Raw genomic sequence first — 72,089 nt, 5'->3', positions numbered from 1 at the left:
CTAAAGCTTCTAATACGCCTGCTAAAACTCAAATTTGTAGGGGTTCAGTTGTGGAGATTGGTGATTTCATACTAAGATCGACTGTTAATGTATCGCCTCAACAAACACCGGTGGCTACTACTCCTAATAGTACCTCGATGATTACATTATTAACAACAGTCTCGTCATATTTGAGGCTCGCATCGATTACTCAAGATGTATTATCTCTGATGACGACTCCTCAACAAGATGTTGCTACTATAAGTCCAATCCCAAGACCTATGCAACCACCGGACTTCTCATTTATGTCATTTAATCGTCCGGCAGGTCCAATGCAGCTAGCTCCCCCTTCATTTCACAACATGCCAATTAAACAACCGATGTTCCAGTTGTTGAATTTGGTACACTTGCAGGAGAACCAAATCTGTTGATCGTCAATTTCAAGAGCAGAAACGTATGGATCAACGAAAGATGGTTAGTCACATCTCGTATGTTCAATGATGTGCTAATAACAGTCAATTAAATATCAACTATATAAAACAAGTAATAAAAACTAGACCTATGACTCAACTACAAATAAAAACCGGCTAGTGAACCGATCGATTGTATTAAAACTAAATAAGTCCGGAATATCGAACCCACGGGACTCTATATATTACGTTAATTAACTAATTAGACTCGACTTACGACACGACTATTTATTATTAATGTTATAAGGGGGTTTTTAAACTAATATTAAACTAAGAAAATAAATAAGCAAGTAAACGAGAAACGAGCAAACAAACACAAGATCGAAACCAGTGAGAGAAGTAATCTACCTAGGTAAGAATCCCATGCATCAACAATCATCAAGCAATGGACAAATAACATGATTATGGAAACAGATTTCTAAATGTATTCATCTAACAAACCCTAAGGACCTTTAACTGAATCAAATGAAATCCCAAAGAATAATTATTAAATTATTAAGCAATAAGTATTATTGATTTTCGCAAAGTCATCAATTAGGGTTAATTAATAGTATCTAAAGCAAGCAATCTTACGAAACACTAAACCCTATAGATAACTTGATAAGCTAACATGACATCATGAACATGGATCAACACAATAAGCAAGAATATTGTCACTAACTATCCTAGCATGCAATTGACCAAGACACATGAACAACTCCTCACCTTACAGCTATTGGAATTTTGCAAAGCATTTAAAACCCTAACCAACAATTAACAAGCTTCTATGATCTAATAGGCCTATTCAACCATAATAATCAAAACACCAAGTAATGATTAAACATAAACCCTAAATCTAAAGTACACAATCAAAAGATAAAAGATCTATGTGAAGCAATAGCTAATAATCAATCAAGATAATAAATACTTATACGCATCATGAAAACAAAACCAAGTCTTTACTATTAAATAACGAAATCCATAATCAAACAATAGTCCAAAGCAAGAATCAAGTCTCAAACATGTTCATCAAACCTAGGTAGACATGAAGTCTAGCCTAGAATCATTATTAAAAACAATCCTAAACAATTATTAAAAACAAAGAGGAAAGACATGACAAATAATGAACAAGGAACGAAAGTTAGAGCGATAAAACCCTTGCGATTGATCCTTGAACACCCGGATGAAAGAACTCTTGATCCTCCTTGGTTCCTAGCTTCAAATCACCTTCAAACCCATAATAAATCTCTCAAAATCGGCTGCCCAAAGTTGTAGAATCGGCTAGGAATGCAACAGATGTTTATATAAGCGAGTAACGGGCTTGGACTTGCAAAGATGGCTGACCAGGGAGCCCTAAGCGCCACGCGAAGGCATATTGCCATTTGCCTTAGCGCGGCGTGGCTTGCTTTTTTTTGCTGACCAGAAGGCCTATGTGCCGCGCGAAGGCATATTGCCTTGTGCCTTAGCGCGGCGCGGCACACTCAAAAGGGAGGCAACGGATTTTCTTAATTTTTTCTTGATTATTCTTTGCATAAACTTGATAAATATCTCCCTTGATCTCCAAGTAACTTTAAGAATCTTCTAGACCTCCTTTCCCTTGATCACCAAGCCACCATCTACATGAACATAAATCAAAACTCGTAAGTGAAGTAATCACGTAATCATTAGCGAGCAAATCGAGCATAAACTTTGCATAAAAAGATAGAAAGAATTAAAGCTTTAATATGCAAGATACCAAAAGAGTTAAAACATGATATCTATAATACTTGACTCAAAAACCATAATTAATAAAAGATTAACAAAACATGAACTAAACCGAACTTAAAACATTAAATAAACATAACTTTACAAGGGATCCAAGATGTATAACTAGACGTATATCAAATATCCCCACACTTACTCTTTTTTTTGTCCCTGAAAAAGTCTAATGCAGTTGGATCAGAATCGGAAAATATAGTCTTACAAACATATAAGTTAATTTTTAAAGCTTAGAAAAACGCAGAAACCGCGATCACCGATATTGTTGTCCACTTAAACCCATGCCTTAATCTTTACCGGGACAAATAAGATCCGACAATATTTTACTCAGTGGTTTACACAATTAAGACCCGCTTATTTTCAGCTTTTACCGGACCAGACCACCCCAACTTGACTTAAACCTTAAAATTAGCAGATTTAAAACTTTTGTTGCTCTATTTTTTATGAATAGTTAAGACGATCAAGGGTATTGTTTATCCAACTAAGCTTATGCATCAAAGTCTACCAAGAAGCCATTAGATATTATTAAGGTTCAATTAAATTATAGCTAGTGTTCCCCATAACATGACATACCCCCGTTATCAAGCAATACACCGAACCATTACCATAGGTGAGTATGCAAGATTTCATCTGTAGGGCTTATATGTGGCGTGTCCCTTGTGGTCCGTTTCTTAATGGTAATGAGACGCGAGCAAGGGGACCCCACATGGCTTACAGCATGGATGATCAAGTCTGTAATGCATTTGTACTTTTTATACTTTTTGTGATCATGTTTAAAGACTTATGTGGCAGAAAACTGTGGGTTTGCTATTTTTGGCTTTATTTTAAATATTCACAACCCCATTTGGAATTGTGAATACCCAGATGAAAAGTCGACATACAGACCCATGGTCTCCGGACCCGGGGCATCCCATCAATGCGAGATTTAAGGTTATAAAACCATATGCCAATGATGTGTAAAACACTAAAAACTAGCAGTTTAAGATTTATATCACAGGCTACACGGCATACTCTAACGTTAAACCTACCCAAGCATCATATGATAACGTATTCAAAAATATTTTTAAACTTTTCAAACTTTATAATACTTTCATTTTTTATACCAAGAATTGAGGCTTCAGTATGGCTGACCTTTCATTGCTTATTTTCTATGGACAAAACGCTTTTCCCACAAGAGATTTCCGACCCATTTTATCAAATTTGCCCTTTCATTTTCAAGGCTGAGCGTACCGACACATCCCAAGTTAAGTGCGTTTTCTTTTTTTATATCTCATATTATTAGTAGTTTGAAAAAACAATTTCCGATAAATATCATCATCTCCCACTTTAACGCAAAAACTATATTCAAGGGACACATTTTTTTTAAAGCATTTTTCAATTTTTTTTTCTTTTTTTAATTTTTTTAATTTTTTTATTTTTTAAACATAAACTCAATTTAAACTACGACTCAAATATCATATCCCCACACTTAAATTTTGCATTGTCCTCAATGTAAGGATAATGACGACTTAAAATAAAAAAAAATTAAAAATAAAGTCGGACTACAAAAAAATAAAAATCTAAAAATAAAAAATAAAAAGTTAACAAGCTAGATAAATGGAAAAGACTTAGCTGGTAATATGCGAATGAAACATGATGCTAAAGTTTTCTTTCCATGAATGCCCTCTCACTACGAACGTGCTCAGCAAATGGTAACTCATTCTCCCACGAACGTAAGCGGCAAAAATTCAACAAACAATATCTAGAAATATATCTTATCAAACTAATAGATATTATGCAATTAAAGTGCTTTCGCCAATAAATATATAAAATATAATAATCAGGAGCAAATAAATAAACATAAAGTATACGGCTCCAATGAAACTCCATCCCCACACTTGTTCGTTTTCAATAAATTCTTCCTTGGGGATCTTCTCTCTAGCTCGCTCAATCTTCAAACTCGCAAAACTCAAAAACACAAAAAATAGTCGAACTACAAAAAAAACTACGTTAGTGACTCAAAGAAAAAGAAAATAAAAATAAAAATAAAAGAAAATATACAAACTCAACACTTGAGTTTTCACTCAAGAACCCATGTTATACGAATCACGTGGCGGACCGAGCGGAGCTTCCTCCACCTCGGTAAAACTCCAATGCCCTCAAAGATATCAAATCACGATCCGACCATTCATCAATCTTGGTCTTCTTCTTTCTAACTCCACGAACATTTTCAAACTTACGCTTTCCTCCACCTCTTTCTCCAACACACTTTGCCATTACCCGAGAACTCGAAACCTTTCGCTCCTTCCCCACACTTAAACTCACCGAACGGGACTCGTCAAGACTTGGATCCATGCCCGAGATAGATGATTCTATCAAGTAAACTGGGTGACATGGATCAATGAGACTGTCTTGACCACTCGGAAGTCTCATGGACTTAGCCAAATAAGTGGCACTATCATCACCGGCTCTAAGAGTTATCTTGCCTTCAAACACATCGATGATTGCCCTAGCGGTACGTAAGAATGGATGACCCAAAATGATAGGAACTCTCTCGTCGGCCTCCATATCTAAAACAACAAAATCTACGGGAAAAACCAAATTATCTACCTTAACGAGCAAATTCTCCATGACACCCCTCGGATACTTAACGGAACGATCGGCTAAAGACAATGTCATATGAGTAGGGGTGAGCTCCCTAGGCCTAGCTTTTCATATAAAGAATACGGCATGAGGTTTATACTAGCTCCAAGATCGGCCAATGCTTGACACGTCGTATCACTTCCGAAAAGACATGGAATGGTAAAAACACCGGGGTCGGGTAATTTTTCTGGTACTTTATTTAGAACTACTGCAGAACACTCTCCATTCAACGGTACAGTCGACAACTCCTCCAACTTATCCTTTCTTTTAAGAAGATCTTTCAAAAATTTGGCGTATTTAGGCATATGCTGGAGGACTTCGACGAACGGGAGGTTGACATTTAATTGGCTAAATATATTCAGAAAATGCCCATAATCTTTCGTATGTTGTTGATGTTTTAGAAGAGCGGGATACGGGACATAGGCAGGGTTAATGATGTGTGGTGGTGGTCGGGCTCCAACCGGCTTCTTCTCGTTGTTTTTCTCAACTTGCGGCTCTATAATTGGTGTTGTACATTGTGACTTACCCGGAGCCTCCATTTCTATCGCTTCATCTATCAACTCATCTTCCCCATCTTTCTCAACTTCTCTATTAACTACCTCCGGACCAAAAACCCTACCACTACGAGTGGAGATGGCTTTCAATTGAGCAGCCGGATTAGTTTTAGGAATACCCGAAAACTGACCTGGGGCCTTTCTTCTAAACGACGAGCAATGTCACCAACAGTCCTTTGAATATCAAGAATAGAAGATTGTTGGTTTTTGAAGAGTAAGTCAAGCTCGGCGAACTTTTTCTGTGTTGCTTGATCTCTCTCCAAGATTTTCATCATCTCTTCCAAACGCTCAATTCCACCGTTCGAATCCTGCACATTATTTTGAACATTAGTATTATTAGTATTATTATCATTAAAATACTGACCTTGTCCTGAAGCATAAGAATTTTAAAATCCGGGTGGTGCGCCTGACGGACGCCAGTTGGAATTATTTTGATTCGGGTTTTTGTAGGTGTTCCAATTCTGATTATTGTTGCTGTAATTGTTGGGAAACCTATTCTGACCAGCGACAAAATCGACCTGTTGATTAATCACCGGGCACTCCAACGTACCATGTCCACCTCTACAAAACTCACACCTTGGCCTTCAGCTCCTTCACCTCTCGAGTTAGTGATTCCAAAGCAGCAGCCACACTAGTATCCAGATTAACCTGGTGTACACCTCGAGCGGATGAGGATGTACTGCTAACGGGAGTGGAATTCCCGCGATGTGGAACTTTGGCAAGGTCCGATTGAGCGAAGCTCTCAAACATCTCGTTGCATTCGGCAACATTCTTTCTAGCCAGTAGACTTCCTCCCGCGGCCGTGTCGAACCGAACTTGGGTTTCGTAGTTCAACCCATTGTAAAACTTCTCCATGAGAGCCCATGGTGTGAGACCATTCTGTGAGCATCGAGACAACAAGCTCTGAAAACGCTCCCAAGCATGACAATATTGTTCATCCGGCTCCATGTGAAACGAGTGAATTTGATCGCGAAGAATAGCCGCTTTAGCCGGTGGGAAGTATCTCTTGATAAATGCCGAACGTAGTGCTTCCCACGTAGTGAACGTGCCAGGCGGCTGAGTGTCAAGCCAAGTGGCTGCTTTACCTGCAAGTGTAAATGAAAATAAATGTAAGAAAATAGCATCTTCGGTAGCACCTTGTAAATTAAAAGTTTTAAGAACGCGGTAAAGTCGGTTAATGTGAGCCGGTGCATCCTCGTCATCACGCCCAGTAAATTGATTGGTTTGAACGATGTTGTTCATGACGTATGACGGGATCTTCCACGAGTTGGGATTTTCGATCGCGGGAACGACAATGCATGATTGGTTTCCGGTTAAGTCATCGAAGGCTTGAGCAGCAATTGTCCTATTGTCGGCCATTTGAACTTGTGGTTGGACTCTAGGAATTTCTGGTGGTGAACTGTGCGGTGACGACTTTGGTGTAGATGCGGGTTCTGACGGTTGTTTTTCTACTGACGAACTAGCCTCGGTCTTCAACGGAGAAGATCCAAGATTATCCAGCGGTGGTCCTTGTGAACGAAGATGTGGCATAAACCTGAAAACGCAAAAGCCCAACTGAGTAGACTAGAACACTTAAAAATAAACTAAAATAAACTAAAACTTAAATTAGACTCCTACGACTCAAACATAAAAAAAACAAATAGCACTGATGTAGCAGATAAGTCCAATCAAAACTAATAACGCAATCGCCAAGAGTCCCCGGCAACGGCGCCAAAAAACTTGATGTGCTAATAACAGTCAATTAAATATCAACTATATTAAACAAGTAATAAAAACTAGACCCATGACTCAACTACACAAAAAACCGGCAAGTGAACCTATCAATTGTATTAAAGCTAAGTAAGTCCAGAAAATCGAACCCACAGGACTCTATATATTACGTTAATTAACTAATTAGACTCGACTTACGACACGACTATTTATTATTAATGTTATAAGGGGGTTTTTAAACTAATATTAAACTAAGAAAATAAATAAGCAAGTAAACGAGAAACGAGCAAACAAACACAAGATCGAAACCAATAAGAGAAGGAATCTACCTAGGTAAGAATCCCATGTATCAACAATCATCAAGCAATGGACAAATAACATGATTATGGAAACTGATTTATAAACATATTCATCTAACAAACCCTAACGACCTTTGACTGAATCAAATGAAATCCCAAAGAAAAATTATTAGATTATTAAGCAATCAGTATTATTGATTTCCGCAAACTCATCAATTAGGGTTAATTAATAGTATCTAAAGCAAGCAATCTTACGAAACACTAAACCCTAGATAACTTGATAAGCTAACATGACATCATGAACATGGATCAACACAATAAGCAAGAATATTGTCACTAACTATCCTAGCATGCAATTGACCAAGACACATGAACAACTCCTCACCTTACAGCTATTATAATTTAGCAAAGCATTTAAAACCCTAACCAACAATTAACAAGCTTCTATGATCTAATAGGCCTATTCAACCATAATAATCAAAACACCAAGTAATGATTAAACATAAACCCTAAATCTAAAGAACACAATCAAAAGGTAAAAGATCTATGTGAAGCAATAGTTAATAATCAATCAAGATAATAAATACTTATACGCATCATGAAAACAAAACCAAGTCTTTACTATTAAATAACGAAATCCATAATCAAACAATAGTCCAAAGCAAGAATCAAGTCTCAAACATGTTCATCAAACCTAGGTAGACATGAAGTCTAGCCTAGAATCATTATTAAAAACAATCCTAAACAAGTATTAAAAACAAAGAGGAAAGACATAACAAATAATGAACAAGGAATGAAAGTTAGAGCGATAAAACCCTTTGAGATTGATCCCTGAACACCCGGATGAAAGTACTCTTGATCCTCCTTGGTTCCTAGCCTCAAATCACCTTCAAACCCTTAATAATTATCTCAAAATCGGCTGCCCAAAGTTGTAGAATCTGCTAGGAATGCAACAGATGTTTATATAAGCGAGTAACGGGCTTGGACTTGCAAAGATGGCTGACCAGGGAGCCCTAGGCGCCGCGCGAAGGCATATTGCCATTTGCCTTAGCGCGGCGCGGCTTGTTTTTTTTGCTGACCAGAAAGCCTAGGTGCCGCGCGAAGGCATATTGCCTTCTGCCTTAGCGCGGTGCGGCGCACTCAAAAGGGAGGCAACAGATTTTCTTATTTTTTCTTGATTATTCTCTGCATAAACTTGATAAATATCTCCCTTGATCTCCAAGTAACTTTAAGAATCTTCTAGACCTCCTTTCCCTTGATCACCAAGCCACCATCTACATGAACATAAATCAAAACTCGTAAGTGAAGTAATCACGTAATCATTAACGAGCAAATCGAGCATAAAATTTGCATAAAAAGATAGAAAGAATTAAAGCTTTAATATGCAAGACACCAAAAGAGTTAAAACATGAAATCTATAATACTTGACTCAAAAACCTTAATTAATAAAAGATTAACAAAACATGAACTAAACTGAACTTAAAACAATAAATAAACATAACTTTACAAGGGATCCAAGATGTATAAATAGACGTATATCATTCAACGTGAAAACTGAGAGTTGCGTGCGTTGGTTACTAGTCAGGGGAGAAAATTTAAAAGCAAAACGAGATCATACTTCAGTAGACTTGTAAAGGCGACATGTTAAAGAAACTAAAGATGACAAATACCCTGAGGCAGGTTTGAGTGGTGGTGAAAAGCAACCAAATGTTGGTACATTTGGAGGTAGTGTTGGTGGTGAAGGATCATATAAGCAATTAGTAGTGTACAATGATACTACTAATATGCAGTCGATAAAGTCTGCTAAGGCGAACATGATCCTGTTTTTAGATAATGATAAGGGTATAGTTATGAGTATGCGAAACAAGAAGATGACAGGCAGCTAAAAGCTCGTGCTATTACTTATCAGATGAAGACGTTTAAAGTCTCAAAGATGGTGAAGGGTGATATAATCTCATGGTTATATGATTCTGAGCTGAAAGTCTGTATTGTCAAATGGGAGCACGACATTCAATATTTTCAACATATTGCCGATGTTCTTACATTGGCGAGGTGGGATGTGCGTACACTGGCCAACAGACCATTCGTGAATTGTGGTGAAAACCAGATGGCAGATTGGTTCTACAGACCTCTATTACATGAGGTAAAGCATGGTTTTAAGTTTTTCAAGCCACAGGCTCTGACTCAAAAATACATTGATGAGATAGACCCGAGAACCGGGTAGAGAAAACTTGTACCTAAAGTAAAGTCGCTCCGTGCGTTGAAGAGAGTTCCTGTTAAGACTTTTCCCAAAGTCTTTACAAGAAACTTAATCAGTGGTATTATGATAACCGTACCGGTGAAACCGTGATCGTTTTGGGATCGGGGCTGAAGATAGAGTTTATTCGAGTAATTGACCTAATGTGGTTGGTTAATTTATCTGAATCTGATAATGACGCATTACACAACAATCAGATCAGATGGGCCGAGATTAAAGATTATTATCTTGCTATGCAATTTCAACATGTGGTGTGTGTTTGCCATGCATTCGAGATTCATAGTTGTGCCGATTGGAAGACCAAGCGCTTCAAGTAATCAAGACAAAGAGCACGAGATGAGGGGGGGTTTGTTAGTACACGTTTTGTCGTCTTGATCTTTGTATAATTGTATTTGGTCTGTATAATGTAAAAGGGTATTTTGGTAAATGTACCTAAGGTACATTCGTTATATAAATGTGCCATTCGTTAGAGTAGATAATAACGAATGAGCTCATGCGTATTTATTTTGGTCCATTCATTAGGATTGTTAACGAATAAGGACAACAAATGGTTTATTCGTTTGTCTTAAAGTATAGACATAGCGTATGATGACGAATGAAACTCATTCGTTATGGTCTGTATAACGAATGGCTTCACCGTCTATATATAGATGTAAAGTATTTGATAATTTAAGAAGTTATCTTTATTATTCATAAACATCTCGTTATACTGCCCAAATCTCTCTCACACTATAGCCTAATCGTCTTCAAGTATACCTAATCAAGTGACTAGATCTTGATCGTAATTGTAATCGTAATCATACATATATGGTTTCTCATAGATCGAAGCTAACCCGCCTGCTCATATCGGAATTCGGTGGCTCCAGCTAGTTGTGTGACATGTCATAATGGTTCAGTTGTCGCACCTCTAACCGAAGTCAGCCAATGCTGAAGCTGACATCTTTTACTTTTTCATTTCCTTTTTGTAAATTTGGTAATACTTTGTCTACTAATACAGAGACACCTCAAAAATGAGCCAGCATTAGAATTAAGTAGCTTAGATATTAAATAATCATGACAGAAAATAAAGTTTCCTCTACAACGTGTGGGTCGTAATACCAGTTAACCTAAATCCCATCAACCGTACCTATCTTCTTCAACATTTCCCCCATTTCATTTGTTCATCACCATGGCTGCACACAACCAGTAAGTAACTCTAAAATTTCGTCAAAATTAAAGCAAGAACTTATTCCTGGCACACGACCCAATCACGTCTCCATTTCCAACAACCTCCAACAGGTACTTGTTTGTCGCGACCCGGCTCAATCAAGGCCATTCGCGGCTCCCATTGCACCACGGCGTTTTGATGTAAGCCGTCTACATGACCACACCTCCCATGTTCGAGACTCCATTTGTAACCACACCACCTAGCCTAAGAATACAAATATAAACTAACTAAACCTATAGATACTCGGGGATAAATCAAGTGTGTTATTAGATGTACACATGTTTCATAAAAAACTCATATTTGTAAAGTTTTTGAACTAAAATAACATTATTTTATTTTCCATAATATGTTCATTTATATAAACACTGATTCCCTTAGCATTGGGTTAGGCTTAATATAGCCGGGTGTCACATAAACATTTTGAAATTCTCAAAACCTAGGCTTCCAAACCATTACCGGCCTGGAAACCAAAATAACCTACTGTTGTTATTGATCATATCGAGAACACGAGATGCCCCAAGACTACGACTTAACATATGTGTTAATGTTTATATTCATATTAATATTACTACTTATGCATTTATTAAATTCAAACACATGTAAATAAACGCACATAAACATACGCTTACGAACATAAATGAATGAATAAAACCTGTGTTCATGTTTGTTCATTCAAGTAAACGATAACTAAATCCCTTTTAACTTGTCGAACTTTTTGGTCTCATGACTATGTTTAAAATGAGCATGTATTGATACTCTAATCTGGAAAAAAAATTGTTTAGGCTAGTTGCAGCAAGACTTTAAATGTAAGCGTGACGTGAGCGTAAGTCACATAAGCAACAAGAGTTTAAGCAACACACTCGTTGAACACCGCAACAACGTGTTTAAAGTGCTATTACCATTTTTTTCTTGATTACTACTGTCTGGGAGGTGTTAAGGGGTGTTTGGAATTCCTTATTTTACCTCCTTATAACTTATTTAAGACAAAAGCTATAAGTTACAAAGTTGTAATTTATACTATATACATTCACAAAACATAACTTTCTCAAACACCTTAAGTCGTAAATTTTATAAGTTGTAACGAACAAAAATAAGAAAACCCAAACACCCTGAGTAGAAAGATCTGGTGACGTTCAAATCCAACGCAACGCCATTTCCGTACTAACCTAACCACTCATTCATCTTGTTCTTGTTCTTCCGATGAAGCGAGGGTTTGAGTCAATCGAAATATCCGACGACGAATGGTCAAACCACCACTTTGACTCCTCTCGAATACTCCCCAAACCCCAACAACCACCGCCACCACCAATCGAATCATTCGCTTTCAAAACATCCACTTCCAACTATTCATCCGACTCCTCTGTTGAAATCATCAAGCCTGAGGTTCTCGAGGACGATGACTCCGCCGAGCCTTCGTCCACCACAGTGGCTAGCCGTGGACGGAGGTTTGTCATCGACGACGACGATGATGATGATGTTGAACAAGTGAGTGAAGATGATGATAATCACAGTGATGATGTTGTTGGAAAAGCGTTGCAGAAATGTGCTAAGATATCGGCTGAGTTACGCAGTGAGCTCTATGGATCCTCTGCTGTTACTGTAATTTCTGATGATCGTTACGCTGAAGTTGATGCTTCCACCGTTAGAATCGTCACTCATGTTAGTTAGTTTGTTTATTTCGTTTGTAATTTAGGTTTTATATTGATTATTATTATTGTTGTTGTTAGGATGATATTTGTGAAGCATGTGGAGCTGGTGGTGATTCTGGATTCCAACCGCTTCTGAAACCGTACCAGCTTGTTGGAGTCAATTTCCTCATGCTTTTGTACAGGAAGAAAGTTGCAGGAGGTAACCTCCTCTTTCTTAATATCTTGTTTCTATTTGCACAAGTATATTGCCTGCCTAATTTTAGACACGTGTTATAAGTTTTATGTATTTAACAGGGTTTAGTCTGTTTATAGTAGATCTAGTATGTTACACACACAAATGGCTTAATAGAGAGTTAAGGACCTGGGATTGGGAATGGATTATCATCAACCAAAATGATGTGTTGAAAGGAATCAAAGCTACATGTGCATGTCATCAGTGTTGTATAACTTGGATGCCAAGGCCAACTAGTCGGTCCTCGGACCCCTACCTTGGAGACTTTCTTCAAGGGTGGTGGTCAAAAGTCAGCCTAGTCGGGCTAGGATTCTTTAAAAGTCGGTCAAAAGTCCGCTAGGCTGTCTTTTTTATGTGAGTTATGCTTATTTTAACATATATATATATATATATATATATATATATATTATCTAAACATTAATTTTCTTTATATTTACCATGTCCGAGTACTCCCTGAGTACTACTAGTACTCTCAACTCCGCAATTGGCTACCTAGGGGCTACTTAGCGACTTTGTTACCTTGTATGTATCTGCACAATCTATGGACAAGTAACTGAGGCTGTACATAAGGGCAAAAAAATCGCATTGGTTTTGAAAACCATTCAAATAAGAATGCTTATAAGCCATAAGTTTCAAGGCATGCAAGATTGTTCTATTAAAGGGGAAACACCGTAGAAAACCAACATACTTATAGTTTTTCTCCCAAAAGTCCCTTAACAATAGTTTGCATGCTAAAGTTCTTCCATATATTAATTATTAACAAAAAAATGACATAACTTATGAAAACTTAATTTTTTATAAGTTGTTCGAAATGAAAAATGAAATATATATATATATATATATATAAGTTGTTTAACATGAAAAATGAACTATATATATATATATATATATATAGGGAGAGGATCATGAGAGAACTTCATTTTATGGAGAGAACTAGAGAACTAATAATGAAGTATTTTTAATTTAATTAAAAAAATATTTTTAAATTTTTTTTCTTTCATTCTTTTTATATGTTGTTATTCTTCACCACAAAAAATATAAAAATTAAAAAAAATTAACGTTGTAATGCATATATGCAATGCATCAACTTTTTTTATAATGCATATGTGCAATAGTGTGCATTTTGATATTTGAAATAATGTTGAATAGCATATATATAGTTGTTTGTATTGTAAATTTGCAATAGTGTTATATTATATACAAAAATTAAAAAAAATCGATATAGAGCATATGTGCATTAGTGTTGTATTACATATATGCAATAATGTGTTTTGCATACAATTATTAGTGTCGTGTTTGCATATATTCAATAGTGTGTATTAGATAATGTATTTGTGTTGAATTATATGCAATAAAACACTATTTTATACATACAATACACATTGATGCACATACGCATTACATCGACGGTTTTTTATTTTTTATTTTATTTTTTAGGAACAATATCATCTTATCAGAAGGAGGAAAGGAAAAAAAATCACAAAATAATTTTTTAAAAATGGTTAAAAATAATCTTTTACTAGTTCTCTAGTTCTCTCTTTATGAGGAGTTCTCTCTGAATCCCACCCCTACATATATATATATATGTATATATATATATATATATGTATATATATATATATAGGGTAATGATCCTAAGAGAACCGTTTGGAAATTGAGAACTTTGAGAACCATTTCGAGCCACAAAAAAAACCTCTAAAAAAATCATATAACGAAAAAAACAAAATATTTAAAAAAGTAAAAAAACCAAAATTCTTATATTTCATTCCGGTTTAATAAAAAAAAGGCTTCGTATTATACACATGTGTATAATTTCATTTAATCTCTAGTTACGTAATGTACACATATGAACATTATCATTTACCTTAAATTGTACATATGTGTATAAAAAAAACGTGTATAAAATTTTAAAAATAAGTATTATACATATGTGTATAATTTTGTTAAACCGGTATTTTTTTTTCAATTTTTTTTTATAAAACCGGGATGAAAAATAAGAAATTTTGTTTTTTTTACTTTTTTTATTTTTGATTTTTTTTTGTTTTATAATTTTTTTATTTTTTGTTAAGAAGAGTGTTTCTTGTGGTCTAAAATGGTTCTTAAAGTTCTCAATTTTAAAATAATTCTCACATGATCCTAATCTTATATATATGTGTGTGTGTGTAAAAAGTTGTTAAAATGAAGGTTATAGAGAACTCAAAATAGATGCAAAGTGACCAAGGTCGACACGCAGTACTGTATCTGTGCATTAGGTTCGGAGTAATAAAAAAGAAATATGTTCGTGACTGTGTCTATTAATCAAAACCCAAAGAATTTAAAAGGTTTCAAATACAAAAACTAAAATGGTGTATATTGTTATAAAATATTTGTTTAAATTGTAACAGATTATTTATCTAGATTAATACAAATATACATATGCATATATATAATATGAAATAACTAAAAGAATAAAATATATTTTCAAATCTTACGGATTCGTCTAGTTTTATACAGCCGAGTTTCGGTATAAATACAAACCAAACCGTCTGTTACGGCTTGACATTTTTGAAACTGACCTACCAAAAGTTAGGAAATAAACCAATCACGAAATCAAACTGACGACCGATTTGGATGATTTCATGTTTTTGAACCGAACCGTAATCACCCCTAGTTATAAGAAAAATTCTCATTTTCAAACAAAAAATATTGGCCTTGCTATTTAAAATAATCATACGAATTTTAACAAAGAAAAAAAAATAAAATAAACCTAAGCTAATACTTTTAATCAATATAGTATATATTACATGTATGCCATAAGCAAAAAAAGTATGTCTTTATAAGTTATGTCATTTACTGTTTAAAATTAACATGTAGACGGACTTTCACATGCAAATATCGTTGAGGGACTTTTGTGATGAAAAACAGAAGTACATTGGTTTTTTATGGTATTTACCTTTATGTTAAATCTTGTTTATCTATAAGTTGTCTATGAACTTTGTACGTTTTGTATTCAACAACTTTTAAGATTTGAATAAGGTAGGTATACTGTTGGTAATGAATCCAACATCCACTGTGTGTAGGAGAGCCTTCATGTTAGTCGGTAGAAGAGTAGCATGAGACATGCTTTTATGTATATAATTATAAAAATTCTATGCTCTCTAGTTGAAGTGGTGGAAATATGTGGACCCTTTTCTCGGTATGCTGTATGCTACCTCATTGCAGAATTTGCTTGTTGTGCCATTAAAGGTTGTCAACTATCTTGTATGCCCACATGAATTATATCTATCTATACTATATACAATGCACCACCCATGGGTAAATTAAGACACCCAATTTTAAGTAATTTATAAATTTTCAAACACATTGTACAACCTTAAATAGAGGCATAGTAGACATTCTAACACTAATTTAACGTTTCTTTCATATTTCTTCAAATTATTTACAGCAATGCCCCCTCAACTTTAATCAACATTTGAAAATTTAAAGAATAGTTACCACTTTTATCCCCCATCTTTTAATTATATATTATTTATAATTTCACTTTTAACCCAAATTCCCCCACGATTTTTAAACGGTCATAACTTTTTCATACGTTAATATTTTTTTTAAAAAAATTGCACCATAAAAACGAGCATTTAATTCTCTTTAATTTGAGTATGATATTGTCATAGTTTGTTTTCAGTTAAAAAAATAACATCTAACGTATAGTCGTTTGTGGTCCGGTTTTGATGGTTTTAAACTAAGCCGTGAGCCAAGCCGTTTTTTATCATCGAAAACTGAAACCAAACCGTTGAAAATTATAACCCAACAAAAACAAACGATTAACAATGGTTAGATTTCGGTTTCATTTGTACTTTGCTACTAAATTGAGTTTAAAATAAGAATTCTTAATCCACGGTTTTAAATGGAACAATGAGCACCTAAAAATCTCTTACGTGATTATTAAGGTCTGTATATCCCGCTGCATCGCGCGAACACTCGTCTAGTACTATATATTATACAGCATTGATGAGCAAATTAAGACACCTACATTTTAAGTAATTTACAACTTGTTATGCATAAGGTACACCTTATATAGCATGTAAGATAGGGGCAAACTTGTCCATTAGAAAATAATGCTTAGAAATAGTTACAACATTGACTCCTCAACTTTTGTAAATTTAAGAAATAGTTACAACTTCGGACCTTCATCTTTACCCATATATTCCTTTTAATTTTATTGTAATTGTAAACCAACTTCCCACCATCGATTTTCCAACATCTATAACTTTTTCAGACGTTAAAGTTTTTTTTTTTTTTTAAATGCACCATAAAAATGAGCATTTTATCGTTTTTAATTTGGGTATGTTTTTTCAATAAGAAAAAAATTAATATGTTACGTATGGGTGTTCACAATTCGGTTTTAATTGGATTATAAGTTAAACCGTGAGCCAAACTGTTGGTTTGATTTTTTGTCATTAAAACCGAAGCTGAACGTTGAAAATTTAAACCCGACCGTTACTAATGGTTTGGTTTCACGCTTTGAGCTTTAATAATAAGTTTACCACTCGGTCCGGTTTTATATGGCCGTTTTTTATAAAAACCCTAAACCAAACCGTTTGCTATGGTTTGAACATTCAGAATCTAGTTGACCAAAAGTGATGATTGGTTTAAACGTTTTCAAGGTTTCAAAAGAATCTTGAACATTCGTTGGTACATGATTACTAGGATTTTTGTTTCTCGCCGCATCGCGTGGGCACTCGTCTAGTATTTTAAGTATACATGAAGTTTCTTTTGTTAGATGAGGAATGCCAGTTTGTAAAGTTTCTATTCAATTGGTTAGGTGCGGTACAATGAACCTACTCTGACTGAGTTATTAAGGACATTACAGCCGAGTTGATCAATCGTTAGTTGTTCTCGGTCTCATGTCTTGTTTTATGTCAGCACATGAGTGAAAATTTATAGGTTTGTATATATATAATGTATTCTCTTTCTTTTATTTGTTTCATTTACCTACTGTTGGCTGTTAATATGTTTTTCATTTCTACCTTTATTGCTAGTTATGAAAGTTGCATTATTTAACAAGAAAGACAAGTATTTTACTTTCCATGACAGATGCAATATTTGATCTCACACATTGTTGAATAGAAATATTTGATTTACAAACAATATTTTATAAGTAGACCAAAGCCACCAAACTTAGGGCCAGGACCAACCTTATCAGCATATTACTAATTTACTAGAATTAATTAAGTATATTTGGAAAGGCATGTTTCCAGTAGTGGACAACCTATGTGTTTTTTAAATATGGGATGAGTAATCAAAAACATGAGTTTTTTATTTAAATTTTGTTTCGTCTCATGAATCTAGTATACACAGCCTCCTAGTTCTGGTGTCCTCATGCTTCTTTTTCACAAGCACTTTTATTACAGCATTTTATAGCAATGTGTTAATGTATCATGATGCTTTTATTCTAATACATTCAGTTGTATGTCACTTTCCAGACCATTGTTTTTTAAGGCAAGTTAGCATAACCTTTTTGTTTCTTGATTTCTATTCATGCAGCAATACTGGCCGATGAGATGGGACTTGGTAAGACTATTCAGGTACGTTTGTGTGGAGTTTTGTTTGTAATAGCCAAAATAATCTGCTTTAGAGGTAATGTTGTGATCTGTAATTAGGCAATTACATACCTTACCCTGCTGAACCACCTGGAAGATGATCCGGGACCTCATTTGATTGTTTGCCCTGCTTCTGTTTTGGAAAACTGGGAACGAGAACTTGAAAAATGGTGCCCTTCATTTACAGTTCTTCAATACCATGGAGCTGCCAGATCAGCTCATTCTAAACACTTAAACTCTCTATCCAAAAGTAGAATGCCACCACCATTTAATGTCATCCTCGTGTGTTACTTTTTGAACGACACAGGTTAGCAGTGTTCTCATTTATTTCTGGGTTAAACTTTTTGTTATTGTTTCTAAGTTTCTGTTTACAGCGCACAACAGAAAGATGATCGCAAAGTCCTGAAACGTTGGAAATGGAGTTGTGTTTTGATGGATGAGGCTCATGCTTTAAAGGATAAGAACAGTTACAGATGGAAAAACTTAATGTCGGTTGCAAGAAACGCTAACCAGCGTTTAATGCTTACAGGGACTCCATTACAAAATGATCTACATGTATGCTTTATTTTGACAGTTTTTACCTAAGATAATAACAAAGTTTGGTCTCTTGGTTTGTTGAATTATAGTTTAACTGCAGGAACTATGGTCATTGTTGGAGTTTATGATGCCGGATTTATTCGAAACAGAAGATGTTGATTTGAAAAAGCTGTTAAATGCAGAAGATACAGAGTTGATTAATCGGATGAAGTCAATCTTGGGTCCATTTATTCTAAGACGCTTAAAATCAGACGTTATGCAACAATTAGTTGCAAAGGTTCAAAGGGTATGCTGTATTATTTATTATCCCTTTCCTTCATATAAAGCCTTTAAAGTGTTTGTTTGTTAATAATGTTTTATGGTAGGTTGAATATGTTCACATGGAAACGGAACAAAGAAACGCTTATCAAGAAGCCATTCAGGACTACCGTGCAGCTGCAAGTGCTCGTATGGCCAAGTCTGCTAATCTTCCTCGCCGTCAGATTTCAAATTATTTTGTTCAGTTCAGAAAGGTTTCTACATCCGTGACTTATTTTCTGTAAAATTGTTACATTAACGCTATACTTTTTGAAACTATGTAACTTTTCTGCCAGATTGCTAATCATCCATTACTGGTGAGGCGTATATACACAGATAAGGATGTTGTTCGGTTTGCTAAAATGTTGCATCCCAAAGGCGTGTTTGGTGATGAATGTACTTTGGACAGAGTAATTGAGGAGCTTAAGAGTTACAACGACTTTTCTATTCACCGGGTAATTTCACTTGCTTAATAGGTTCTTTCTTCTTTTTGTTTTTTTTTCCACTGACCTGTGTTTCAGCTACGGCTTTTAGCTTATAATTTTCTAATATTATTAGCCCATCTGCTCTGGGTGCTAGCGCTACCTTTCTGTATTTTTTCTACTTGTTTTATTGTAACCTTTGTCTTTTACATCACCTAATCTCGTAATCATTTAGAGTTTTTTTGCTATAGAAGTTGTGAAGGTAAAAGAGATAATCCGTTGATACCGTTATGAATACAATGTATAGATATAGTTTTAAGAACCCAAACAGACTTAGCTAATGGGCCTGACGGCTAACTCTAATGTGTATTCTAACACTCACTCTCAAGCTAGAGCGTATATATCAAATGCTACAAGCTTGTTACATTATTTAATACAACCGGGCGTTTTAACAAAACAGTGTTCATCCATGGTTCTGAGTATTCCAACCACATCGGTTTTTATGTTCTTTTATCAAATATAGCGTGTCAAAAGGTTGCTGGAACCACGTGGCGGGAATACGCGACACCATGATTGAAATCTGTGTTGTTAAAATGCTCAGTTGTAGCATTATTGAAGCTGATGGGTAGTGCATGAGTTTGTAGCCGGAGACACGGGACAACCACCGCGATTCATGAGATTATGGAAATGTTGGATGTAATAACCGAACGGGTGAAGATGATTGGTTATTCCCACAATACAAATATGATTTGTATTATAATAGTGTTATGATGTAGGGCGACATAAGGCAGGCTTGTATATATTATCAAGTACCAAATTACAATACTAGGCCCTATACTATGCTACTATCACTAATGTAGCTAATGGTCTGATACTTGGTCAGAATGATCCCATTAATAAGCTTTTCTGGGACGAAGTGACAATCAAATTCAATGTGCTTAGTTATATCATGGAGTACATGGCTAGAGACGATATGTAAGGTAGCTTTATTGTTACATTTGAGCTTCTTTGGGGAAATATTTTGAAACTTTAATTCATTGAAGCCGGCGATTATGTATGTACAATGTTTAAGTAGGTGGTGTTGCCAGGTAAGAAGCAATGGAGTAGATCTGAAGAGTGAGCGAGAAGGTGGCCAGAAAAAAGTTATACGGTGGCGTTAGGGTTCTTAGATATATACGTGTACATTGTCATATAGAATCGTCTCAATATTTTAAAGTTTTGCAAGAGTTCCCCTATGAAGCTCATATGTGACAATGATGCTTTATATTGCCTCTAACCCGGTATTCCATGAGAGGACAAAGCACACTGAAATTGATTTATCACTTCGCCCTGGGAAAAGCTTTACTGATTGGATCACTGTGACCGAGTTTGGCAAGTCTAATGATCAACTAACGGATGTGTTTACAAAATCTCTTAAGAGGTCTCTAGGTTGAAATAAGTTGAATGTCTATGTAACAAGCTTGGGGCATTTGATATACTCTCCAGCTTGAGGGGGAGTGTTAGAAGATATATCAGGTTTAGCTATCATGTAACAAGATGGATGCTTCTACATCCATGTCACATTCAAGAAGTTTTATTAAAAAAGATGGACAACTAATTAATGGCAGTTTACTCTTTTTTATAACATTCAAGCTGGTATGATTTTCTTTTGAGGCTTTTAAGAGTTTATTTTTTATTTTTTACTTTTTTAAAAAAGTTTATAGTTTTTATTTTCCTGTTTCATTAAAGATTGATGTAGAAGCTGGCATGCCCCTTGCAGAAATGCACGTATTGCACCACATTGATATTGTCATAAGCAATGTTTTTAAAGTCGGACCGGAAGGGCCGGTCCGACCAGTTCAACCGGGAATCAGCACTAGCAGCGATCCGGTTATACACCTATGAATCGCTTTCTAATAAACCGCTCGGTTCAGAGCGGTCCGCAGTCAAACCGGCAAACCGGTTAAACCGGATTTTTGGTTTATATATTTTTTTATTAAGTAGTATTAACATTTTTTTTGAAGGACCATGACTATTTCATTTATAAGAATGAAAGTTCTTCAATTTTTCCTTGGGGCGATGTGGGATGGCTTCAATGTTTTATAAAGAGAGAATAAATGTGGAATTCTTACATGCAACGATGTGGGATGAATATTCATTGTTTAGTAGGAAAAAACTTGAGAGGATGCAAGGATTGAACTTGAGACATAGGCTTGAAACAACAAAACAAACTAGCATTCTAGCAAACACCAATTGCCCTACAACTGTTTTTAGTAACCCTGCAGATAACTTTACATTTAAAATATGCTCTCATTTTCTGGTTACATCTTCTAGATACCTTTTAAACAATGCACTATATAGTATGTACTTATACTTTATATATTGATTAATATATCTGCTCATATAATGTATAAAATATATATAATATATATTATATTAATGTGTATAACAATTTTGAGAAATAAAAAAGCATTGATTAATATATCTTCAAGATACGTTCTAAACAATACACTATGTATATAAAAATATATATATCTGGTTATTAGATCCGGTTCAACCGGTCCGACCGGTCCAACCAGTGAACCAGTAAGGCTACCGGTTCACTATCCAATCCGGTTATGAAAACATTGGTCATAAGAAAGACTGACAAAAATACTTGTGTCTAAGTGGAAAGTAATACTGTTTGTGTCTGCTTTTTTGAAACTAGATTTGATACTTGAAAAGGCAATTATCGAATTTTAATTTTGGATGATTGCATAGTCTGCTTTTATTTAGGTTACTACTGGGGTCGAATTATCAGTTCCATATCAACTACAACAAAGCTGGTTATTGAAACAGAAACTAAAATATCCTTTCTTATTCAACTCTTAATAAGGAATAAGTTTGAGCTTGTCATGTTTAACTTAAGTAGGCTTGAGCTCGTCTCATCTATTGTTTATTTTTGTACGTGTAATTTTTTATTTAGAATTTTAGTTAATATGGGTAATTTAATTTTTTATTATTGTTAAGTAATATTGTCACTTGTTGGGAGGTTCCAGGTTTAACTCTTTGGCATGACGTTAGTTTAGGAAAAATGGTATAATTTAGTAGTATAGTCTGCCGTTGAAAAAGAAACTAAATATATAATATCTGTTTTGTAATTTGTAAATTATATAAATAATAACTTGTTTTGGTTCATGAAACTCTATGAAGCTTAGGCACTTGCTCGTTTATTATACAAGATAGGTATTGTAGTTATTTTGTTTTGGGAGCACGTCTTCATTTGTTGTTTTGTTATCTTACAGATGTTACTTTACTATGGTGATGGTAATTCAGAAAATCTTTCAGATGAGCATGTTCTGATGTCTACAAAGTGCCGGGTATATGATAAGATATTCAAGCAAACTAATTATTTTCCTCTTAGAAAAAAGAAAAATCAATTCAAATGTGTGTAGGCTTTGGCTGGTCTTCTACCTACACTTGTGCATGTTGGGCATCGGGTTCTAATCTTTAGCCAATGGACTTCAATGCTTGACATCTTAGAGTGGGCTCTGGATGTAATTGGCGTTACATACAGACGTCTTGATGGCAGGTATCTTTGTTTCTCAATAATTGCTTTAACTGAAAAACCGAGATTATCATTGTAACAATATAACTTTTATTATTTTCTTACGACAGTACTCAAGTAACAGAAAGGCAAACAATTGTGGACACATTTAATAATGATACTTCTATAAATGCATGCTTGCTGTCAACCAGAGCTGGAGGACAGGGTCTGAATTTAACTGGAGCGGATACCGTCATCATACATGACATGGATTTTAACCCCCAAATTGACCGTCAAGCCGAAGACCGTTGTCATCGCATCGGTCAAACTAAACCTGTTACTGTTTACAGGTTCATCTCTTTCTTCCTACCTTATATGTGACAAAACTTCCAGCGCAATCTTTTATTTAACTAGGGTGTCAGTTACTGATACAAACACAAACGCTACACGAAAGTCGCGGGTTTGTGTTTAGTTTAAATGGGTGTGGTCCGTTTTCTGTCAAACTCATGAACATGTTTAGTTATGGCTGTGTCCAAGTCGACATGACGGGTTTGCGGGTTGACTTGTTTTTTATCATTGTTATTTATATTAAAATGTGTTTTATGTTTTAACTTAAAAGTCAAATTGGATTTTAATACTCCAAACTACAACTCACTGACTGATAATAACCTATATTGCCAGTTTGACCAATAACACTCATAACTTTCACTTTCATTGTCAAGGCATTTCCAGTAACATAATTATAATAGATTTACACTTGATTACACACGATTTCGCTCTCAATAATGATTATGAACGAAATGAGGAAGCTTTCAAGCGAAATCATGTGTAAATTTTAAATCTATGATAATCAAGCTACGTAGATTGGCCTTTACAACTAAAGCAAAAGTTTAGAATGTTATTTGCAATATTGTCATTATGGATTATTAGTTGGATTATTAAAATCCTATTGGTCTAACTTGAACTAGTTTGGTATGGTATACTCTTTAAATAATATTATTTTATATACATTTTCCGGTGGTAAATTTGTAATTTCGAAGTGCCAATATGCAAGAGTATAACAGAACATTGGTCTAAAAGGACCTGTTCATAAACAATAGTCGTTTATGCTATGATCAAAAGCTCATACGCGATATATCGTTTTTCAAGGTTGGTAACAAAGGACACGGTTGATGAGAATGTGTAAGAGATTGCAAAAAGGAAACTAGTACTTGATGCTGCTGTGCTGGAGTCGGGTGTCGAAGTCGAAAACGAAGGTGAATCATCGGACAAGACCATGGGAGAAATACTTTCAGCCTTGTTGGGATGAATCTCAAACTACTTATCTTAGTTATTGGTTTTCTTCTTGATACCTTATCACATCAATTGATCATGTGAAAACCATAATGTGGAATTATATTATCATTTAGATCGGGGTTGATTTTATATATTGCTTCAGTTTTGTTAGTAGAAAAACTTTACCACTCGTTTTTTTTTCTTTTTTTTTTCAGTTGATTAAAACTTGTTATTAAGAAAAGTTCCTAAAATAATTCACTTTTATGGCTTTCATAGAGATTTAAATTAATAAACGTAGTTGATGTTCCAAAACTTTTCTCACAATAAAAGATACTTGTTATAGTATAATAAACGTAGTTGATGTTGTAAGAAAGAAAGGTAATTAACTTGTAAACTCTTTCTATAATTCAAGTAATTTGTTGTCGATGCAACGGATTTGTAGAGGTTCAAGTGATGTTAACTAATCCACTCTAGTTATCTTTCCGATAATCTAATCGAGAGTATTCTTCACTAATTGTTATAGTTAAACGGTAAGGGTCACTAATGCATCTTCTAACTAGTGATCAATTTCTTCATTATACCATGTCAAGATAATGAACTCACACAAATACTATGTCAAGATAGAGTGTAAACTCCGACAAGAGTAACATGATTATTTCAAAAGAGTCCTTCCTTTTATAAATCATTAACAAATCGCGAACACTCAAACAAACCACTACTAGTGATGCCCCTTCAACATCGCGCGATTGAGTGACTTACTAACGAGAGAAATATATGTTAGGTTAGACTTTAGAGTTGGAAATGGGTTGAACCAGGTTGGGTTTGGACCTAGGGATGTCACTTTTACCTGAAACCCGAAACCCAGCCCGAGAAAATCCACACCCGAACCCGAACTAACCCAACCTGAAAAACCTGAACCCGAGAAAACACTAACCCGAACCGAAATCATTTGGGTTGTTCTCGGTTTAGTCACTAAAGTTATCAAAATCTTACCCTAATCGATTATTGTCATTCTAACTATTATGGATCGATTGTTTATTGTTAATTTATGTATTCCGTTACTACTAATATCAACCATAATCGACCAACCAAATCACGCTCCACTGAAGACGATTATGGTTCGGGTTAGTTTTACTATTTTTTTGAATCGTTTTATCAAGTTATGTTGGTTTACTATTTGATTATTTGCGTTACGAATAAAGAATGATATGTTGTTTTAGTTTTAGCATTGTAGGTTTTTAATTTTTTTTGTTTTGTTTTATAGGATATTCGAAACACGATTAACCCAACCTAAATACCCATACTCGAACCTGAAATACCTGTGAGAGATTTAGGTTGGGTTACGGGTCAAGATTTAAAACTTTCAAACTGAAAGACCCGGCCCCGAAAAACCCAAAACCCGAAAAACGAACACGAAGAAGACCCTGTATAAACCCATTCGGATATGTAAATCATCATCATCAAGTATGTATAATAATGTGTTGGTTGACCAGAAATTTGTTTTGAGGGAATAATAATAATAATAATAATAATAATAATAATAATAATAATAATAGTCTGAGGGAGAAGAGAAAGAAAGGTTGGTTGAATCGGGAGAGATGTGGTTGTTCTATGTGATTTCGCTTCCGTTAACCCTGGCCATGGTTATCTTCACCCTTAACTACTTCTCCGGTCCGGATGTTCCCAGATACGTCTTGTTCACAGTCGGCTACACCTGGTTCTGCTCCATCTCCGTCATCATCCTAGTACCACCAGACATTTATCAAGTAACTAACTAACTAATACTATTCATTCATTTTCATTTTCATTATTATTATTATTATTATCTTCTGTTTAATTGCTGCTTGCTGTTAATAATACCCTAAACCTAACCCTAACCCTAACCTTAGACTAGAGGAGGAATTCATCCTTGTATAATTTTAACATGTCCTTTTTCTTTTTATTATTTCATTTCAAACTAATAAATCTATGTTGTTTGTTTGTCCAGGCGATTATAGGTCATGACAATGGAGGAATCTCTTTCTTTTGGAGCTCCTCATATTGGAGTACTTTCTTGCTTACTTGGTACCATTTTATTTTCTTCATTCGTTTCTATCTCGCTCTTTGTTTCACCAGATAAATAAATAATTATTGGTTTTGTCTGAGCAGGCTAGTTGTTCCTCTGATTCAGGGATACGAAGACGCCGGAGATTATTCTCTCAGAGAAAGATTGAAGACTAGCATCCATCTCAACTTACTCTTCTATCTAATACTGGGACTTATTGGACTCATTGGACTTATTTTGCTCATAATCATGCAAAAAACCTGTGGCAACATTAAGGCGCCGGTTAAGGATAGCTCGTGAGGAATACTATAGATATAAAAGGTAGACTTTCCATTTAATTATATTTCATTTGCAACTTCAAAAATTTCCCGTACATAGCATCATAAACAGAGCGGCCCAAGCATTTTAGGGGCCCAAAGCAAAGTAAAAATCAAGTAAAAACCCGGGGGCCCTTTCCTATAACTTTGTGTTCGTACTTTTGACTTTTATTTATCGTGAAAATTATTACATAACACTTGTAGAACGAACTTATATGGTACCTAATTTATTTATATATAGGTTGTTTATTTCGGCTAAGTAAACTTTGTTATCGGAAAGCAAATCTAGGTTGATTAAAGGAGTTCGACCTAAAATTGGTTTGGTTCGGGTTTAAGAAAACAACAATTTATGATAGAATACGGAACCAAATTAAAGATTTGAAAATGTATTTAACAATTTTAGAAAAACAAATTCAAATATGCACAAGTAGATTTATACTAAGTTGGACTTTTATATGCAATTTTTATTTGTTATCACACAAACCAATTAAATTTGCTAGACATGATCCTTTTATTTTCATTGCTACCACTGGAATAAGATTGAAATTACGAATCAATATGGTCAAAGGATCTTAAAATAACTAACATATATAATTATTTATGTATATATCTTTTTCAAAATTGAGGCCTCAAATATATAGTGGCCCTAAGCAAGTGCTTTAGTATATTATACATAAGGATCGACACTCATCATATTTTTTCTATATTATTGTTTACTATTCAATTTATATTTTATAATTTCTGAATTGCTAGTGTTTAGTTTGCTTGTCATATACATGTTAATTAAATTTGATAGGTTTATTGTCTTATTCTGTTCTTGCAGTGAGTGTTCTTGCAGTGTCATGGAAGCCCTCAAGTTAGAAGACACAATAAAGAATTATGAACAATGCAATGAGAATGGGTGGTGCGTTTTTTAAACTTAATACAATATTTTCTTCTTTTTCAGTTTTAAATTGGCTGTGCGTTTTGTCTGGCGGTAAAATAGACGGGGTCTATAGATTTATAATCTTTCGACTTAGATCATCCGCTTCAGATTAATATGTACTTCATGTTTTTGTAAGTTATATAAATTTAGAACTTATTTCTCACACCATAAATCGTAAGAAAATCAACTACGGTACATTTGTAATCAAAATATGTGTGGAAATCATCGCTTGCTTGATAGGTCACATACATCATCATCGTACTCAGTAAATCCCACCAATAGCAAAGCTATGGTAAAGTCCGAGGAGGGTAAGATGTAGACAGCTACCTCTACCACGTAGGAATAAAGAGGCTGCTTCTGCCGCGACTCATTAGTAGTTATGCATTAAGCCTTGGACATTAGGCAGATAACACTCAACCATTGGCCGATTAGTGCATGCACCCTTCTCTTTCGGCCTAAGCAAGGACCAATATCAGAGATATCGGTTATCGTAGTGAGATATCAACGTTAATTTTAATATCATGTAAAATTCATATATATAGCAATTTAACACTAATAATTAAGTATAGTCTTCTACCATTAACAAATTAACCTTTTGCGAATTGCAAAACACTAAGAATCGTAGCAAGTAAGAATTGATTAAAACTTAAAACACTAACATTGTGTTAGGATTAAACACACACACGAACCGAACGCACACACGAAAGCAATAACGAACACGAGGATTTAATGTGGTTCGGTCTAAACTGACCTATGTCCATGGGTGGCAGCTAGGTATTTCTTTTAGTGAGTGACAATGATTACAATTACATAACATCAAATATATATAGAGATACAACTAGGGTTTGTATCTTATTCAACAAGAAATCCAAACCGGGCCGGGCTTCGGTCTGGCCACCCTACACCCGTCTGCCCTTTGGAGTTCAAATAATAAATCGGGCCTACACCAAAAGGCCTACGAAACCCAACAATCTCCCACTCGGAGGCCTTGAGTACTCTCGTATGCACTCTTGATCGTACTTCTGTAATCTAAACATCTTCTAGTTGCCACCCGCTTTCTCATCAATTAACCTGAAGGCCCGTTGAAGTTCTCCGGAGCTCCAACACGTCAGTCACGGCTAAAACTGTCCCTGACCCGTTCTCTGTCCCTACCGACTCCCACTTTAACGAACTTTCGGATCCCGAGATATCCTGAGAACAAACACTCCATATTAATCAAGTAATCCATTGGAGAGACTTTTACAGCTGGAATATTGGTTTTCTTAATCCAATGTCGACCTGGAATTGTAACTAAAACACAACATGTGCTCCTACTATCACGATATCCTGACTGATTTAACCTTCCTATCTCGTTCATCCTGAATCTTCACTCTGACTCTAGGTTTGTTACTTGCAAAACGAACCTTATTCTGCCCACGAGATTCTGTGAACCAGATTTTGTCTTTCACCAAAACTGGATCCACTCCTTTCGGTGACATATCGACCATATACAACGGACCCATTTTCTTTCCACGAGCAACCACGAGATTCTCTTTTGACTACTTTCCACTGCCCATTCCCGAACATAACATTGTGCCCCTGGTCATCTAACTGCCCACCTAAAATCAAACGTTTCTTCAAACTTGGAATAACCCTAACATTTTTCAAAGTCCAAGAATTACCAGCTGAAGTTATCAAATCAACATCTCCCATACCCGTAACCTCTAGAATATCATCGTTTGCAAGTCGAACCTTTCCAAAGCCCCCAAACTTAAGATTCTTCATCGTTTCACTACAGTGAGTGGCATGAAACGATGCACCAGAATCCATCACCCAAGCATCAATGTTACTCTCAACACTACAAACCAAAGCCTCATCACTACTGACTCCATCATCTGTGTCGTCTTCTGTAACGTTTACTTCTTTCTTACCATTCGGACACTGATTCCTGAAGTGTCCATTCTCTTTACAACCCCAACATTCAATATTTTTACGAGTCCTAGACTGACTTCTCTTCCTGCTCCCACTGCCTCGTTGTTTTCCCCTACCTCTGCCTTCTGTGACTAACATATTTTTTGATGATTCACCTGAACTTCTGCGTCTTGAATCTTCTCCAAGAATCAAATCCCGAATCTCATCAAAAGCAATTTTTGTAGATGAACTACAAATCGCAGTCACTGTTTGCGACCAACTGTCGGGCAAAGAGGATAATAACAAAGGATCTTGAACTTCATCATCAAACTTATGTCGACCGACACTAATCGGGACAAGATCGAATTAAGATTATTAATATGCGTTGTAACTGACCCGCCCTTTTTCATTCTTGTTGTCACTAGCTCTCGGATAAGATAGATTTTATTCGTTGCCGAAGGCTTCTTATACATGTTAGATAGTGATTCCATCATACCACGGGCCGTGGTTTCTTTCATGATGTTAAACGCCACATCTTCCGACAACGAAAAAGTAATGCAAGCCCTAGCTTTCTTGTCTAACTTCTTCCATTATGCTTCTGACAATTTTTCTGGTTTTTAATCCTCAAAACACTACATCCAAGTCTTTCTGACAAAGTAGCGCTTCAATTTGCATCTTCCACCAACCAAACTTCTGTATCGAAACCTTTCCGTCTTCTGCTATGTCAATGACTAAACGAAAACCTTAATAAAACACAGATACATACACAACAAATGGCATGACCGTGAACTTAACGGTTGTTCTACTGAGCTCTGTTAAACAATCAACCTATTTAAACACAACAGAATTGTGAACTGATAATTAGAAACTGAAACGATAAAACCTGACAAACGCGGTTGGCACTAGTATTGGTTTCTTTAATGCTTCTGACTTAATAATAGTTCTTCAAACGAAAATAGGATCTTGTTATAATTGTTAAATCGCTCGTACTTTACTCAATCGGAACAAACAAGAATAAATATGAATATTGTTCTTGATTCTTGGCTCCCAAAAAAGGACGTTGACAAATTTGGGCTACTCACATCTCACGGCCCAAAAAAACACCCAACAATTTGAGAACACAAATGCACCAACCAAAAAATCAAACCAAGAACGTTATATGTCTTATCTTTTTTTTTTCTTTTTCCGATCGATAGCAAAATTAAATGATAGTGCTAGGGTTTGCGCTAGCTGTCCTTGCAAGACCCTTAACTGGTGTTAACTTTTGCCCCTTTGATCTAACCGGAAACAGTTTATACTAATGGTGTTGGTGGCGATAAAGCGGTGGTGATGTGGTTGACCTGCTTTTGAATAGTAACCAAACCTTCAATCAACGAGGATAAGACGAAATTAGGGTGGTGGCGGCGGTTGTCTGTCGGCGGAACTCTAAACGAACTATCTGCTGTCTTCTTATATACTTCAGATCGATTGACTGGGACGGTGTTCTTCATGTGTAACAAACCTAAGCTCTAGATACCACTTGTTAGGATTAAACGCTCTAGATACCACTTGTTAGGATTAAACGCACACACGAACCGAACACACACGAAAGCAACAACGAACACGAGGATTTAACGTGGTTCGGTCTAAGCTGACCTACGTCCATGGGTGGCAACTAGGTATTTTTTTATTGAGTGATAATGATTACAAGTACATAACATCAAATATATATAGAGATACAACTAGGGTTTGCATCTTATTCAACAAGAAGTCCAAACCGGGCCGGGCTTCAGTCTGGCCACCCTACACCCGTCTGCTCTTTGGACTTTAAATAATAAACCGGGCCTACACCAAAAGGCCTACGTAACCCAACACATTGAACACTAAGAGTTGATAATTAAGACTTAAAACACTGCTATCAGGAATATCGGTGATATATCGGTCAAATATTAGTCCAATACATAGTCACAAAATCGCTACAACACCCATGAATTTCGTATTGGTACGTGATGTACCCAATCGGAATTCGTTATCGTTCCAGTCGCCACATAAATCGCGATCCCAATTTCTGGTACGTTCGATCCAATTAAACCCTAATTCGCGATTTTGAACCTCAAGGTCGTTGCTCTAATTAAACAATAAATCGAGTATCGGAATTGATGGTACTTCGGACCAAAGCAATTGGCGGGTTTTCAAATAGATTTTGTTTGTTGACGCCTCTCAAATGGATTTCAAATTTGTGAGATGCGGTTTTCAGGAATTGGGGGTGAATTTAAATATATGGCGACAGAGAACGTGGGTTAGCTCTCATGCGTCTTTTGCCACTTGCCACAAATATCCCCGACTTTTACTCCTTTGGTAACTTCATAATAATATCCCCAGTTTTACTCCTTCGCTGATTCGGTAAAAAAATTTGAATTTATAGCCAGGACCCGGGGTGCAAAAAGACTAAACCGGACCGGAGTCGCTTTAGCTAGGGGTGTACACAGTTCGGTTTGATTCGGTTATTAGTTTAAACCTAAGCCAAAACCGAAGTTGTTTGTTAATCTATTTATATACCAATTAATTCTTGGTTAATTCGGTTAGTTTGTTGATTTTTGGTTCAGTTCAATTAATATCGGTTAAAACAAAAACCAAACTTGAGCTATAATTTTTTGAATTATTGTTATTAACTTATTATTAATGTTATTATTGTTTTGAAGTTTGAACTTTTCAAGATTTGTTTGTTAATGTATTACAATAGGCATAAGAATATATAAGACATATATCGAACCGGACTATGTGGTACACCGTACCGGTTCGTACCGAAATGAACCTACCCCCTCCGTACCGAATTTGTGTAGCCCAGCAAACCACGTACCCGTACCGGAGTGTACCGCGATTTATTCGACTATGGTCCAATATCGTTGATATTATCTGTACCGATATTCTGATATATATATCGCAAAGGGATCGATAGCCGACTGCATAGCTTTCAGCTATTAGTGCCACCACATGATGCCTGATTAACCTTCCGCCGCTTTTAACATTATTTTCACGAAATTAGTAAAATAACGTCAAAATTAGTTCAATTTCACTTCCCTCCCACCCCCCGAGGGCCCACACATATATACATTATATGCGCACACCGCAAACAGGGCGTTGATAGGTCACATACACATAGCCTAAATATTTCATGTGAATATCATCACTTGTTTTAATCTTTTGGTTTTTTTAGGCATCTAGTTTAGCTTTACAGCATAGTTGTTTGTACCGTATGATTGTTATCAGTTAATAAAGTAGAACTTAAAGGGATTCACATGAACGTTTTTATTTAATATAATACAAAAGCACAAAAATCTGACCAACTTTTACCCAAGTCATTATTCAGATAACTTTCTCATATAGCTAGAACAGACAGAGTTAGGTATGAATCAAATTATGCTTACATTTGTTCGAATTTTCTCAAAATTATTTGACTTCTGCTGCTTGTCTTGTCACCACAATGTAATCATCTTGGTGATAATATAAAATATATTGCAGGAAATTTGTTTCAAGCTTCAGACCTGAAAGAAGTGGTACATTAGGAAGCTATCTTGATACAATGGGTACTTTATGTGGTCCATTGACCATCTCTTTTTCGTTTTTAATTCTAACACACACACATACACACACACATATATATATGCTTATGTATAATATATTTTAAGTAAAATACTTTAACTTGTTCATGTTGGATGGTTTGTTTGTAGAACTAATATGGCGATGCATTATTTGGAGGCAATTAAAAAAAATCTTTGCCATCCTCCTCGGTTGCATGTCGGCTGCAATTCTTTTGGCTGAGGTGACTCTCTTGCCAAGTGGCGTTGATTTGTCTGTTTTTTCTTATTTAATAAACTCTCTAGCAACACAAGAGATGCTTGTGCAGGTAAATATAAATTTCTTTTTTATGAAGCTTTCTAGTTCTCGGTTGTATTTTTTATTAATCTTCTCTGGAATGTAGGTTGTTGCATTTGTCCCACTTATGTACATGTGCATTTGCTCATACTACTCGTTGTTCAAAATTGGTATGATGACCTTCTACTCATTTACACCAAGGCACACAAGTTCTGTGAGCTTGCTCATGATATGCTCGTAAGATTTACGTTCTTTTATTTTTTGGTTAATTTCATATATACCCCTGAAAACTTGTATAATATCATATTTACTCACTCAAAAAAGTTAATAGTGTTGGTGGCAATCATGACCCATTGCTCAAATAACGTGTTAATTTGGGAAAGACTAAATTATATATGAGCTTGTTTGGGTAACCTTAAATTATTCAATGAGTCAATGAGCAAATGTTATATAATTTGTTGAACTTGAAATCGGTCTAAATGGGTTAGCACAACTTATGGCCATTGCATGTCTTCACTTGTATAGATTGTTTGGTTTTAATTTAACGAAAATAAACTAATATGGTACTTAAAAAAAATATGACTCATTTAAACCTGACTCCATTTTGGCCAAAATCTGTTTTGACCCGAACCAAATTAGATCTTGTTTTTGGAACTGCCTATATAACTGCATTGATCCAAACTCGTTTTGCTTAGAAGCTGTTTTTAACCCGAACTTATTTTGCTTAAACCTGTTCTGACCCATAACCCGAACCTGCCCGATCCCCCAAGTTTGCCAGGCCTAGTTAATATCAAATATACCCCTTCAAATACTTAAAATTTCATATATACTTATTTCATTATATTCAGTTTATAGTACAATACCCTAATTTCTTAAATCCAAATTCTCACATCCTAAAAGTTTTAAGAGAAGGGCATAAATGCCATAATTTTAAAATGAGCATATTTGATATTATAAAACTTTGTTACTTAAATATGAGGGGTAATATGAAATTACATATATGTTCTTTAAATGCATTTTTTTTCAGTAATTTTGATACAATCTGTCTCAGAATGGTTGCGCGTTACGCACCTCCAGTTTCCTTCAATTTTATAAATCTCATAAGTCTAGATGGGGATAAGAAGACTATTTTTGAAAAGGTATGTACTTTTTAGATTATTGTTATTCTTTTCCTTAAAAATACACTTCTAACGAACATACTTTCAATGCAGCGGATGGGAAATATCGACAATGCGGTCCCTTTCTTCGGAAAAGGATTCAACAAAATCTATCCACTCATTATGGTTGTATACACTCTCCTAGTTGCAACCGGTTTCTTTCACAGGATATTTAAAGTTAGTGGATTTTGGAAGAGAATTGTGTTTCAAAATGAAGCAGAAGATAATCTTGATGGTGTTGATCCATCAGGACTACTTATTCTAAAAAAAGGTAATTCAATAATTAAGAAATATAATAAAACAAATTGGTTTTCTTGTATATAACTGGTATTATTTGTTTGCTTCTGTAGAATGCTCTTGGCTTGAACAAGGTCACACCATTGGTGAAGAAGTTGTTCCACTAACAACAAATTTTAATGATACAAGCAGTGACATAGAGACGGCAAACAGTAGTACAGTAAGAATTTTAAATTTTTTTGGTTATTTTGAACACATTATAAATGACTGTTAAAATTACCAATCTGCCCCTACAGGGTGTTAAAATGAAGCCAACAAGCAGCCAAAGAGACAATGGTCGGAGATATAGCAGGAGCAGTGAAGCTATCAGTAGCAAATATGCTGCTATCAGGGCTCAACGAGTTTCAAATTCTAATATTGCTGCAGCTAAAGTCTTGTTACTCAATTCTGATGAATCTTGGTCTAGTAACACCACCACTGATGGACCGTCGTCATCATCATCTTTAATACCCTCCAAATGGTTATCAGGGCTTCAACACATAAAGGCAACCATACTATCGAAGAAGAACAAGTACACCCAATTGCATGTTTCTTCTGATTCCCTAGATGATATCTTCCACAAACTGAAACAACTGCATAGAGATGAAGATGAACTTGATGAGTTGTAAAAATATGTATAGATTGTAAATCTAGCACTTGTTTGAACGTGTCACTCCAAATTAACCGAAAAACTTTTCTGCTGTGATTTTGGAAATAGAAATATGCAATTGAATTTACGGGTTACATATAAATATGCATTTAAAGAACTAGTGAGGGAAAAATATGCAATTGTCCATACGTTTTAAGAGTCGCATCAGATTTGATTGAAGTATAGATATGACCATATAAAGCATCACACAAAGATCATAATGAAAGGTCGTGAAACAAACACCACATACGTATTAAATAACCTAACATTAATAAAAAAAAATACAATCAACTAGACGTGCACAAAAGAACCGGTTGTGAACCCGAACCGGTTCCAGGATGTACCCGGTGGACCCAATACCCGGTTGGTATTTATAAACCCGAAAGCGCTACCCGGTTTTACATTTTCCCCCAAAAATCGGTTCCTACCCGGAATAACCGGTTTCGTCGGTTGTTTTACATTTAATGACCTGCAGGCTAAAATAGATCCGTTGGAACCGGTTTTTGATATCCAAAAACTATATAAATTGATTTCTCATCCATTGTTTTACCACCAAATTCAAAAACACTAAAAATACTTATCGGTTTACACTCGTTTTACAATCCCGACTTACCTACGCCTCCATTTTTTTCACTTCCACCACTTGTTACTATGGCAAGCACCAACAAGGCTAACAAGAAGGCTTCTACATCCGTTTTTATTGACCCGGTTTGTGTTGAAGACGACCCCGAAGTTGTGCGGGTTGTCACGCATAACCGCAACGAGGAGGTATGGCGGAATTGGGATTTGGTTGAGTTGATCAATGGTGACCTTAAGGTTCGTTGCAAATTTTGTGGCACTTTCTTAAAGCAAAATTCTAACTCTACTTTAAAAAAGCACATCGAAAAGAAATTTTGCAAAGCCTTGAAAGAAGTTTCCGCAGTGGACCAAGTCGAATTGGATCAAGATGGTACACTCTTTCGTTACAACATGAAAGCGGTTCATGATAGAATGGCGAAGTTCGTTATTTAACAAGGTTTGCCGTTTAACCACTTTGACAATCCCGAATTGACGGCCATGATTCGAGAAACTCTTCAATCGCGCTACACCCATGTAAGTCGTACTACCCTTAGACGTCATTGTCTAAAATTGTGGGAATGTGCAAAAAAAGATTTAATTGAGTTTTTTCAAACTTTACAAACGAGTGTGTGTTTAACTAGTGATGTTTGGTCGGCAGCACACGGGTTACCGGAATCCTACCTTTGTGTCACCGCTCATTGTGTCGATCCGGTGTCTTGGCAATTGATGAAACACACCATCGCTTTTGAAAACTTTCCTTATCCACATACTGCCGATAAATTGTTTGAAATTTTAGATGAGGTAATAACGACTTTTAACTTGAGAAAAAATTATTTTCTATGTCATTTGATAACGTAACAAACGTTCCATATTGGTAGTAAAAATCATCATAAAATAGACACCACCTTGTTCCGGGAATTGTTTTCATGCTCGATGTGTTGCACCTATTATTAATTTGGTTGTTCAAGAAGGTCGCGCCAATGAAACCATGGAAGCCGGTTTGAGATGCTTTAGATTTATTTTACGAGATGTTTTCAAAAGTGGTAAAAGAAAACATCTTGAATACAAAAACTATTGCAAATCGGTTGAAAAAAAATATTTGGGCCCGAATTGATACGTTCCAACCCGTTGGAACTCAACTTGACATATGCTCAAGTGTGCCTTTTCCCAACGAGAAACATTACAAAGTTTTCATAACACTCTTGTTGATCGGTGCAAAGCCGATTTGGTTCCCGAAGGTGTGTGGGTAAATGTATGTTATTTCTTGGAGTATCTTGATGTTTTCAAAACTGCAATAACTAACTTATCGAGGGTTTATTATCCTACTAGTTGTTGGGTGTTGCAAGAATTGCACAACATCTCCTTGAATTTTAAAAAGTTTGAACAGAAGAATGACCTTTTCCATCATATTATTAAGCCAATGAAGTAGAAGTTCCAAAAATATTATGAATGCATACCACCGATGTTTACTTGTGCCACCGTTTTAAACCCCTATTGGAATGTTTCCGGGGTTGAGGCATTGAGTGAGGAAATATATGATAACATGGGTGTGTATGAGATCGACCCGGGATTGTCGACGGAAGCGAAGGAATATTTTAACAAATCCCTTCAAGAACTTTACGATCATTATTTTCAACTTTATGGTCCAAGCTCAAAGTCGCCTCTTGGGAGGCAAACAACAAAAAGTAGGTCGTGCAAGGGCAAGCTTATAAATTTGATGAATGTTGTTCGTGAGTCGGGGCTAAGCAGCAAAAGAGAAACACACCAACGTTTGCGTTTTTATATATTTATTGTATTAAAAACTGGTGACTTTCTCACTCAACCCCGTGTTGACAAATATATATTATTTTGTACACATTCGCAAGTTATCAGTTGGTTTGATGTCAAGGTGAAGAACACGTAAAGATACCTTTAAGATTTAAATTTTATTACAAGACTATTTGTTTTTATTATGGGATTGTTTTTGGAATTTCTTTGAATTTGATGTACTTAGATGATATTTGGTTATTTAAAATAATTAATTAGATATAGTCACATTTTAAATTGCATGATAGTACCTTTGTGAGCTGTGAACCAACAGTTCATGCCCCGACATTTCCGTCGTAGATTGGGGTGTGACAGAATGGTACCCGAGTCGAATTTTTAAGATAGGTCGTTAGAGGTGCCCTAGTAACATGCTTAGGACCCAATACATGCTAACTTAATTACCTTATGTGTTCTATTTACGTGTTTACAACTTACTTATTTAATTAATAAATTATCTATTTATTTATATTGTCATGCACACACACAAATTCCGAGGCTATGCGTGATTCTCAAAAGTTTTTTTTTTTAATTTTAGTAGATTGTTTTTATTTTTGGAAATTCCTTAAGAATTCCCTTGTTTTGTTTTTACTCCCACACCTTAAAGCATGAGAGTATGACAAGTTCATGTGGTAACTGGAATGGGGAGAAAATTGTGAGTTGGGCCTTGGCAAAACGGTTCCGAGAACCCAAGGAAAGACGCTATTCCTTATCTAGAGGATAACCTAACCACAGTCTACGTAGCCGGCTAAATGGTTACATTCCTCATTTACAAACCGAATTCACGGTGGTTCATGGCTAAATTCGGAAATTCCCGATATTGTTTTTTTGTTATTTTAAAAATGTTTAGTTGCGTGAAAAATCCATGGGAAAACCCACGGGCACTCTAGCTAACCACATTTAAATTCGTTAGTTGGTACAATTAAAATGCCATGGAACACTCATGGGCCGTCCAACTATTTCTCTTTGATATTCGTTATTAAGTAGGTACAATTAAAATGCCATGGAACGCTCATGGGCCGTCCAACTCTTTCGCTTTGATAATTCGTTATTTAGTTGGTACAGTTAAAATGTCATGGAATGCTCATGGGCCATCTAACTTAATTGCTTTTATGATTCGTTAATTAGTTAGGCCATTTTAACTGCCATGGAAAGCTCATGGGAGGCCAACACACAAAATGTATTTCGTTGGTTGATTGTAAAGCTAACTTATTTAAATAAATTTTTTACTTTTAAACAAACCTCATCTCCTCATCATATTATCTCACATTGATCACATTATTTACGTCAACTCATAAACATTTACATAACTTACCAGTTATCTTACAAACATTTATCTTTGTACCTCGTAGAATGTCTTCTCTAAGAAACCATCATAGTCATCAACGTCATTCTGGTTCTCATGACCGCCGACTGGCTGCCAGGATCACCAAGGAATTTGCTGCCGCCATGCATACTTTCGTGACTCATATCAAGAGCCTCAACTCGAATGGTTCTGCTACATCTGCTACTCCAAATAACATTCACTTGAAGAAATTCTTGAGTGCTAAACCTATCCAATTCTATGGGAGGAGAATGCCACCAAACCTTTTCAATGGTTTGAGAAAATGTAGAACGTATTCATCAATTGAGAATGTCCGGACGCCAAACAGACTAAGTTCGCCCCGAGCGTCTTCGAAGATCGAGCTCTCACTTGATGGACTGCTCTCAAAGCTAATCAGGGGGCCGAGTTGGCTATGGCCATGCCTTGGGACGAATTCAAAGAGTCCATGAAGAAAGAATTTTTCCCTGAACATGAATTGCAAAGGCTTAAGACCGAGTTTTGGGAACTCAAGCGAATTGGTGGTGATAACTCTACCTACTCCAACCGTTTCCGGGAGCTCAGCCTAATAGTACCTCACCTTGTAACCCCCATGTCCCGCGGTATTCAAAAAATTTATTCGCGGCTTACCAACGATCTTTCGTGATACGGTGGTTAGTCGTAACCCTCACTCAGTCACTGAGGCTATGGACCTAGTTACTTCCCTCACCGATGATCATGTAAGGGATGGAAACTTGTCCCGAAAGGACTCCAAGCCTACCCTTGACAAGAACAAAACCGAATTCTCAACTGATGCTAAAGCCAAACCTAAACCCGCTCAAAACAACAATACCGCTCACCGCTACAACAAAAACAACAACAACAAATGCAAAGCCAACCATCAAAACTATGATGTTAACCAATCCAATCACCAACCTCAACAAAACCAAAATGCCTCAAACAAGAGACCCTAAGCCGGACCTCACCCGTTATGCTCCATAATGTAACCGCCATCATCCTGCCCAATCCCCATGCCGTCTTTGCACCCAATGCAATCGTTACGGTGACCTTGCTACCGCTTGCCATGTACCGCCGGCTCCGCAAACCGTCCCACAACGGTCTGCGCCTTTTTCTCCTAGACTCTCTACCACAACATATGCTCAAACCGGTATACCTACCATCCGTGCTTGCTACAACTATGGGGACCCTGACCATATCCGTAATACCTCAGCTTGCCCATGCTCATCAAGCCCAAGTTGTGCCTACACCCTACTATGCCACCCATGCTCACCAAGCCCAAGTTATACCCGCACCTTATTACACTACCCAAGCATATCAAGTTCAAACCTATCAACCCCAAGTTCCTCAAGGTTTTACACATCAAGCCTATGTTTCCCAAGTTCCTCAACTTATGGCTCCTCCAGCTCCACCGGTCTAGGTTTCTGCTATCCAAGCCCCTGCATTAAACCAAATTGTTTAAGCACCTCAAGCTCAACGCTCCAGCAATGTGATGAATGGTACGTTCCTTGTTAATGATGCATAACACTACCCCACCATGTAAGAACCATTTTTCTAAACATGCTCGAAGCAAAATTTGTCTTTTTCGCGTCGGGGCACTCGCTGTGTCGGAACACACTCTCAGTCGATTCAAACCATTGCAACAAAGTAGTCGCACAGTTGGTTCCAAAGAACTCGATAGGGTTAGCACTTGTAAATTGCTTAAACAAGTAAGATGTGGGTTTGGGTTCAACGGGTGCAACAACGGGTGGAGGTTGGGTCGCTTGGATTTGGGTTACAAGTTCGGGAATCACAGCGGCCATTTTCTAGACGATGAAAGCAACCATACGTAGGTTAAAGTTCTTGCGCGGGTGGCGACTTACCGGAGGCATGCTAAAAATTAAAAAGAATTGGAATAAGTTTGAGGTAAAAAGAAATGAACATGAGGGCGTATAAAATAAAATAAGATTTCAATTTTTGATTGTGAACCCTAGAGTTACTAAGGAGGAGAGGTTAGTGTTAAATGAAAATATAAAGCTTTGTATATTATGAATAACAAAACCGAAAACAAACGTAAATGATTTTTGAGAGATTAAAAGCTTGAAAATTTTGAGATTTTGAGATTTGGTAGTGTCGGAAAGTCGTACATGAACCATCATAATTTGTTATTCTGACACTAAAAAAAATATTTTTATAAAACACCACGTTGGAGTCTAAACATGTGCACGTACCACCGCGTCTTTTTCATGTTTTCGACTCAAATAATGATAATAACACATAATAAAACGGAGATACAACGTCATGTCAAAACACTAGTCCACGAACCACCGTGGTTCTATTGTTTTAACACCAAAAATTAGGATGGCGACCAGAACGTTCGCATTCAACTACTTAAAGTATTGACATATATAACACGGTTCGTTGGCCTAGAAAACGACAACTACAATTCAACCATCCCACGTAAGTAAATCACCTTCGATTCTTGGAATCTTTTTGTCAAATGGTCGTTTCATCGTGTCTCGTTTTCTATAATGGCTAGAAACCCGATATAAATGCAACCTTAAAGGGATTTTAAACAACAGGATCCAAGTTAGTCTTGTAATCCATAAAACACAACGAAAATCTAACTTTTGTGTTTTAAGGTAAGGATACCTTGAGCCTACTATGAAAGTGCGTGTATGTGAAGATTTATGATATTGGTGAATTTTAAACAAGTTTATAAATAAACATGCGAAATGAACAATCAAATAGAGTAAACATGTATAAGCACACGTATAGGACCCTAGAGCATACTATACTAGGTCGTTACGTCTAACCACCTATCTTATAGTCACGGCTCTGATACCAATCTGTCACACCCCAACCAAAGGCGGCGGAACATGTCGGGATGCGACGAATTGCCCATAAGCGCATGACACTATTTAAAGCGACAATATTTAACAACTCATTTAATTTCACAACATCAAAATGTCACATAACATACTTGTTCATACAATAAGCATCACAAAATATAGTAAATCAATATATTGTTCATTTTGCTAATATCCTAAAGGTATTTGTGACGTTTTCTTCAAGCTCCCAATATCAACCTAAATGCAAACCTATAACATTTCATAAAATAAAGTTTATCAACACAAAGGTTGGTGAGCAATTCATAGTTTTTGAACAATATGTATAAAATAAGAAATGCCCACAATCTTGTATACGAAACAATAAATAATAGCAATAATTTGGATAACGAAACGAGTTATAGTTACCGTTAATAAGAATACATTCATGACACCTTGCTATAAGGGTTGCCAAATAGACTAGGATTTATAGTTATCGTTAATAAGAATACATTAACGACACCTTGCTATAAGGTGTTGCCAAATAGACTAGGATTTATAGTTCAACCAACCAAAAGCGGTAAGCACATAAATATATATGCATGTACGCATAGAACACGAAATCGAACATTTATTTAAGTAAAGTATACTAAAACATTTGTGGTTTAAGACTCAAGTATAAAGAATTTAAGTTGAATAAGTATGAAATGTCACCCCCAAAACGAAAAATGGAAAACGGGGTATGAAAGTACTCACGTTCAAGTAATAAACTTCAAAGATGGATGACTTGGAGTTTAACCGGTATGTCGGAATTAACGAACGAAGCCTAATGTCAGTCCCGTAAAATCGATCACTCAAATCCACAATAAATGTCATAACCCACACAGAAAACTGTGTCGACAAGAAGGTTGATGACTGTGCTATTTAGGGTAAGAACAAATGTTTGTTAACGGCGGAATCACTAACAAACATGATTGTTGCTTGAAGATTATTAAATGTAACAAACACAAACAATAACTCAAAAGATTTCCATTTATAGAAAGGTTTCATAAAAATGTAAATCTATTAGGGTTTCTTGTAAGCAATGTTTATGCGTACTAATCATAGGACAACAGTCACACTCAATCAGGAATATTCGTTAGGTCTGAAAAGTGTAAAGTGGCAAATCCGTATCTCTTGTGGTAGGCGTGCCCTAAATTATTCTATTTATAGGCCTGCCACCACATGATAGCTGTCATTCCTTTTTAGAAATCCTAATGATTGGTACATAATTATATTACATATTCAATAACATTCTAAGTGTAAAAACAGGTCTTCGGGCACACTTTGTGCCATTTGACTTCTCCGAGCAGACCTGGTAACCTTGAGGTGTGCTGGTGAACAGTTCTCTGGGTAGAATTTACTTAGAGTATTTTCCTAAGAAAATACTCACCTAGCAGACTTCAATCTTCTTGAACATAGCAAACTTTGCTCGATATGGTCCTACGAGCAAACTGTTCTTCATGAATCCCTTCAACTCTTTGTTAAAGAATAACTTATTAAGCAAACCAATGTGTGCTGGGAATACTGTTTGAAATGTGCTAGTAGCACTGTAGCTTGCTTGAAGTTGAACCTTGCTGGAGAAAGTACTTAGTATATTTCTTGATCACTTTCAACAAGAATGCTCGGACTACTGTTTATTAATCAAACCTTGCTAGATCTTCCAAATACTTGGCTTCAAAAGCTTGGTCTAGCCAAGAGTTTGCTGGAAAGCAAGTTGTGATTGATTGAAGAACACCTTTGCTAGATAAAGTGAACCCTGCTCGGATCATCACTTAAGAAGACTTCTTGATGATAACTTTGCCCGATAGGCAAAATACCTTGCTAGGACAAGTAAAACCCTGCTCGGATGTCCAAGTGTGCTCGGTTTCTTTACTTAGCCATTTCAGAGGAGTGTTGAGAATATACCAATCTCCCTTAAGTCATTTCTTGTCAAATCTTTGACTCAACAATCTCCCCCTAGATTGGAACACCTCAGCTGTCCCAAAACACCTCTAAGGTTACTATAACTTAGTTAAAAATACACATCTAATCAAAATCAAATTACATGTCAAAATTAACATATTACATAGTTGAAAATTCTGTCCAATGGACATTACAAAGCAAACCCTAAACTAAAAATCTTCATCTTCTTGCATTATGGGCTGCTTGTCTTCGTTCAACTATCACTGATCCTGCCCTTTGATTGAAAATAGAAAATATTTGATAATGAGGGTGATTCTCAGGAATTGTCATTTCCATTATGTCAATCAAATCTTCATTATGCAAAAAGGTCAGATCTCCATCATTTCTGATAATGACCAATATCAGTCTATCGGAGTTTCGAAGAATGTAGTCGTCTTCATTATTGTTGTAATCAACTTGAGCAATTCTACCATTCTTCTGCACCTCGTGGATGGGTCTTGTCATGTGTCTCCTCATACTGATACACGTATTCAAGTTGGACAGTGGATTCTTGCCTCCGACTTTTGAAAGATAGCCAAATTCTGCACTTCTTATATTACTTAAATGCTTGGCTCTTCTGTTTTGCTCTTGCTTAGTCAGCTTCCACTTTTTCCTTTGATCCAACAGAGGGAAGTTCTTTTCAGCTTCACTCTTCAAATATTTTGACAACTCATTTTGTTGTCTCCTAGCCATCTTGTTCCTGTCATGATAATCATATAAATCAAGATTGGCTATCATCTCTAGCTGCTCTCTCTTGTATTCAACAAAGTCATATTTGAAAATGATCTCTTTTAATTCTCTACTTTGTATAATCACTTTCAAGGTATGGGAGACAGTGTAATAGTAGAGCATCACCGGTAGGTCCACATCAGTTTGGGGCCTTTCTTCCCTTTGAGTTCCTGCTCTACTTGGCTCACCCCTGATTGTTGAAGTGTATCTCCTTGAAGCTGAGGGCCTTGTTGGAATAGACTTCATTGGTTTAGTGGCCCCCATTGCTCCAAATTTCTTCTTATACATTTCAACAATCAACTCAGCAGGCATAGTCAACATATCAACAAGATTTTCTCCTCCATCCCTGTATAATCTTCCAATCATCTCCATAATTTTGTCATCTCTAAGTTGACTGGTTGGTACAAATCTTCCGTCTTTAAAGCTTCTAGGATTCACACCTTCTGATAGTAGCTTCTCCCATTCAGTCTTCTGTTCATAAAAAAACTTTTTCAGTTGTGCTTTACCCAACATATCAAAAATATTCTCTTTCATTCCTTTTCGCTTCATCACCTCCTTCAAGATCTTAATCATCTCCTCATTTTCCCATGAGTCTGTATGTTCAATCGGCTCAGGTTTTATATCCACAAGAATAGGAGTATCTTGGGCTTTGGCTCTTTCCAATTCATCCTTTTCATTTTTAGCTTTCTTCTTCTCTCTTAGAGTTACAATCCTTCGCTTTCTGGCAGACGGTTCAGGTTGATCTTTCTTTGATTGGTCCTTATTTGATAGTCTGTTAAAGTGAGATTCAACCACTGCCTTTGGCAAGCTATCAACCATTTCAGGTGCCATACCTCTATTAATCAAGTATACACACTTTCCTCCATATTTGTTCCTTACCTCCTCTATTCTTTCCTTCAACCTTGATTCTCTCACAAATCTTTCCTTTTCTTCATTCTCAATAGTTTCCCTTGTTGTGTTATACTGTCTCTCCAATTCATGGAAACTCATCCTGCTTAAATCTTTCTCATTCAGCCCATGCTTTCTCAGATAATCTCTAAATTTCAAAGAATAAACATTTTTCTTTTGGAGGCTTTTCTTTATCTCATAGTCCTCTCTGTCAAAATTTTTTTCAAACTCCTCATCAGACAGAGGAGCCAGTCTTTCAAACCCGTATCAAAAATCTTATCAACTTGATAACTAAAGGATTGTTCCTTTTAGCCTCATCCAGACTTTGTTGGATATATGTCCTTTGTTCATCAGTCATTTCCACTTGTGGGGACAAAATATCAACCTTCTTAGCAGTATTACCCTCATCATCATCATTATCATTGTCAGAATCATCTTCTTCAGTAGTATCTTCTTTTTCAGTAGACTCATCTGCAGCATCAATTTTTTGTTCTTTTGGATTTGGAACATCTTCAGGAATATATCCTGGCCTTATTATCTGAATTGGAACAGGCCTCAAAGGGCTTTCCTGCTCCTCAGGACTTTCAACAAAATATTCATTCTTATCATCCCATTTAGCCCTTTTAGCTGACTTTTCTTTATCAGACTATTCACCGGCCTTCCTCTTCTAGAGTAATTCTTTTCAAACCTGTTCAATCTAGAAGTTAACTCCTCATGATTCTTGGAAGCCTTTTTCAACAGTATTTCAACTGTATCCTCAGTCTCCTTCTCAGGTTCATTGTCAGGTTGATTTTGGGATTGACTGAATACACTTACAACCATGGCCAAGGAATTATCAACCTCTTCAGCCCTTTTTATTTTATCAAGGTTTCAATCACCTCTTGTTCCTCCTCTCCTTCTTGATCTAAAGTTTTGGCAATGTTTACCTGTTCAATCAAAGTTTCCTGCTCTACCAGCTCTTCTGCAGTTAGGGTTTGGGCAACGAATTCCCTCTCCCTTGTTTTTTTTATAACTTTTTCAAGTCTTCGGGCAACAACAGCATTCTCATCCTCTTCATCATCCTCAACAATTACCTTCTTGGTAATAACAGGCTCTTTCTCCTCATCATCATTTGAAATTGCTTTCCCCTTATCTAATCTTCATTTCTTTTCTTCTTCTATTTTAGGGGGAAAGTTATCAATATCATCCGACAAGTCTACCATCTCCTTGTCCTTCTCAACCCTCTTGGAACTTTCTTGTTCAGTAAGAACTAGTTCCTCAGTATCACCTTCTTCATCCATTACTACATCTGTCATCACATCTGTAGACATTGCATCAGTCATTACATCAGTTGCAATAGCATCAGTTGCTATTGCTTCTGTTGTGGCCACATTCTCAGTGTTTTGTTCCTCCATCTCATCAACAATTTATTTTTCTTTTCTCAGAAGATCATCATCAAAGTCACCATACAAAGTGTTCAACACCTCATCATTCACATCATAGTCTTGAACATCATCACCAGACTTATTCCTTCGTAATCTTCATCAAAGATCATTCTCTCACCACTCTCCTCATCTTCACTATCACCATAAGCACTTAAGATATTTTTCAAACCATCATCTTCAGCTTCTACTTCCACATTCACCATTTCTTCATTAGCAACCTCATTAGCAACAGTGGCCACAGGATCATTCCCCCCTGTTTTGGGGCAACTGAGGTCTTCTCAACCTCCGCCTCCAGGGATTGAATTCTTTTAAGGGATAGGGCCAGCTGTGCCTTTAACTCAACATTCTCTTTCAACAGTTTAGCATTTTCACCCCTCAAATCTACATTTTCACTTATCAAGTCAAGATTTTGTTTCAAAACATAGTGACCATGGGGAGGGGTAGTGGTTGGTGAGTCAGAGAAGGTTTCAGGTATGGGATTGGTGGTTGGTTATATGGTTTTAGTTTGTGGAAGGATTGGGTCAGTGGGAGGGCTTGGGTCTTCAAAAACGTTTTCACTTGTTGAGGGTAAAGGGTTAATGTTTGGTATTAAAAGGTTTCTGGTATGGATAATTGTGAATGTAGGTTGGTTGGGTTGTTCTAAGGTTTGGGAATGGGTTTGGGATGTAATTGGTGTGGATGGGAATGTATGTAAGTGTCTGGGCAGAGTTTCTGGGATATATGGTTCATGGGTAGGCTGGGTTTGGTCTTGGTTTAAGGTTTGGGTAATGGTGTTAGGTGGGCTTAGGTTTAAGGTTTCAGGTGGGCTTTAGGTTAGGGTAGGTGGTGTTTGAAGTGGGGATTGGTCATGTGGTGGTGGTGAGTAAGGTGGTGTGGCTAGTGGTGTGGCTAAAGGTGTGGTTGGTGGTGTTGGAATAGGTTGATTCTCCCCCTGATCATGTACATCATCAATATATGCTTCTTCAGCTCCTCCTTCATTACCATCTCCCTCATCTTCTCCATCATCACTGTCATCACTATCGTTAATCTCCATCTCATCATCCTCCTCCTCCTCCTAGGTTAACTAAAGAACAGGCATGACCTCAGCATCATCGTTAACAAACCATGGTAAAACATCAAACTCAATGTTTGAATCAAATCTGCTTGTGCTTGACAGATTGGCAATTCGTTTGTACGCATTTGGATTCTGCAACACATGTGTTGTACCCATTGTGGGTAAACCTTGTAGCTCCTGATTAAAGATTATTTGTAGAAACCTGGGATATGCCAAGAATTTGTCTTTGTTGGTCTTCTTCAATATGCTCATCATTCCCTCAAAAATCAATTTTGAAAAGTTGAATGATAGATCATACACTACAGAAACTGTAGCGTTGGCCAAATCACGACTCATAAGAGTCCAAGATACCTTCCTAGGGACAAAGCCCTGAATGAGATGGTGAATTAAAAATTTGTAAAAATTTGGGAACATTCCCTTTTGAACTGTCCCTCCTTCACATTTCCTTGGTAGCCCATAGTATGCACAAATATCTTCAGTAGATGATCGGTTGTAAAATGAATCGGATTGTGATCATCATCATCATGTAACTGCAGGCATCTTCTGATTAGTCTTTCAGTTATCCTTATCTCCTGCATTGCCACTGTAGCTTCCAATTGCCTACCGTTTATATCATCATATAATCTTGCTGAGCGCCAGATATCAAGTAAATGATTTTTATATATCACCGGGCACTCTGTCAAGGCAAAGCGTATATTTGATCATTGTAGCCACCTTATCATCAGAGCCACGTCCTCATTGTCAGGAGTAACTTGCAACAAAGCACACATATTGTGCTTGTGCTCAAATGGATAGGTCGGTTTATTGTCTTCCGTCATATCTGAACACACAAACAAAAACATGTTCAAAGTAAATATTAGTCATAAAGTTCATAACGTTGAACGATTTAGGTTACAATTTGAAGAAAGGATAAAGAAAAGTCTTTTGAACCAGATCTTCGACAAATTAATAACTTACACAAGAAACAGAGAGTTAGTTAAAATGAATAATTAATGACCAAAATCACCTAATCGTTGTCAGAAAACACTTAATTGATGCTTACCGAGTCGGATTGTGTGGGTTGATGAATTAGGGTTTGGGGTTTTTAGTGTTAGTTGGTTGATATTCTGGAACGAGAGCAAGACTGGAAGGAGAAAGATGAAAGTGTGTGAAATTTCTCTAACTCCCTCTCTTATACCTTTTTTGAAAGTGGGTTTTAAATGCATTTTGTCATTTTGTGAGTAAATCGCTGTCAAACAATAACATTATCCATTAAATTTATTCACATTTAAAACCTTACTTGAAAAAGCACATTTAGCAAATCTTGCTCGGCAAAGTCAGTTTTTACAAAGCTTACTCGGTATTTTCCACTTTCATAAAGCTTACTCGTTCCAGGGTTATTTCAGAATAAAAAGTATTTTAGAAATAAATCTAAGTAAATTGAAGGAAGCTTACTCGAAATACAAGATTGCACGAGAAATAAATCACAAGTTTAATAATCAAGTATAAATCATCAGATAGGCAACCTTGCTAGGAATCAATTAAGAATCCCAAAATAATATCTCAAACCTATATCTAAATGAAAACCTTGCTCTAATTTCTAAATAACTCAAACCTTTACCCGAAAAAGTCATAAACAGTTAATAAATATTCAAACAAGTATACTTCAAAAGCAAAGTATGCTTGACATACTCTAAGAAAGCAAAGTGTGCTAGAGATGAACTATGGACACAAAGTGTACTCGAAAAGCAAAATTTGAAAATTACCAAGTATGTTAAGAGTACACTTGAAGATTTCAAAGTGTGCTCGGAACATAAAGTGTGCCTGGGAAACTAGGTTTGCCCGAAAACACTTGTGATTTCAAAGAAACATATTCAGATTCACATAATCATCAATTGTGTTTGAATTAAATTTTTACTTGAACATAATAGGACAAATTCAAATACACACTCATAATTACAAATCTTGCTAGAATGAATTCAAACAGGTTAAACAAACACCTAAGTGTGCTAGACAGTCTAAAATATTAATGCCTGCTAGAAGTAACATGCTCAATAACAAAGCTTGATAGAATGACCTCAACAATTTATAGAACAATTAAGTTTGCTAGAAAGTTCAGAAATCATCAAAGCTTGCTAGTGAACAGTATAATCAAACATATCAAATAGCTTGCTAGTAACAGTTAGACTCTCAATCAAAACACTAAAGTATGCTAGAAAGTCTTAACTATATAAAAGCTTGCTAGAAACCATCATATTCAGACATAATCAAATATCAAGCCTTCTTGGAAAGTTAAAATTTCAAGTAAAGTAGTAAACTCTACCCAAAAAGTGTAAAAACTTCAAAGTATGCTCGAAAAGGATAAACTTAGACCAAAATGTCTAAGTATGCTCGGAAAGGTTACAATATATCAAACCTTACTCGAAATTACATATTCAAACCTTTCGAAGGTAAATTGCAACTCTTTTTTATTTAAACCAATTATCAAATATTTTTTCATTAAATATCATTGTTTAAGAGCAAATGGTGCATTAAGAGATCAAATTTCAGTTATGTTTCCTTGCAAAACATTTTCTTTCTTTTTCTGAAAATATCTCTAGAATGGGATCATATTGACTAAGTAGCTTTCTCAATACTTCATTCTCAGCATTATTATGACAATATAGATAGGTTAGCAGCTGGTCTAGACTTAGCATGGATTTCATTTCTTTGGTGATATAATTAAGTTTCAATTTAGATGCATAATACTCAATGGATAACACATATTGTTTTCTGATGCTCCATATATAGTCTCAAGGCTTATTTGGCTTTCTCCAGATCACCCCGATTTGACTTTGACCCCCTGGATTTGGTTAAAATCTTTTAATGACACAACTTATGATTTTCTTTTTAATTTTTTTTTAAACTTGTGAACATATAACAACATTGTGTTGTTTGATCAGCTTTTTGTTCACTTTTGTTCTTTGTCATTAGAATAAATACTTCATTTTCGGGGACTAAATACCAATGGGCTCGTGTATGATTGGATAATCACTTTTCTGCCTATCATTCGGAAAGATTTATCTTGGAACATGCATAGACAATAATGTAACTCCACATTAAGCTTAGCAGATTTTTTAAGTTTATATCACCTTAGATTTTACACATCATGGGAAAGTAACCATACATGTCAATGACTGTACTAAGTGCATTTTTAGCCTATTAAATCCATATGATTGGCCAAGTAGTCAATGTACTATCATTTCCCATTAAAATTTTCAGTCATTCCAATTACTCTTAACTTCCATGTGAATGGCTATCCTGTTTGTCTACAAGTAGTCAGTAGGACCAAACAAATAAATAAATATATGTCCTTTTGGCTTAGAGTCATTGGCATAATTTTAAGTGAAAGAACAAATAACAATCGCCCCGAATGCTTTCAGTCTTTAGGTTAATGGCAATCCTTTGGATCTAGTAATAGATGACAGGACCAAACATATACAAGTATATGTCCCTCTGACTTGAGCAAATGACATAATTTTAAGCAAAAGTAACTCCTTTGAGTCTTTTCATTGAAAATGTTCTTTTTAGGCTTCTTTAAAGCTTTGAACAGAATAATATTATCAGGTCTCTACACCATAAACAACTTGCTCTGTTTTATCAAAATTGTCTTGATCAAAATTTTCTTTACAGTTTTCATTAGAGAATATCATTTTAACACGAAAACACATTTTGACACAAAGACAAGTAACATAATCAAATCATAATCATAAATGATATTATCAAAACAAGCAGACTTTACTAAAGCATTGTCTAACAAATCCTAACAAATATCATTAGATCATATTACACACATAATCAAATACTCAATTATGACATCAGATAAGCATATACTTAAGTATGTTAATTCAAAACACTTATCATTACATCCTACCAGTCAACTGATAAACAGATATAAGCATCAAAGATACCTAATTTACACAGATAAACAATTAAACATATATCAGTCAACATCAAAAAGTATCATATTCAAGCACACACAAATATCACTTAGATCCTCTATCAATATGGTCAATTAGCACATAAAGGCACACAACATTCATTGAGACTTTGAAAATATAGTCAGTTTGCACAACAAGCACACATCATGAATCAGACTTCATTAGAGTTGATCATTCCCAGGGCGTTCAGAAGAAAGTTGAACCTAGTTCTTTCAAGTGGTTTTGTGAATTGGTCAGCCAAATTATCACTTGTATCAACTCTTTTCACCTTAATTAAACCTTCTTCACTACAATCCCTTATAAAATGATGTCTGATTTCAATGTGCTTAGTCTTGGAATGTTGTACATGATTCTTAACATTAAAAGATGCAGCAGTATTATCAATGTAAATAGGGGTGTTTAAGAAATTCAGACTATAATCCAGCATCTGATTCTGAATCTAGAGGACTTGTGCACAACAGGAAGATGTAGCAATATACTCAGCTTCTGTAGTTGAGATTGACACTGTTGTCTGTTTCTTGCATTGCCATGATACCAGTCTGTCACCCAAAAATTGACAACCTCCAGAGGTAGACTTCCTGCTCATATTGCACCCATCATAGTCACTATATGTGTAGGCAGTTAGATCAAAGGACTGGTTCTTTGGGTACCAAATTCCCAAATCAGGTCTTCCCTTCAAATATCTAAAGATCCTTTTGACTGCATTCATGTGAGAAACATTAGGACTTGATTGGAATCTTGCACAGACACACACAGCAAACCTGATATCTGGCCTTGAAGCAGTCAGATGCATCATAGATCCAATTTTTGCTTTGTATTCATGTTCATCCACTGGCTCCCCCTTTTCATCTACTAGCATCTTTTCTTTTGAATCCATAGGAGTTGACGCAGTTTTAAGATCATTATACTTGAATTTGTCTAGTATGCCCTGCACATACTTAGACTGGTATATGAAAATCCCATCAGTCTTTTGTTGAACTTTCAATCCAAGAAAGAAGTTCATTTCTCCCATTGAGCTCATACTGTACTTGGATTTCATTACCTCTTCAAACTCCATACACATCTGTTCATTGGCTGACCCAAAAATAATATCATCTACATAAATTTGCAGCAAAAGCAAATCTCTTCCTTTCTTTTTGTAAAAGAGGGTCTTGTCTATAGCTTCCCAATGGAAACCATGTTCAAGTAAATGATTTGATAACTCATCATACCAAGCTCTTGGAGCTTGATGCAACCCATACAAGGCTTTGTTTAACCTATACACCTTGTTAGGATACACAGAGTCCTCAAATCCTGGTGGTTGAGTTACATACACCTCCTCTTCTATTTTGCCATTTAGGAATGCAGATTTGACATCAAGTTGGAATACCCTTATATTCTTTGAGGCAGCATAAGCTAAGAAAATTCTTATTGCTTCAAGTCTTGCAAATGGTGCAAAGATTTCCTCAAAGTCAATCCCTTCTTCTTGTAGGCATCCCAATGCAACAAGTCTTGCTTTGTTCTTAATCACAGTACCTCTCTTATCCCTCTTATTCCTTAAAACCCATTTGGTTCCAATTGCATATTTGTTTCTTGGCTTGTCTACAAGTTCCCACACTTGCAGATCTCTGAATTGAGCCAACTCCTCTTGCATAGATTCTACCCAACTATTGTCTTTCAATGCTTGAACAATGTTCTTAGGTTCAGTTTAGGATAGAAAGCAGGAGTACAAACAAATGTTTGCAGATTCAGAATGACTTCTTGTAACTCTTTCATTTATATCTCTAATGATGTTCTCAGAAGGATGATTCTTTTCAACATAAGAGAATTGAACTATCACATCAGTAGATACAGTAGAGTCCAAATTTGTATCATTGAGATCAGGTTCATCAATGACCAAATCAGTTGTAGTATTAGACTTTGGTGCTTCTTGATTATTCAGATGTGAGGTAGATGCACCATTATTTCCCATATTTAGTCTTTCAAACAAATCTTCATACCTTGCTCTTGTAACAACATCCTCTTCACTGGTTTGGTTTCTTGGATCTTCCCCATTCATAACTTGATCATCTTGCACTACTTGATTGTATTGATTAGCATTTCCTTGATCTTGTTTTGGACTCTGATTGTGTTCTTGATCATTATCTTGAACTTGTTTAACATTTGCACTTGAGGGATCCTTTATGAATGTATATTCACTTTCTTTTCCAGCAACCTTAGACCATAACTTTCCAAATCTAATGTCTTATGATTTGTCTTTTCAATCTCACTTGTTTTGTAAAAAGATTCATCAAAGTCTTTAGGATAAATCTGAAGGACTTGATCAATTTTCTCAAGATCAAACAACCATGCTGCACCATCAACTGTGTTGAACTGATTTTCATTAAAAATCGCATCAGAGGATTCAATCACACTCAAATGATTTTTCACATATAGTTTATAGGCCTTTGAGTGTGTAAAATAGCCAACAAAGAAGCAATCCAAGGATTTTGCTTGAAATTTGTTGAGATAATCCTTGGTGGTCAAAAGAGAACATTTGCATCCAAATGGCTTGAGAAACTTGATGTAGGGCTTTCTTTTAAACAAAATCTCATAAGGGGTTTTGTCTTGACTTTTGTTGAGAAAAACTCTGTTTTGAACATAGCAAGTAGTGTTAATTGCTTCTGCCCAAAATGTGATAGGTAAGAATGCATCTGCTAACATGGTTCTTGCAGCTTCTATAATTGTTGTATTCCTTCTTTCTGCAACACCATTTTGTTCAGGAGTTCTAGGAGCAGAGAATTGTTAAAGTATTCCTTTCTCATTGCAGAATTCTTCCATCACTCCATTCTAGAACTCAGTTCCATTATCACTTCTCATCACTTTCACCATTGCATCCAATTGATTCTCAATCCTGGTTACACAAATCTTAATCAACTCAGCAGTCTCATCTTTTGTACTTAGGAAATAAACCCAAGTGTATCTTATGAAATCATCAATGATCACAAGGCAATATCTCTTCTTTCCAATACTTGGTACACTCACAGGACCAAAAAGATCCATGTCAAGCATCTCAAGCACTTGATCAATTGTGTTGATGAGTTTAGTCTTGTGTGAAGACTTGTGTTGCTTACCCTTTTGACATGAAATATAATTTTCATCCAACTTGAACTCCCTAGTAGGTAAACCAATGACATGCTCACCCTTGACTAGTTTATTCATATTCTTGAGATTGATATGACACAGCTTTCTATGCCAAAGTTTTGACTCATTTGCAATGGCTATTGAAACAAAACATGTACCACCCCTTGAAACAGCATCTTTCATGTTCAGTTCATATAAATTACCATTCCTTGGGGCCATCATCATAATCATATCTGGTGGGAGTACAATTCAGGTCTTAAGATGAAACAGTGTGAATCATCAAAACCAACCTTATAACCCTTATCACATATTTGTGATATTCTCAAAAGGTTATACTGTAGCCCCTCCACATAGAAAACATTGTCAAATGTGACCTTTCCATTGGTCAAGATCCCTTTTCCTACTATTTTTCCACCATTTTCATCACTTCTAAATGCTATTGGACCTTCAAACTTCTCTTCATAGTTGACAAGTGACTTTTTTTCACAAGTCATATGCCTGGAACATCCACTATCCACGTACTCATTCAGTGGAGTGGACTGTTCCTGCACAAATAAAGAAAGTTGTTAGTTGAGAGATGAAGTGCAAGCTGAATGAACTTGCAAATCATTCTTTTCATTGACAGTTGTTGCATTGGATGTGATAACAATAGGTTTAGGATCTTCATGTACAACTTCACAATCTTCAGATTTGTCAGTTTCATAACCACTCTCTACTGGGATTTGCACACAAGGAATTATGCTTTGGTAGTCTTGGACTACATAATCCTTTGTGCTTGAGTAATCTCTCACATCAAATCCTTTTTCTCCTGAACTTCACCACTTGGTTTCCAAAGGAATCCCTGAGGTTCAAATCCATGCTTCAATAGAAACTTTTCATCACCAGTCAATTCTGTTGGTTTCTTTCTAGAAAAGACACCCTTGGTCCCTTTCTTTTCATTGTTTGGTGATTTTTGAGAATCATCAGACTTAACTGATTTTGAGTCTTGATTAGGGATAATTCTCAGTGGTTGAAAGTTCTTCTTCACAGCTGTTTCAGATTTCTTGGGAAGTATATTTCTTTTTACTTAGTCAGTCACATTTTTCTTTGGTTTCTCTTCACCTTTCCCTTCCTTCTTAACACCTGTTGTCAACTTTCTTTTCAGTTTTTCTCACAGTTTCCTTCTCACACACTTTTCCTTTTCCCAAGTATTCATCATACTTCTGTTTGTAAAGCTCAAAGTTTTGACCAAACTTTGTTTCATTGGGAACATGAAAAGGTTTGAAAGTGAACCATTCATTACAAGAATTAGTATGGTGACCATATTCATCACACCTTTTGCACCACACTTTTCCCTTGAAATTTTCATGAGAACTTCCCTTTTTGAATCTCTCACTTGGTCTAGGTGGTTTGATCCCAAGTGTCTTCTGAGTTTTCAAGCCATCAAAATTAATTGAAAAAGGGACAAACTCTTCAATTTTAATGTCTTGTCTTTCAGTCTTGCTTTTCACAAAGATAATTTTCTGCCTATTCATAGGCTCTTCATCTAGGTGTCCCTTGTGCCTTGGCTGCCTCTTTTCATACTCTTCCATAGTTTCAACCTCTCCATGACTAGAGAAAACAGGGTATACTGGAATGAAGTTGTCACCAACAACTGTTTCAGTAACCTTTTTCTTGTTAATATCACTTAATCTTTTCAAAACTGCCTTGCTTGGTGGCCTTATAGCATTATAGCTCACCTTTGACCTTTCACATATGTCAAAAGAAACATGTTCTCTCTTTGTTCTTTCATTTTGTCTTTTCATTTTTGGTGTCTAAGGTGGCAACAAAGGAAGTTTATTAAATGAGTCAGGTTTCTTATACCTTCTATTTCTTTCTGCATCTTTGATTTCTTCATCTGAGATTTGATCACTTGAGTCACTCAAATCATCCATATTCAAATCATCATCATTGAGGTCATCTTCAGAGACTTGCACACCAATTGACTTATCAACCATCTTGTAAATGTCAATGAACTCTTCTTTGTCTTGAAAGACATCTCTGAATGGTTAAAGATATCCCTATCTCTTTTCTTTGTCAACCTTGGATAAGTAATTGTTGTTGAATGGTTGTGGAACAACTTTGTATTTATCTTCCTCTTTTACCTTGTTCAAAATACCACAAATGTTTCCTGTAGATACCAAGTTCTTTAGAAATTCATTCTCAACTTGTAACTTGGTATTCTTCACCTTCTCTTCAACAATCATTTTCTTTAGACCATCAATTTCAGTCACATACCTTGACTGAGTTCTATAACTAATCATACAATCATCTTCAAGACTTCTGATCTTTTCTTCATAGATTATGTCACTTGCTTGATACTCATTAATCATGCTTTGTTTTCTAAAGCATTCACTCTCCAACTTGCCTACTTTCACATTCAATGCATAGATTGTTTCAAGTAAATCAGTTGTAGAGATTGAAGGTACCTGTGAAGAAGAAGATTCAGCCTCATTTTCAATCTTTACGATCAATGCAACATTGGACTTTGTGATGTCATCTGCATGATCTCTCCAATCAAAATTCCCTTCTTGTTGTGCAGCAAGTGCTACATTCCCTTGGTTTCTGGGTTGATTTTGATTGTTTGTATTAGGGTTATTGGGAGCAGTTGGGGGGTTATGGTTTCTTTGGTAATTCTAGTTCTGGGGCACAACTTGCTGATTATTCATTTGTGGCTGTTGATAGTTATTGAAATTGGAGTTGTTGTTGTAATTGTTGTTTCTTGGCTGGTTCTGCTGGTATTGCAACTGATTTTTTGGCTGTGATTCTAGTATTGATTAACTTGGAAGTTTCTAGGCTGTTTGCATTCTCTAGCAAAGTGTCCTGGTTGCTGGAAATTGTAACAGATTGCCTTAGACTTATCAAATCCAATCCTCTCATTTGGACCAGACACTAGAGATCTTCCAGTCCTGTTAAACAGCCTCTTGCTTCTGAGTGCAAGCATTGCAGCTTGCCACTTCTAGTCCATATCTTTAAGATCATCAGCATCAATCTGTTCTAAATCATCTTGAATGACACTTGTGTGGATCATGTTTTTGGCTACAAATGCATTGTAAGACTCTGTAAACATAGAGAACAATGCTTGAGTTTCACTTCCTTGACCATTGTTTCCACCATCATAAGGTGAATGTCCGCTGGCCATTGAGGCAGAATCATTGTCATCTATGAGTTGGACATTAAGCCTTGACTGACTTCCTTGGTTACTTGTACTACCACCAACAAATGCTTTAGGTTTATCAACACCATGTTCAGTAGGTTCTTCTATGATTGGATATGTTGTTGGTTTTTGGTGGAGAAGTTTCCCATAAGTGCAATAAGAACATTGGACACCTAGAAACATGGCTTCTCTTCCTTTATCATTTCGTTCTCAATCATCTCTATCTCAGCAGCTTGTAGAAAGCAAATTACATCATCCAAATTGTTCAAAATTTGGTTTCTGAAGGATGAATTTGCTAGCTATATACCACTCCTTTGGCATGGAAGACAATAATTTAGTGTTCAAATCAAAGTCTGTCATTACATAATCAGTGGTTCTTAGGTCATTCACAATAGCTAGAAACCTATCAAGAATTGATTTCAATCTTTCTCCATCTTTATACTTGAATCTCACAAGTTTTTGCTTGAGTCTTTGTTTCTTGATATTTTTCAGCTCAGAATTCCCTTCAAACATCTCAAGTATTGCATCATACATAGCTTTAGCTGTTGTATGATGTGCAACCTTGGTTAAAATTTCCCTTGACAGACCTAGCTTGATCATAGCTAGAGCCCTGCCATCCACCTTTCTCATCCTATCACCAACAGCTTGGCTAGGATTTGCACCTTCAGCCGTTTATGGACTGTTCTTGATTGAGTTCCACATATCAACGTCATCATAACACACAGCAGCCTCAAACAATACCTTCCACTTGATGAAATTTTTCTGTCCGTACAACCTAGGAATTTTGTTAGTGGAAACCTCTTGCTCTTCAAAACCAGACATATTTTTGGTATATTTTTAAGGTGATTTCTAAGAAAAACAGAGAAAAGGTTTAACAGTTTCAAAAATCAAAATTGGAAATCAATAAGATCTGAGAAATAACTCTTCAGATCTGATGTTTCTAATTCGATTGGAGCAAGATTTAGTAATAAAAATACAAACTTTTAAGTAAAAATCAGTGAAAGAAGACACCAAATATTGCAGATCTGGAAGAATGAAGGAAAGCAGAGTTGCTGACGTTAGAAATCAATGAAACAGTACTCAGCTCACGTCATTCTTCATATTCAATCAATCAACAATAAGCAACGATTCTTCACCCAAACAGCAACAAACAAGCTCTGATACCACTTTCCGGTCTCGTAAAATCGATCACTCAAATCCACAATAAATGTCACAACCCACACAGAAAACTGTGTCGACAAGAAGGTTGGTGACTGTGCTATTTAGGGTAAGAACAAATGTTTGTTAACGACGTAATCACTAGCAAACAAGATTGTTGCTTGAATATTATTAAATGTAACAAACACAAAAAATAACACAAAATATTTCCATTTATAGAAAGGTTTCATACAAATGTAAATCGATTAGGGTTTCTTGTAAGGAATGTTTATCCGTACTAATCTTAGGGCAACCGTCACACTCAATCAGGAATATTCGTTAGGTCTGAAAAGTGTAAAGTGGCAAATCTGTGTCTTTTGTGGTAGGCGTGCCCTAAATTATTCTATTTATAGGCCTGCCACCACTTGACAGTTGTCATTCCTTATTAGAAACCCTAATGATTGGTACATAATCATATTACATATTCAATAACATTCTAAGTGTAAAAACAGGTCTTCGGGCACACTTTGTGCCATTTGACTTCTTCGAGCAGACCTGGTAACCTTGAAGTGTGCCGGTGAACAGTTCTCTGGGTAGAATTTACTTAGAGTATTTTCCTAAGAAAATACTCACCTAGCAGACTTCAATCTTCTTGAACATAGCAAACTTTGCTCGATATGGTCCTACGAGCAAACTGTTCTTCATGAATCCCTTCAACTCTTTGTTAAAGAATAACTTATTAAGCAAACCAATGTGTGCTGGGAATACTGTTTGAAATGTGCTGGTAGCACTGTAGCTTGCTTGGAGTTGAACCTTGCTGGAGAAAGTACTTAGTATATTTCTTGATCACTTTCAACAAGAATGCTCGGACTACTGTTTATTAATCAAACCTTGCTAGATATTCCAAATACTTGACTTCAAAAGCTTGGTTTAACCAAGAGTTTGCTGGAAAGCAAACTGTGCTTGACTGAAGAACACCTTTGCTTGATAAAGTGAACCCTACTTGGATCATCACTTAAGAATACTTCTTGAAGATACCTTTGCTCGATAGGCAAAATACCTTGCTAGGACAAGTAAAACCCTGCTCGGATGTCCAAGTATGCTTGGTTTCTTTACTTAGCCATTTCAGAGGAGTGTTGAGAAGATTCCAATCTCCATTAATCTCCCTTAAGTCATTTCTTGTCAAATCTTTGACTCAACACCTAAAGTAAAAGAAGTCTTGTATTAGGAAAGTTGTCTTGGATGTCTTTAGGATAAAATAAATGTTAAGTAATGTAAACAATTAAAGTTAAAGGTTTAAAATGTAACTATTTAAGAAATTATAATAATAACCCTTTAAAAATGTAAGTTTGCTCGAAACCGGGTTAAAGTATCTAACCTTAATATTTACTCAACCTATGTTAAGTAATAAGGTGGGTAAAAATGCAAGAATGAAAGTCCCTTTGGAATATAGATACTAAAATAATAAATGTTATGAGATAACTCATAATAATATATTAATACTTAACCAAGTATGTAGTTCTATTGTTTTAGAACTAACAACGCACGTTAAGAGAGTGTTCGGTTTTGTCAGTCCAAACTTTGTTATAAGATCAAGTTGGATTCAACATTCCAAGCACTTTAATAAAATATTTAAAATCAGTTTGTAAAGTATTTTTAAATAAATATACAAGTCTTGATAGCTAAAAACACACTTATGTGTCTTAAGCGAGTGAAAATCGGTTTAGTTCGGTTTCCATCTCACAATAAGTTCATAGATGGTTTCCACATGCCCAAATATCAAAGAACTTGTATAATAACTTATAAATGATGAAACTTGAGTTTTACAACCAAAAAAGTTAACAATAAATTCTTTAAATGAAAGTTCGGTTTTCGGTTTGGATCTAGTTTCGGGTTAAGACCGAGGTTAGAATCTACAAGCCCATAACCATAGAACTTATAAAAATGATTTTAGAAACTTAAATCTAAGATCAAGCATGTTTAAACAATTATTTAACAAAACTAGTAAACAAAGTTCGATTTACGGTTTAGAGCTATTTACGCTTAACCGAGGCTAGACTCTTCAAACCCATAACCATGGAACTTCATAAATATGATAAAAAAACTAAAATGAGCAGAAGTTAGTAAGCAATAATAAAGTTAGATGGTTAGATGCGGACAATATATAACAAGGACCACGAAAGTCCTCCATGTAGCCTTGCCTTACGAGGCCTGAAACTTAACCGACCGGGGCCGGAAAAGTAACTACCAAAGGTAACAAAGGGTGTATATTATATATATGTTGTTCCATATGCTTCAAGTATTAATTTAGACTAAGTAAACTAATTAAAATTGAAGAACTACATAAGTTTGACTTTCAAAGTCAAACTTAACATAAACAATGAAAAACAACCTTAAAGATCTTTGAATTTGAGTGAGGAAAGAGTTTATGAGCAGGGATTTATGTTGGAGAGAGCCTTTCATTTATAGGATGAGCTTAGAGGGGTTAAACAAGAGGTCTAAGGATTAATGTAACATCACGTAAATTTCGGGCCAAAAATGTCAATTTTCAAAGTCAGGGGATCAATTCTGCCAAAATCCAAACTCTAGGGACCAAATTGTAAATTCTGTTTTCTTGACACATCGCGCTACGCGACAGGTCAAGAAAGACACCCATCGCGTACCGCGATGGGGTGTCTGACACCCAGTGACACGTGTGCCACGTGGCACATGGTGGCAGCGTTTGCCGCCACGTGTCACCACGTGTCGCCACGTGGCTCGGCACGTGCCATGTGGCAAGTCTAAGGGTGTGTTAGTGCACGGTTTTGTATCTTGAGTCTCTGTAATTGTCGTTAACGTTTTGTTTATTATTTAATGTAATAATTAGATTAATTATTATCTAGTTCGTTATGTGTAAAGTCTAGTTCGCTAGGGGATGTTAGCGAACTAAGACATTAAGTGTATTCTCTCCTGATTCGTTAGGGGATGTTAACGAATCAGGGGATGTTTCGTCTAATTAATGTATGTAACAAAGTAGTGTCTGGTTCACTAGGGGATGTTAGCGAACCAGTCTTGTCTTCTATATATAGTGAACACTGTTCACACATAATTTAAGTTTTTTGAGAGTTTAATTAACGAAACCTTGTCCGATTCCTCTCTCGATCTTCATCTTAATATTATATGAACTACCTGTATACAGATACTGATAATACATATACATAAACAACACTAAATCTATAGTAATTATGAGCTAGATCCATATAAACGTATTAATCGATTATACACAGATCTGAGATCTGTTATTGTTATTGTTACTGGATTGATACGAATTAATCGGGTTCCAACAAGTGGTATCAAAGCTGTTGGTTCTCAATTACACTTGGTTTGGTGTTTAATTAGAGTTTGATATTGTTAGTTTTCTGTTTAAGTGAATTTGAATTAAATTTATGTTGAATTGATTGAATTATGGACGAATTGGATTGAATTCGTGTTGGTTAAGGTATTGGTACAAGTTTGTGAGTTGGAATTGAGTTTTGGATTGGTTTTGAGTGGATTGGTATTGGTTTTGGTTTAAATCCGAAATAGAGTTTATGTTGTGATAAAATTGGATCGGTAATTGGAGTTGTTTGGTATCAAGGATTAGTGTATTAGATTCGCGATGATGTTACGAGTATTTTGGTAGGTTATTCGTGTGATTTGGTTAAGAATCGAGGTTGTATTACAAATTTACGTATTCTGGGTTTCTGGGTTTAGTGTTCATCAAATCCAGATTTCTGGAAATTTTCTATGAAGATTTGAAGATGAATCTGATTCGCTATCATCTTCATGGTGATTCATTTTATTATTCACTTTGATTCGTTATCTAAATTAGTTGATTCGTCATAAGTTTCAAGTGATTCGCTAGCCAGTTCGTATCATTTGTTAGTTCGTGTCAGCTGATTCGTTACTTGGATTAACTGATTTGTGTGACACGCGTCCACTTTGGGATTTGTGTCATAACAACCTTTTCCACGTGGCATAAGGTGTCAGAGTTTGTTACAAACGGTTGTAACAACCTGATTCGTTATAGTTGATTGTCTATCAACTGTAGTTGGTTCGTTATCTCATTTCGCTAAGGTTTTCTTGGTGATTCGTTACTGATTATTCGCTAATTCGCTAAGTTGATACTTTGTGATTCGCTTAGTTAATTTGTTAGTCTTTTGATTCGTTGATTGATTTGTTAAACTCAATTGCGATTTGTTGTCTGATCAATCTTAACTTCATTAAGAGTCGATTCGTTATTTTACTGTTTACAGTTCGCTAAAACTGTTCACAGTTTGTTAACCTTATTCACTAATTGATTCGTTACACCTTTAATTTTTGAAGCTTATCAAAGATGGCCGGTATGTATGCATTGGCGTCCCAGAACATGTTGATGCAACAAATGTTGCAACTTGATACCGAGATAGGTTCACATTCGAAATGTCCAAGATTGATGAAGTTCAGTGACTTTGCCAAGTGGGAACCTAGGTTTCGTGCTCATCTAGGATTAATTCATCCGGACTGTTCTTATTGTTTAGATGAAGTCTATACAGTTCCTATGATTGGAGATGAGACTATTGGTTATACACCAAAGGCCATTTCACAATACTCAGTTGAAGAAAAGAAAGCATTAGAGATAGAAACAAAGGCTTATTCTACTCTAACCATGGCTTTGCCTGAGAATATTTTTCTTCAAGTGGGTAGCATAAAAATATGTGCTTCTTTGTTTCAACATATCCGAATGAGGAGTATGGAAAATACAACTGAAAGCAAGAAGGTGATGCTTAAGTTTCAATTCAGAAACTTTAATTTACTCAAAGGTGAGACAGTTGAAGAAATGACAACAAGATTCAATCACTTGATTGCTGAAATGGACAAGATAAAGTTGGAAGTTTCTGAGAGAGATAAAATTGACACTATTAAGAGTGTACTTCCAAGTTCTTATTCCACATTCTTAATGGTTCTCAAGGAGAATAATTATTTCTTGAATGAAGATTTGACTGCTATTGAATTCTTACAAAAGATTGAAGCTAGGGAATATGATCTTAAGTGCCAGAAATCTTCTAAGGAAAGTCAAGATCCTTCTTTCTATGGTGGGAGTATGCCTCTAAGTTCAACTATTTCTCCATTGACTGGTTTCCTTACTCAAGCTGCAAGTAAGAATGCTACTACAATGTATAGTGATCCACGAGCCTGTTTCATCACAGCTGGAAATACTGGATCTTCTGGTACCTCTGGTTCATCTGGAGGATCGGGAACTTCATCATCTACAAGTCAATTCTCATCTCAAACTAATGTAAACATAAAGGAAGCTGAACAAAACTTTGCATTTTTGTCTGCCTTTATGTCTTCTTACGAGAATTTGGTGAGTAGCAAGATTGCAACAAGTGATTTAACCGATGAAGACTATGATCAAATTGATCCCGATGATCTTGAACTCATGGATTTAAAGTGGAACATGGCAATGATTGTTCGTAAGGTAAAAAGATTTATGCATAGGACCGGAAAAGATCTTCCTGCTCTGAATAAGAAGTTGGGTTTTGACAAGTTGAAGGTAAAGTGTTATAATTGTCAAGAATTCGGACACTTTGCGAAAGAATGTGACAATCCAAAGAAGGAGTATACTGGTCCTCGTGGTCAAAATCAAAACTCTTCTACACCACGAGTCAATGATACTGAAAAGAAACCGTCTACTTCTGGGTTACATGCAGTGTTAACTGATGGAGGTGATTGGTCACAACAACTACTGTGCAATGATAACCAAGCTAATCTAGCTATGTGTGGGTTTCCTGAATACACACAAGATATAAGTGGAATTGAAGTTTCTTCTGACGCTGACACTGAGTCTGAATCTGATAATCAAAGTGAAAAGCTTTCAACTAACTTTGCTTGTATGGCTAAAATCAGTGATTCTGCTACATCAGCTTGCATGGCCAAACAAAACGAGGTTATTAATTCTAATTCTAAATTATCATGTGTTGATTGTGAGTATAATAAGTCAAAGATAGACTCATTAAAACATCAAAATGACAATTTGTTAAAAGAGATTGTGTCTTTAAAAGATACTTATAGGCAATCCTTGACCTCTCAAATCAACTCGAGAGAGAAAATTGAGGCATTGACTATAAGCAATCATGATCTTAAAGCCGAGTTATCTGTGAAAATGACAATCAATGACAAAAAGTTTCAAGAAATCTTGAAACATCGTTCTAAAATAACCGAACTTGAAAATGAAGTTCTTGAGTTGAAGAACAAATTGGGTATATTTCGAAATTCATCTTTTCTGTTAAATGAAATTATTGAAGTTTCTGGAAAACAAAAGGATTCAAAGAAAGGTAGAGGTTTTGTTGAAATTCCACCACCATTTCACAATGATTATAAAATTAATCATTTTGCTCCAACTGAAGAAGATGTTATTCCTAAAAAGCCTGTGATTTCAGAAAATTATAAACAAAGTAAATCTGAAACTGTTAAAACCCAGTCTGTTTCTCAAAAACCTCATGTTCAAAGTAACAAAGTTTTTGTTGAAAATGTTGATAAGGTTATCATTGAGGATGTGTTTGAACCTGAGATTATACACAAGAACAAGAACATTCCAAGTTCAAATCACATACTGTGTGAACCTCATGAATTTGAGGAGGCTGTGTATGGTTCGCACACAACTAAGATGAAGCAAGATATTTTTGTCAAACCGATGAAGGCTAAGAAATCAGAAAACCCAAAATTTCTGATGAGGATTTGTTGCGTTTTATAAATCCTAATGCACTTAAGCCGTCATCTGCTCGAGTGTTTAAGTTAAAAGGGATGGATACGATGTTCACTGAAAAAGACATTCCTCTAAGTATCATTAAACCTGAACTGATTGACAGTGTGTTTTACAATGAAACTTCCAAGGTTCGTGAACTTGAACGTCAATATGCTCATGCAAAAACATCAGTTTCATCAGATCCGATGACAAGAGCAAAGCAAGTTTTAAAACAAGCTAAACAAGTTAAATTTGTAAAATCTACCGGAATTGACACGTTGAAAAGTTTTTCGAACTTTTCTAATTTAGATTTTTTACTTGAAAAAGAAATCTGAATTATCTGATGAGTTTGCTAAGAGCATGACAAAAAATGTGAGTCATCATCAAAATTCTGCTTCATTCGTTCCAACTACTTCTCAACATCATCGTTTAGACATGTGAAGTTGCTTTCTTTGTGGTCAACATGGTCATGTTGTAAGAAATTGTAGCCAGAATATCCATCAGAATCTTCATCCTTTTATCAAAGACCACTCTAAGCCGGTTCCTGTAGTAAAGGAGATTCTAAAACGACCAGTGTCGTATGCTGATGATACTCATATCATGTTTTCAGATATACATCCTCGAAAAGTGGTTCATACGAATGAAACTCATGGTTCTGTCAAACCTAAGTTTATTCCTACTGCACCACTATGAAAAAATGTTAATTCAGATGTGGTTCAAGCTGCGTATCTAAGACGAAAGTCGAAGAAACCTGTAACTTATTCCCAAGTTGCTGAACAACAATTGAATGCAGCTAAAGTTAACTTTTCTCAAGGAAACCAAAAGGTGCCCAAGACTGAGGCCTGGGCTGCCTTTTTGAACTAGTAATTTTCTTTTATGTGTAGGGTTCATCCAAGACCATTTCTGGTGAAAACTGGATCATGGACAGTGGATGTTCTCGTCATATTACTGGAAATCTCAACCTCTTATCAAATGTGAGAAATATTCAAGGGGGCTATGTGGCATTTGCTGTAAATTCTGGGGGTATGATTACACAGGAGGGTGATGTTTCAAATGGGAAGATTACGTTTGAGAAGGTTAACTATTGTGATAAAGTGGATCATAATTTATTAAGTGTGTCGCAAATTTGTGACAAGCAATACACGACAGTATTTACAGATAAATAATGTCTTATTCTGAAACTGGGTTATGTGATTACCGAGGACATGGTTGTCATGCGATCACCTCGATCAAATGATATTTATGTCTTGAATATGAGTTCTAAAGTATCTACATCGATCGAAACGTGTTTTGTCTCGAAAGCAACCGAGAAAGACTTCGTACTTTGGCATCGAAGAATGGGTCACATACATGTTCGAAAGATGAATTATTTAATGGCAAACGATCTGGTAGATGGGGTGTCGTTAAAGAACTTTAAGTTATCTGATCACTGTGTTGCTTGTAAGAAAGGCAAACAGAAGAAGAAATTGCACCCATCTAAGGTATTGAATTCCATTGATACTCCGCTTGAACGACTTCATATGGATATGTTCGGTCCAGTGAATCGGGCTAGTATTTCTGGAGACTGGTATTGTTTAGTCGTGACTGATGATTATTCGAGATACTCTTGGGTCTTATTTATGAGTCGAAAGATCAAACGCTTGTTTTGGTACAAAATCTTATCATTAAGATCGAATCACTTTACAAACAAAAAGTGAAGAGAATTCGAAGTGATAATGGAACTGAATTCAAAAACACTATATTGGATTTCTTTTGTGTTCAAAAGGGAATTCACCATGAATTTAGTGCGCCTTATGTGCCTCAACAAAATGGTGTTGCAGAACGAAAGAATAGAACCTTGATTGAAACTGCAAGAACTATGCTCGCTGATTCTAAGCTTCCTGTCCAATTCTGGAATGAGGTGGTGAACACAGCTTGTTACACACGCTTAATCGAGTTTTGACTCTTAAACGACTCAAGAAGACAAGTTATGAGCTCTTGAACAATCAAAAGCCTAACTTAAAGTACCTGGAACCCTTTGGGTGTCCTTGTACAATATTGAAAAAAGATGCGGGTAAATTTGAGGAAAAAACGATCGAAGGTTATTTCTTGGGGTATGCATCTCCAAAGAAAAGGGTATATAATTTTACATCTGGTTGTGTTGAGGAATGGTTCCATGTGGACTGTCAACGGTACACTCCTCCTCCTCAAGGGAAAGGTCCCGATTGGATGTTTGACTACGATAGCTTATTTAATACATTTACTCCCTCAATCGATCATCCAAATGAAGATTTAGTCCGTGCTTATTTTGAAGAACATTTGGAAATTCCAAGATTTGTAAGTTCCAATGATGTTGAAGCTCCATTGGTTGCTCCAACTGAAGAACCTGATCATGATTCTCTTGTTCATTATGATACTGCTTCGTCTTCATCTGATGATAATGCAATTGTGAATGAGGATAATGTTTCATCTACTGAATTGGGTGAACATTATACTAACTTATTTAAAAACGTTGTTGTTTCTGAAAATCCAACTCTCAGGATTCATAGTTACCATCCACAAGAAAACATTATTGGAGATCTTGATGTAGGGGTTCAGACACGACATCAAATTGCCTCTTCAAGTGACAATAATGCTCTATGTGCTCACGCTGACTTACACGCATCTGAAATTGCAGCTGTTGCTAAATTTACTTGTTTTCTATCTCAAGTTGAGCCTACAACTCCTCGTGTGGCTCTGTAAGATCCTTATTGGGTAGAAGCTTTGCAAGAAGAATTACAACAATTTGCACGTTTAGGTGTTTGGGATCTTATTGACAAACCTGCTAGAGTCAAGAAGGCAATTCCAACTAAGTGGGTATATAAGTGTAAGAAAGATAACCGTGGGGTAATTGTAAGAAACAAAGCACGTTTGGTGGTGCAAGGTTTTCATCAGCAAGAGGGTATTGATTACACTGAGGTGTATGCTCCAGTTGCAAGATTAGAGTCGATTCGAATCTTCCTGGCATATGCTGCTTACAAAAATATCAAAGTGTATCAAATGGATGTTAAAAGTGATTTTCTCAACGGTGAACTTCAAGAGGAAGTGTTTGTTCTACAGCCTCCAAGTTTTGAGGATCCTGTTTATCCTGACCGTGTTTACCATTTAAACAAGGCATTATATGGTCTACATCAAGCCCCGAGAGCTTGGTATGGCACGCTCGCCAATCATTTGACGGATAACAGCTTCAAACGTGGAACTGCTGACAGCAATCTATTTTATAAGAATATTGGTGATGATCTTCTGCTCGTTCAGATTTATGTTGATGACATAATCTTGGGGTCTACAAACGATTCATTGTGTAAGGAGTTCGAGAAATCTATGCAGACCAAGTTCGAGATGAGTTCGATGGGAGAGATGAATTTATTTTTAGGGTTGCAGGTTCATCAGTCTGCGAAGGGAATCTTCATTCATCAGACAAAATATGTGAACGACGTCTTGAGCCGATTCAAGATTACTGCCGGAAAAATCCCTTCTACTCCTCTTCCAGTGGGTCACAATTTATCACCGGATGAATTGGAGGATACCGTTGATCCGACCCTCTATCGTGCTATGATTGGTTCTTTAATGTATTTAACTGCCTCTCGACCCGACATAATGTTTGCTGTTTGTTTATGTGCTAGGTACCAAGCTAGTCCCTAGCAACTCACCTGGCAACGGTTAAGCGTATTTTGCAATATCTACGGGGAAATCCTGACATCGTGTTATGTTACCCCAAAGATGATACTTTTGATCTTACCGCTTACTCAGACTCAGATTATGGAGGATGCAAGATCAATTTCAAGTCTACTACAGCGGGATGTCAATTCTTAGGAAGCCGGTTTGTTTCCTGGCAGTATAAGAAGCAGACAACGGTCTCCACTTCAACCGCCGAAGCTGAGTATGTTGCAGCCTCGAGTTGATGTTCCCAGGTTCTGTGGATACAACATCTTCGCGACTACGGTTTGAAATTTCTTACTACTCCCATTTTGATTGATAATTCGGCTGCTATTAGTATCACCAAGAATCCCGTACAACATTCTAAAACAAAACATATCGAAATTCGATATCATTTTATACAGGATTGTTATGAAAAGAAATTAATTGATCTTGAGAAAGTGCACACTGATTTTCAAAAAGCCAATCTATTTACCAAAGCGTTTGATAAAACACGTTTTAACTTTTTGCTTGGTTTAAATGGATTGAAGACCCTTGCTGAGATCCTGAAGTTAGGATGATTATCTTTATTTTTAGTTTTGTTCTAGTTTATAATTTTTGTTTTTAGGTTTTAAGGGGTGAATTCTAGAAAATACAAAAATATTGTGCTTTGAGTTTGTATAGATAAAACCCAAAAACATTAGAAAACATAGAAAAATCAAAAATATTATTCATTCTTGTTTTATTTTAATATCTGAAAAACCAAAAACATTTTAAAACTTGAAAATTCCAAAAAGATTGTGATTTCTGTTTGTTCAGAAAAATTTCTGAAAAAATCAAAAAGAATGTGAATTTTCTTGTCTTTGTAAATAAAAATCCGAAAAAGACAAAAAGATTGTGTTTTTAGTTTGTAAAGAGTAAAACCAAAAAGATTTTTGCTTATGATCGCTGAAAATTATGTCATTTACTTCTATTTCGAAGAACATATACCTGTATATGTTCGGTCCTGATAATTTCTTGTAAATATTTGGGTTAGCCATTTACCTGACAAATGGAAAGTATTTGGGGTGTTCGTTAAGCTTTCTATTAAATTTTAGCTGAGAATTTAGTCAGTTATTTAAGTTTGTGAAGCGTGCTTGCATGTTTTGGTCCTGTTCTCTACTTGTAGATGGATAGGATAGCCATTAATTTATGAACTTAAATTAACTAGGAAAATTTAAATCATTTTGTTTTATGCTCCTCAAAATCTTGAGTTTTTGAAGCAAAAAGAGAAAATGATAGTACATTGATTATTTGACCCCAAATCCAGAAAGAAATAAGCTTAAAAGACTGTGTGCTTAATCAGTGGTGCATTGATAGGTCTTAAACAAGCTGCTAGAGTAAAGTAAGTGATATAAACTTAAAGAAAAGCCAAATTGAAAGAGGTGTTAGTCTCTAGCAAAAGTCTCGGAAGATGGCAGAAATGTAATAACCGATCATACTCAAGCCTTATCATTGTTGATCACCCAAAAATATAATAAAGCAAATAACAAGCGTTAGGATTCTAGACACTGTGAGTCTATATGCGGCTTAATCATCTGGGTATTCATAAGCATGAATATTTCACTCGCTTCTTAGAGCAAACCCAAAGTAATTAAACTTGATCACTGCTATACTCTGTACAATCTAAATTACTGACTTGATCAAAATCCGCTGTTAGTCATACAATTGTTCCTCCTGTAACGCCCTGAAATTCGATTGGTAAACTAGGATCGTGAAATCATCGGAAACTATAGACTTTGGGATTCTGGACGATAAGTTCGGAACCCATATCATTGGAAAAATCTGCTTTTATCATCTAAAAGGTTTATTTTATAAAACGACATTTACGCCTGAAAAATATTAATTTTTATGCTTTCGAAAAATTAAATATTCTTATTTAAAAAGATTTCAAATAATTATTCGGAAAATGGTTTTATAAAAGTTTTGCTGAAAAAGTTTTAGTTTGTTTAAAAACTTATGAACTCGACTAGTCTTGACCCGTCGGTAGCCTAAACCCGAACCCGAGTCACCCGAGTATTTAAGCGGAAAATCAAGTATTCTTACACCATCTCTTTCATTTCCACCAACACTTCCCACCCAAACACTCTCATTCTAGAGAGAGAAACTAGAGAGAGAAAGTCTTCAAACTTCAAATCCGAGTCCACAAATCTGTTTGTTGTTGTTCTTGGTAAGATCTTCTTGAAAATCATCCATTTTCATAACCATTTTCGGCCTCAAATCGAGCAAAAACACCCATTTTCGTTTCTTGAGTTTTCGGGTCAAAAACC

At 35.9% G+C, this 72,089-nt stretch overlaps 1 protein-coding gene, 1 long non-coding RNA gene and 1 pseudogene across 3 annotated transcripts; all 3 read left to right on the top strand.

Moving 5' to 3' along the window:
- Window positions 1-11,974: 11,974 nt before the first annotated feature.
- On the top strand, window positions 11,975-24,542 carry LOC143601103 (protein CHROMATIN REMODELING 19-like; annotated as a pseudogene). Its single transcript, XR_013147595.1, has 12 exons — window positions 11,975-12,494; window positions 12,563-12,683; window positions 18,240-18,280; window positions 18,356-18,602; window positions 18,670-18,850; window positions 18,933-19,118; window positions 19,198-19,344; window positions 19,426-19,584; window positions 22,815-22,889; window positions 22,965-23,101; window positions 23,188-23,406; window positions 24,206-24,542. The product of XR_013147595.1 is annotated as a protein CHROMATIN REMODELING 19-like (transcript).
- Window positions 24,543-25,873: 1,331 nt separating this feature from the next.
- Window positions 25,874-26,638, top strand: LOC143601102 (uncharacterized). The gene is made up of 3 exons (XR_013147594.1): window positions 25,874-26,097; window positions 26,319-26,395; window positions 26,480-26,638. It is a non-coding gene; the product is annotated as an uncharacterized LOC143601102 (long non-coding RNA).
- An 881-nt stretch (window positions 26,639-27,519) lies between these two features.
- On the top strand, window positions 27,520-35,530 carry LOC143601100 (uncharacterized). Its single transcript, XM_077078596.1, has 8 exons — window positions 27,520-27,596; window positions 33,009-33,073; window positions 33,218-33,393; window positions 33,469-33,599; window positions 34,414-34,501; window positions 34,574-34,790; window positions 34,870-34,976; window positions 35,053-35,530. The coding sequence occupies exons 1-8, from the start codon at window positions 27,535-27,537 to the stop codon at window positions 35,422-35,424; spliced, it is 1,218 nt and encodes a 405-aa protein (XP_076934711.1). The 5' UTR covers window positions 27,520-27,534; the 3' UTR covers window positions 35,425-35,530.
- The last annotated feature ends 36,559 nt before the right edge of the window (window positions 35,531-72,089 follow it).

The sequence above is a fragment of the Bidens hawaiensis genome, unplaced genomic scaffold (genome assembly GCF_021521415.1).
Source record: "Bidens hawaiensis isolate Kalapana, Puna unplaced genomic scaffold, B.hawaiensis_p1.1 tig00055636_1, whole genome shotgun sequence".
Classification (NCBI taxonomy): domain Eukaryota; kingdom Viridiplantae; phylum Streptophyta; class Magnoliopsida; order Asterales; family Asteraceae; genus Bidens; species Bidens hawaiensis.
This window is presented reverse-complemented; position numbering and strand designations above follow the sequence as displayed.

Coding starts and splice junctions, on each gene's coding strand:
- LOC143601100 (XM_077078596.1), top strand. CDS start 27,535: ATGGAAGCCCTCAAGTTAGAAGACACAATAAAGAATTATGAACAATGC. Junction 33,074..33,217: donor AAGCTATCTTGATACAATGG/GTACTTTATGTG, acceptor GTTTGTTTGTAG/AACTAATATGGCGATGCATT. Junction 33,394..33,468: donor CACAAGAGATGCTTGTGCAG/GTAAATATAAAT, acceptor TCTGGAATGTAG/GTTGTTGCATTTGTCCCACT.